This window comes from Balaenoptera physalus, assembly GCF_965194825.1.
Source record: "Balaenoptera physalus genome assembly, chromosome: 9".
NCBI lineage: Eukaryota > Metazoa > Chordata > Mammalia > Artiodactyla > Balaenopteridae > Balaenoptera > Balaenoptera physalus.
The window spans coordinates 108,237,556-108,309,644 of NC_138888.1; the positions used below are offsets into that span (position 1 = coordinate 108,237,556).

The window sequence follows — 72,089 nt, forward strand, 5'->3', positions numbered from 1 at the left end:
CTTGTCATCATATTGCTCCTTGACACTTGTCCTCACAATGCTCCATGGCGCTTTTGATCAATATGCTCAATGACAATTTTCATCAGAATCCTTGCTGACCCCTTTCATCACAATGCTCCATGGCCACAGTAATCACAGAGCTTCATTACCAATTTCATTACAATGCTCCATGTGTCTGTCATCACAATGCCCCATTACAGCTGTCAACACAATGCTCCATGGCCCTTGTGATCACAATTGTCCATGACCACTGTCATCACAACACTCCATGGCCCTTGTCATCACAATGACCCTTGAACACTTTCATAACAATGCTCCATGTCCCCTTACATCACAATCCTCCTTGCCCTTCTCATCAGAATGCTGCATGGCCACTGTAATCCAATATTACATGCCCTTGTCATCACAATGCTCCATGCCCGTGTCATCACAATGCTCCATGACCGCTTTCATCACATTGCTACATGACCCTGGTCATCACAATGTTCCATGGCACTTGTCATCACAATGCCCATGGTGCTTTTCGTCACAATGCTCCAGGGCACCATTCATCACAATGCTCCATGCCCCCTGTCATCACAATGCCCCATGACACTGTCATCACAGTGCTGCATGGCCTTTGTCATCACAATGCTCCAAGACCCCTGTCATCACAATGCTCCATGGCCCTTTCCATCACAATGCTCCATAACAAGTTTCATCACAAAGCTCCATGACCTCTTTCATCCCCATGCTCCATGGTCCTTTTCGTCACAATGCTCCATGACCTGTGTCATCACAATGCTCCATGGCCACTGTAATTACAGAGATCCATGACCCCTGTCATCACAATGATCCATGGCCTCTGTCATCACAATGCTCCATGGCCCCTGTTATCACAGTGCTCCATGATACCTTTCATCACAATGCTAGATGACCACTGTCATCACAATGCCCCTGACACTTGTCATCACAATTCGCCATGACCCCTGTCATCACAATGCTCCATGGCCCTTGTCATCACAAAGCTCCATGAGCCCTGTCATCACAATTATCCATGACCACTATCATCACAATTCTCCATGACCCCTATCATCGCATTGATCCATGATCCCTTTCATCATAATTCTCCATGACACCTGTCATCACAATGCTCCTTGGACTTTTTCATCACAATGCTCCATGGCCCCTGTAATCACAGGGCTCCATGACCCCATTCTAAAAATGCTCCTTGACCAATGTCATCACAATGTACCATTATCCCTGTCATTACATTGCTCAATGGCCCTTGTCAACACAATGCTCCATGAACCTGGTCATCAAAATATTCCATGAGCCTTGTAATCACAATGATGCATGACCCATTTCCTCACAATGCTCCAGTGCACCTTTCATCAAAATGCTCCATGCCACTTGTCATCACAATGCTCCATGCCCTTGTCATCACAATGGTCCATGACCCTTTTCCTCACAATACTCCAGTACCCCTTTCGTCACAATGTTCCATGCCAATTATCATCACAATGCTCCATGCCCTTGTCATCACAATGCTCCATGACACCTGTCAACACAATGCACCATGGCTTTTTTCATCACAATGCTCCTTGGACCCTGAAATCACAATGCTCCATGCCTTTGTCATGGCAATGTTCCCGAACTCTTTTCATCACAATGCTTCGTGCCTGTGTCATCAGAATGCTCCACGTGTGTTTCATTAGAATGCTCCAGTGCCATTGTCATCAGTATGTTCCATTGCACTTGTCATCACAATGTCCCATGATCCCTTTCACCCAATTGCTCCATGACCATTGTAATTACAATTCTCCATGGCCCTATCATCACAATGCTCCATGACCCCTGTCATCACAATGCTCCATGGCTTTTGTCAACACAAAGCTCCATAACATTTGTCATCACAATGTTCCATGACACTTTTCATCACAATGCTCCAAGGCCCTTTCCATCACAATGCTCAATGACCACTTTCATCAAAATCTTCGCTGACCCCTTTCATCACAATGCTCCGTGGCCCTTGTCATCACAATTCCCTATGACCCCTTTCATCACAATTCTCCATGACACCTGTCATCACAATGCTCCATGGCTTTTGTCATCACAATGCTCTATGGCCCCAGTAATCACAGTGCTCCATGAGACCTTTCATCACAATGCTCCATCTCCATGCCCCTGACATCACAATGCCCGCTGACACTTGTCATCACAATACTATATGGTACTTGTGATAACAATGCTCCATGACTTCTGTTATCACAATGCTCCGTGATTCTGGTCATCCCAACGCTCCATGATCGCTGTAATCACTATGATCCATGACAACTTTCCTCAAAATGCTCCAGTATGCCTTTCATCAAAATACTCCATGCCCCTTCTCATCCCAATGCTCCATGGCCCCTGTAACCACAAGGCTCCATGACCATGTCCTCACAATGTTCAATGAGCACTGTCATCACAATGCTCCTTGACCACTTTCATCAAAATATTCCATGCCCCCTGTCATCCCAAAGCCCCATGACCCATGTCATCGCAATGATCCATGACTCATTTCATCACATTGCTCCTTGACCCCTGTCATCAGAATGCTCCATGGCATTTGTCATCATCATGCTCCATGGCCCCTGTAATCAGAGTGCTCCATGACCCCTATCATCACAAGGCCCCATGATCCCTGTCGTCACAATTCTCCATGGCCCTTGCCATCAAAGGCTCCATGACACCTGTCATCACAGTGCTCCATGACTCTTGTCATCACAATGCTCTATGAACCCTGTAATCACAATGATCCATAACCCCTATCATCACAATGCTCCAGTCCCAGTTTGATCACAATGCTCGATGCCCTTGTCATCACAATGATCCAGAACTATTGTCATCACAATGATCCAGAACTTTTGTCATCACAATGCTCCATCCCCGTGACATCACAATGCTCCATGACCCTTGTCATCACAATGCTCCATTACCCTTGTCATCATAATGCTCCATGGCCCTTTTCATCACAATGCTCAATGACCACGTTCATCAGAATCATCGCTCACCCCTTTCATCAAAATGCTCCATGGCCCTTGTCATTACAATTCCCCATGACCCATTTCATCACAATGGTCAATGGCGCTTTTCATCACAATGCTCAATGACACCTTTCATCACAATGCCCCATGACACTTGTCATCACAATACTACATGGTCCTTGTGAAAACAATGCTGCATGACCCCTGTTATCACAAAGCTCCATGACCCTGGTCATCCCAATGCTCCATGATCGCTGTAATCACTATGATCCATGACACATTTCCTCAAAATGCTCCAGTATGCTTTTCATCAAAATACTCCATGCCTCTTGTCATCACAATGCTCCATGACACCTCTCATCACAAAGCTCCATGACTCTTGTCATCACAATGCTCCATGAACACTGTAATTACAATGATCCATGACCCCTCTCATCACAAGGCTCCATTAACAGTATCATCACAATATTCCATGTCCCTTGCCATCACAATGCTCCATGCCCTTGTCATCACAATGCTCCATGCCCTTGTCATCACAATGATCCAGAACTCTTGTCATCACAATACTCCATGCCCGTGTCATCACAATGCTCCATGACACTTTTCATCACAATGCTCCATGACCCTTGTCATCACAATATTACATGGCGATTTTCATCACAATGCTCAATGAGCACTTTCATCACAAACCTCGCTGACACCTTTCATCACAATTCTCCATGACCCTTGTCATCACAATGCTCCATGGCCCTTTTCATCACAATGCTCATTGACCACTTTCATCAGAATCCTCGCTCACCCCATTCATCACAATGATCCATGGCCCTTCTCATTACAATTCCCCATGACCCTTTTCATCACAATGCTTCATGACACCTGTCATCACAATGCTCCATGGCTTTTTTCATCACAGTGCTTCTTCGTCCCTGTAATCACATTGCTCCATGATCCCTGTAGTCAGAATCATCCATGACCCCATTCATCACAATGATCCATGCCCTTTGTCATCACAATTCTCCATACCATTTGTCATCACAATGCTCCATGCCTTTGTCATGGCAATGTTACTGAACTCTTGTCATCACGATGCCCCATGCCTGTGTCTTCAGAATGCTCCAGTGCCATTGTCATCAGTATGCTCCATGGCGATTTTCACAACAATGTCCCATGTTCCCTTTCACCCAATTGCTCCATGACCCCTGCATTCACAATGCTCCATGACCATTGTCATCACAATTCTCCGTGGCCCTTTTATCACAATGCTTCATGGCCCCTGTCATCACAATGATCCATGACACATGTCATCGCAATGATCCATGACCCATTTCATCACATTGCTCCTTGACACCTGTCATGAGAATGCTCCATGGCATTTGTCATCACCATGCTCTATGGCACCTGTAATCAGAGCGCTCCATGACCCTTTCATCACAATGCTCCATTACCCCTGTTGTCACAATTCTCTATGGCCCTTGTCATCAAAATGCTCCATGACCCTTGTCATCACAGTGCTCCAAGACACTTGTCATCACAATGCTCCATGCCCTTGTCATGGCAATGTTCCCGAACTCTTGTCATCACAATGCTCCATGCATGTGTTATCAGAATGCTCCAGGGCCCTTGTCATCAGTATGCTCCATGGCGCTTGTCATCACAATGTCACATGATCCCTTTCACCCCAATGCTCCATGACCCCTTTCATCACAATGTTCCATGACCATTGTCATCACAATTCTCCATGGCCCTATTATCACAATGCTCCATGGCCCCTGTAATCACAATGCTCCATGACACCTTTCTTCACAATGCTCCATGACCCCCTTTCATTACAATGCTCCATGACCATTTTCATCACAATTTTCCATGACCCTTTTCATCACAATGCTCCATCACATCTGTCATCACAATGCTCCATGACCATAGTCATCTCAGTGCTCCATGCCCTTATCATCACAATGCTCCATGACACCTGTCATCACAATGATACATGACCCCTATCATCACAATGCTCCATAACCACTTCAATCAAAATGCTCCGAGACCCCTTTCATCACAATGCTCCATGGCCCTTGTCATCACATTGCTCCATTCCTTATCATCACAATGCTCCATCACCCCTGTCATCACAATGATCCATGGCCCCTTTCATCACAGTGTTCCATGCCCATTGTCATCACAATGCTCCATGGCCTTAGGAATAACAATTCTCCATGACCCCTTTCATCAAAATGCTCCATTACCATTGTCATCACAATGCTCGAGTTCCCATTTCATCGCAATGCTCCATGCCCCATTTCATCACAATGCCCCATGAACCCTGTCCTCACAATGCTCCATGAATCCTGTCATCACAATGCTCCAATACGCTTGTCATCACAATGCTCCATGATCCCTGTAATCACAATGCTCCATGACCCATTTCATCACAATGCTCCATGATCATTGTCATCACAAGGCTTCATGTCCTTTTCATCACAGTGCTCTATGGCCCCTTTCATCACAATGATCCATGATCCTTGGCATCACAGTTCTCCATGACCCCTGTCACCACAATGCTCCATGCCCCATTTCATCACAATGTTCCATGCCACCTGTCACCACAATGCTCCATCTCCCTTGTCATCACAATATTCCATGACCCTTGGCATCACAATGCTCCATGGCCCCTGTCATTAAAATGCTCCACGAACCTTGTAATCTCAATGATCCATGGCCCTTGTCATCACACAGCTCCATGCCCTTGTCATCACACTGCTCAATGACAACTTTCATCACAATGCTCCATGATCCCCTTCATCACAATGCTCCATGGCCTCCTGTCATTACAATGCTCTATGAACATTTTCATCACAATTTTCCATGACCCTTTTCATCACAATGCTCCATCACATCTGTCATCACAATGCTGCATGCCCTTGCCATCACAAGTCTCCATTACCCTTGTCATCATTATGCCCCATGACCACTGACATCACAGTGCTCATGGCCCTTGTCATCACAATAATTCATGACCCAATTCATCACAATGTTCCATGACCCCTGCCATCACAATGATCCATGACCCCTTTCAACACAATTCTCCAGTGCCCTTCTCATCACAATGCTCCATGCACCCTGTCATCACAAGGCCCCATGACACCTATCATCACAATGCTCCATGACCCCATTCATCACAATGATCCATGGCCCTTCTCATTACAATTCCCCATGACCCTTTTCATCACAATGCTTCATGACACCTGTCATCACAATGCTCCATGGCTTTTTTCATCACAGTGCTCCTTCGTCCCTGTAATCACATTGCTCCATGATCCCTGTAGTCAGAATCATCCATGACCCCATTCATCACAATGATCCATGCCCTTTGTCATCACAATTCTCCATACCATTTGTCATCACAATGCTCCATGCCTTTGTCATGGCAATGTTCCCGAACTCTTGTCATCACGATGCTCCATGCCTGTGTCTTCAGAATGCTCCAGTGCCATTGTCATCAGTATGCTCCATGGCGATTTTCACAACAATGTCCCATGTTCCCTTTCACCCAATTGCTCCATGACCCCTGTCATCACAATGATCCATGACCATTGTCATCACAATTCTCCGTGGCCCTTTTATCACAATGCTTCATGGCCCCTGTCATCACAATGATCCATGACACATGTCATCGCAATGATCCATGACCCATTTCATCACATTGCTCCTTGACACCTGTCATGAGAATGCTCCATGGCATTTGTCATCACCATGCTCTATGGCACCTGTAATCAGAGCGCTCCATGACCCTTTCATCACAATGCTCCATTACCCCTGTCGTCACAATTCTCTATGGCCCTTGTCATCACAATGCTCAATGACCCTTGTCATCACAGTGCTCCAAGACACTTGTCATCTCAATGCTCCATGCCCTTGTCATGGCAATGTTCCCGAACTCTTGTCATCACAATGCTCCATGCATGTGTTATCAGAATGCTCCAGGGCCCTTGTCATCAGTATGCTCCATGGCGCTTGTCATCACAATGTCACATGATCCCTTTCACCCCAATGCTCCATGACCCCTTTCATCACAATGTTCCATGACCATTGTCATCACAATTCTCCATGGCCCTATTATCACAATGCTCCATGGACCCTGTAATCACAATGCTCCATGACACCTTTCTTCACAATGCTCCATGACCACTTTCATCACAATGCTCCATGTGCCCTGTTCATCACAATGCTCCATGACCCCTTTTCATCACAATGCTCCATGACCATTTTCATCACAAGGCTGCATGGCCTTATCATCACAGGGCTCCATGAACCCTTTTATCACAATGCTCCATGGCCCTTGTCATCACAATGGCCCATGACCCCTTCCAACACAATGCTCCAAGACACCTTTCATCAAAATGCGCCATGATCATTGTCATCACATTGCCCCATGACCCCTGTCATCGCAATGCTCCAAGACTCCTGTCATTGCAATGTTCCATAACCCTTTTCATCACAATGCTCCATGACCATTTTCATCACAATGAGCCATGAAAACTTTCATCAGAATGCTACATTACCCCGGTCTCATGTCCCCTTTCATCACAATGCATCACAATTACCCCTGTAATCACAGTGCTCCATAACCCCTTTCGTCACAGTGCTCCATGCCCCCTGTCATCACAATGATCCATGACCCCTTTCATCACAATGTTCCATTAATCCTTTCATCACACTGCTCTATGAGTTTTCTCATCACAATGCTCCATGCCCTTCTCATCACAATGCTCCATGGTGCTTGTCATCACAATGCTCCATGCCCATGTCATCACAATGCTCCATGACCCTTGCCATTACAATGCTTCATGACACTTATCTTTACAATACTCAAGGACCTTGTCATCAGAATGCTCCATGACACTTGTCATCATTATGTCTCATGACGTTTGTCATCACAATGATCCAGGACCCCTGTAATCACAGTGCTCCAGTACACTTTTTAACACAATGCTCCATGCCTCCTGGTACCACAATGCCCTGGAACCCCTGTCATCAGAATGATCCATGACCCCATTCATCACAATATTCCATAACACCTTTCATCCCAATGCTCCAGGCCCCCTGTCATCACAATGCTCCATGGCCCTTGTCATCAAAATGCCCCATGGCCCCTTTCATCACAATGCTCCCTGACCCCTTTAATCACAATGCTCCATGACCATTGACATCACAATGATCCATGACCCCTTTCATCACAATGTTCCATGGCCCCTGTCATCAAATGCTCCATGAGCCTTGTAATCTCAATGCTCCTTGGCACTTGTCATCAGAGAGCTCCACACCCTTGTCATCAAAATGCTCCATGACAACTTTCATCACAATGCTCCATGATCCCCTTCATCAAAATCCTCCATGGCCACCTGTCATCACAATGCTCCATGATCCGTTTCATCACAATGCTCCCTGAACACTTTCATCACAATGCCCCATGACCCCTTTCATCACAATGCTCCATGACCCCTGTCATCACAGTGCTCCATGGCACTCTGCATCACAATGCTCCATGACCACTTTCAGCACAGTGGTACATGACCCCTTTCATAACAATGTTCCATGTCTCTTGTCATCACAATGCTCCATTTCCCCTTTCATCACAATGCTCCCTGACGTCTTTAATCACAACGCTCCATAACCATTGTCATCAAAATGCTCCATGATCCCTGTAATCACAATGATCCATGACACCTTTGATTACACAGTTCCATTAACCCTTTCATCAAAATGATCCATGGCGCTTGTCATCACAATGCTCCATTATCCCTGTAATCACAGTGATTCATGACCCATTTTATCACAATTCCCCATAACCACTGTCTTCACAATGCTCCATGGCCCTTATAATCACAATGCGCCATGACACTTGTCATCACAATGATCCATGGCCTTTGTCATCCCAATGCTCCATGGCCCCTTTAATCACAGTGCTCCATGACCCCTTTCATCACAATGCTCCAAGACACCTGTCATCACAATGCTCCATAGCCCTTGTCATCACAATGCTCCATGACCCTTGTCATCAAAATGCTCCATGGCACTTTTCCTCACAATGCTCCATGATCGATGTAATTCCAATGATCCATGACTCCTTTCAGCACAATGCTACATTAATCCTTTCATCACAATGATCCATGGTGCTTGTCATCTCAATGCTCCATGATCCTTGTAGTCACAATGATCCATGACCCTTTCATCACCATGCTCTATTACCGCTTTCATCATAATGCTCTATGCCCCCTGTCATCACAATGCACAATGACCCTTGTCATCACAATGCTCCAGGCCCCTGTCAACATGTTCCATGACTCCTTTCATAACAATTTTCCCTGACACGTTTCATCACAATGCTCCATAACTCCTGACATCACAATGCTCCATGACCATAGTCATCTCAGTGCTCCATGCCCTTATCATCACAATGCTCCATGACACCTGTCATCGCAATGATACATGACCCCTATCATCACAATGCTCCATAACCACTTCAATCAAAATGCTCCGAGACCCCTTTCATCACAATGCTCCATGGCCCTTGTCATCACATTGCTCCATTCCTTATCATCACAATGCTCCATCACCCCTGTCATCACAATGATCCATGGCCCCTTTCATCACAGTGTTCCATGCCCCTTGTCATCACAATGCTCCATGGCCTTAGGAATAACAATTCTCCATGACCCCTTTCATCAAAATGCTCCATTACCATTGTCATCACAATGCTCGAGTTCCCATTTCATCACAATGCCCCATGAACCCTGTCCTCACAATGCTCCATGAATCCTGTCATCACAATGCTCCAATACGCTTGTCATCACAATGCTCCATGATCCCTGTAATCACAATGCTCCATGACCCATTTCATCACAATGCTCCATGATCATTGTCATCACAAGGCTTCATGTCCTTTTCATCACAGTTCTCTATGGCCCCTTTCATCACAATGATCCATGATCCTTGGCATCACAGTGCTCCATGACCCCTGTCACCACAATGCTCCATGCCCCATTTCATCACAATGTTCCATGCCACCTGTCACCACAATGCTCCATCTCCCTTGTCATCACAATATTCCATGACCCTTGGCATCACAATGCTCCATGGCCCCTGTCATTAAAATGCTCCACGACCCTTGTAATCTCAATGATCCATGGCCCTTGTCATCACACAGCTCCATGCCCTTGTCATCACACTGCTCAATGACAACTTTCATCACAATGCTCCATGATCCCCTTCATCACAATGCTCCATGGCCTCCTGTCATTACAATGCTCTATGACCATTTTCATCACAATTTTCCATGACCCTTTTCATCACAATGCTCCATCACATCTGTCATCACAATGCTGCATGCCCTTGCCATCACAAGTCTCCATTACCCTTGTCATCATTATGCCCCATGACCACTGACATCACAGTGCTCATGGCCCTTGTCATCACAATAATTCATGACCCAATTCATCACAATGATCCATGACCCCTTTCAACACAATTCTCCAGTGCCCTTCTCATCACAATGCTCCATGCACCCTGTCATCACAAGGCCCCATGACACCTATCATCACAATGCTCCATGTCCCTTGTCATCACAAAGCTCCATGAACTCTTTCATCACAACTTTACTGTATCCTTTTCATCACAATGCCCATGCCATCTGTCACAACAATGCTCCATGATCCCTGTCATCACAAAGCTCCATGATCCTTGTAATCTCAATGATCCATGGCCCTTGTCATCACAAAGCTCCACGAACTTTTCATCACAATGCACCCTGACAACATTCATCACAATGCTCCAGGACCCCTTTCATCACAATGCTGCATGACAACTTTCATCACAATGATCTATGACTCCTTTCATCGCAATGCTCCATAACCATTGCATTAAAAGCTCCATGCCCATATCATCACAATGCTCCATGACACCGGTCATCACAATGCTACATGGCCCTTGGCACCACAATGCTCCATGCCCCTTGTCATCACAATGCTCCATGACACTTGTAATCAAAACGGTCTTTGACCCCATTCATCACAATGTTACAGTACACCTTTCATCACAATGCTCCATTCCACCATTCACCACAATGCTCCATGACCCTGTAATCACAATGCTCCATGGTCCTTAGCATCACAATGCTCCATGGCCCTTGTCATCACAGTGCTCCATGACCCTTGTAATCTCAATGCTCCATGGCCCTCATCATCACAAATATCCACGCATTTGTCATCACAATGCTCCATGACCCCTGTCATCACAATGCTCCATAGCGCTTTTCATCACAATGCTCCATGACCACTTCCATCACAATGCCCCATGAACCCTGTAATCACAGTGCTCCATGGCCCTTGTCATCACAAATCTCCATGACCCCTGTCATCACAATTCTCCATAGCCCTTGTCATCACAATGCTCCACACCCCTGTCATCACAATTCTCCATGACCCTTGTCATCACAATGCTCCATGGCGCTTGTCATCACAATGACCCAGAGTCTTAGTGCCTGATTTGGGAGTAGTATCATTGCCTCACTTATGGACACCGTCAGTGCCTGAGTTGGGAGTAGTGTCAGGGCCATAGTTAGGGACAGTGTCAGGGCCTGAGGTAGGAGTAGTCTCAGAGCCTTAGTTAGGGAGAGTGTCAGTGCCTGAATTAGAAGTAGTGTCTGGGCCTGAGTTACAGACAGTGCCAGGGCATGAGTTAGGAGTAGTCTCAGGGCCTTAGTTAGGGACAGTGTCAGTGCCTGTGTTGTCAGTAGTGTCAGGGCATTACTAAAGGACAGTGTCAGTGCCTGAGCTGTGAAGAGTTTCAGGGCCTTAGATAGGGACAGTGTCAGTACCTGAATTGGGAGTAGTGTCAGGGTCTTTGTTAGGGACAGTGTCAGGGCCTGAGTTAAGAGTAATGTCAAGGCCTTAATTTGGGAGAGTGTCAATGCCTGAGCTGGGAGTAGTGTCAGAGCCTTAGTTAGGGACAGCGTCAGTGCCTGAGTTGAGAGTAGTATCAGGGTCTTAGTTCGGGATAGTGTCAGTGCCTGAGTTGGGAGTAGTGTCGGGGCCTTAGTTAGGGACAGTGCCAGTGGCTGAGATGGGATTAGTGTCAGGGTCTTTATTAGATACAATGTCAGGGCCTGAGTTAGGAGTAGTCTTAAACCGGTAGTTAGGAACAGTGTCGGGGCCTGAGTTGTGAGTAGTTTCAGGGCCTTAGTTAGTGAAAGTGTCAGTGCCGGAGTTGGGAGTAATGTCAGGGCCTTAGTTAGGGACAGTGTCAGTGCCTGAGTTGGGAGTAGTGTCAGGGCCTAGTTAGGGACAGTGTCAGTACCTGAGTTGACAGTAGTGTCAGGGCATTAGTAAGGGACAGTGCTAGTGCCTGAGTTGAGAATAGGGTCAGGGCCTTAGGTAGGAACAATGTCAGTGCCTGAGAGGGAAGTAGTGTCAGGGTGTTAGTTAGGGAGAGTGTCAGGGCCTGAGTTGGGAATAGTGTCAGGGTCTTTGTTAGGGACAGTGTCAGGGCATGAGTTAAGAATAGTGTCAAGGCCTTAGTAAGGGAGAGTGTCAGTGCCTGAGTTGGGAATAGTATCAGGGCCTTAGTTAGGGACACTGTCAGTGCCTGAGTTAGGAGTAGTCTCAGGGCTTTAGTTAGGGACAGTGTCAGTGCCTGAGTTGGGAGTAGTGTCAGGGCGTATTTAGGGACAGTCTCACTTCCTATGTTGGGAGTAGTGTCAGGACCTTTCTTAGGAACAATGTCAGTGCCTGAGTTGGGAGTAGGGTCAGGACATTAGTAAGGGACAGTGTCAGTGCCTGAGTTAGGAGTAGTGTCAGGGCCGTATTTAGCGACAGTGTCAGTGTCTGAGTTGGGAGTAGTGTCAGGGTCTTTTTTAGGGACAGTGTCAGGGCCTGAGTTAAGAATAGTGTCAAGGCCTTAGATAGGGACAGTGTCAGTTCCTGAGTTGGGAGTAGTGCCAGGGCCTTGCTAGGGACATTGTCAGTGCCTATGTTGGGAGTAGTGTCAGGACCTTAGTTAGGGACAGTGTCATTTCCTGATTTGGGATTAGTGTAAAGGCCTTAGTTAGGGAAAGCGTCACTGCCGGAGTTGGGAGTAGTGTCAGGGTCTTTGTTAGGGACAGTGTCATGTCCTTAGCTAAGAGTAGTGTTCAGGCCTTAGTTAGGGAGAGTATCAGTACCTGAGTTAGGAGTAGCATCAGGGTGTAAGTTATGGACAGTGTCAGTGCCTGAGTTAGGAGTAGTGTGAGAGCCTTTCTTAGTTATCGTGTTAAGGTCTGAGTTAGGAGTAGTGTCAGGGCCCTAGTTAGGGGCAGAGTCAGGGCCTGAGTAAGGTGTATTCTCAGGGCCTTAGTTAGGGACAGTGTTAGTGACTATGTTAGGAATAGTGTTAGGGCCTGATTTAGGAGTAGTGTGAGAGTGGTATTTAGGGGCAGTCAGGGCCTGTGTTGGGAGTATTTTCACTGCCTTAGATAGGGACAGTGTCAGTGCCTATGTTGGGAGTATTTTCGCTGCCTTAGTTAGGGACAGTGTCAGTGCCTGTGGTGGGAGTAGTGTCAGTGCATTAGTAAGGGACACTGTCAGTGCCTGAGTTGGGAGAAGTGTCAGGGCCTTAGTTAGGGACAATATCAGTGGCTAAGTTGGCAGTAGTGTCGGGGCCGTAGTTAAGGACAGTGTCAGTGCCTGAGTTGGGAGTAGTGTCAGGGCCATAGTTAGGGACAGTGTCAGAGCCTGAGTTGGCAGTAGTATCAAAGCCTTAGTTATGGACAGTGTCAGGGCCTGAGGTAGGAGTAGTCTCAGGGCCTTAGTTAGGGGGAGTGTCACTGTCTGATTTATGGGTAGTGTCAGGGCCTAAGTTATGGACAGTGTCAGTGCCTGAGTTAGGAGTAGTGTCAGGGCCTTAGTTAGGGACAGCTTCAGTGCCTGAGGTGGGAGTAATGTCAGGGCCGTGGTTAGGGACAATGTCAGTGCCTGAGTAGGGAGTAGTGTCAGAGCCTTAGTTAGGCACATTATCGGTGCTGGAGATGGGAGTAGTGTTAGGGCCTTAGTTTTGGACAGTGTCAGTGCCTGAGTTGGGAGAATTATCAGTGCCCTAGTTAAGGACAGTGTCAGTGCCTGAATTGGGAGAATTATCAGTGCCCTAGTTAAGGACAGTGTCAGGGCCTGAATTGGGAGTAATCTCTGGGCCTTAGTTAGGAACAGTGTCAGTGACTGTGTTGGGAGTAGTGTCCGGGTCTTAGTTAAGGACAGTATCAGGGCATGAGTTAAGTTCTGTGTCAAAACCTTAGTTACGGAGAGTAACAGTTCTTGAGTTAAGAGTAGTGTAATGGCCTTAGTTAGTGACAGTGACAGTGCCTGAGTTAGGAATGGAGTCAGGGCCTTATTTAGTCTAGTGTCAGTGCCTGAGTTAGGAGTAGTGTCAGGGACTTAGATTCGGACAGTGCCAGTGCCTGAGTTGGGATTAGTGTCAGGGCCATAGTTAGAGATGGTGTAAGTGGCGGAGATGGGAGGAGTGTCAGGGCCTTTGTTAAGGATAGTGTCAGTGCCTGAGTTGGGATTATTTTCAGGGTCTTTATTATGCACAGTGTCAGGGCCTGATTTAAGAGTAGTGTCAAGGCCTTAATTTGGGAGAGTGTGAGTGTCTGAGTTGGGAGTAGTGTCAGACCCTTAGTTAGGGACCGTGTCAGGGCCTGAGGTAGAAATAGTCTCAGGGCCTTAGTTAGGGAGTGTGTCAGTGCCTAAGTCAGGAGTAGTGTAAGGGCCTAAGCTAGGGATGGTGTCAGAACCTGATTTAGGAGAAGTGTGAGGGTCTTAGTTAGGGAAAGTGTCAGTGCCTGGGTTTGGAGTAGTGTCAGGGCCTTAGTTAGGGATAGTGTCAGTGCCTGAGTTGGTTCTATTGACTGAGCCTAAGTTAGGGACAGTGTCAGTGCCTGATTTAGGGGTAGTGTTATGGCCTTAGATAGGGACAGCGTCAGTGCCTGAGTTGGGAGTAGTGTCAGAGACTTAGTTAGGGATAGTGTCAGTGCCTGAGTTGGGAGTAGTGTCAGGGCCTTTGTTAGGGACTGTGTCAGGGCCTGAATTAACATTACTGTCAAGTCCTTAGTTAGGGACAGTGTTAGTGTCTGAGTTGAGAGTAGTGTCAGGGCCTTAGTTAGGGGCAGGGTCAGTGCCTGAGTTGGGAGTATTGTCAGAGCCTTAGTTAAGGACAGTGTCAGTGCCTGAGATGGGAGTAGCGTCAGGACATTAGTAAGGGACAGTGTCAGTGACTGAGTTCGGAGTAGTATCAGGGTCTTAGTTAGGGACAGTGTCAGTGCCTAAGTTGGGAGTAGTGTCATGGCCTTAGTTAGGGACAATGTCAGGGCGTGAGTTAGGAGTAATCTCAGGGCTTTAGTTAACGAAAGTGTCAGTGCCTGAGTTGGGAGTACTCTCAGGGCGTACTCAGGGTCATAATCAGTGTGTACGTTGGGAGTAGTGTCAGGACCTTTGTTAAGAACAATATCATTGTCTGTGTTCAGAGTAATGTCAGGACGTTAGTAAAGGACAGTGTCAGTGCCTGATTTAGGAGTAGTGTCAGGGACTTAGTTAGGGACAGTGTCAGTGCCTGAGTCGGGAGTAGTTTCAGGGTCTTTGTTAGGGACAGTGTCAGTGCCTGAGTTGGGAGTAATGTCAGGGCCATAGTTAGGGACAATGTCATTGGCTGAGTTGGCAGTAGTGTCAGGGCTGTAGTTAGGGACAATGTCAGTGGCTGAGTAGGGAGTAATGTCAGGGTCTTTGTTAGGGACAGTGTCAGGGCCTGAGTTAAGTGTAATGTTAAGGCCTTAGTTAGGGAGAGTGTTAGTGCCTTAGTTGGGAGTAGTGTCAGAGCCTTAGTAGGGAGAGCATCAGTGCTTGACTTGGGAGAAGTTTCAGGGCCTTAGTTAGGGCCAGTGTCGGTGACTGAGGTGGGAGTACTATCAGGGCCTAGTTAGGGACAGTGTTAGTGCCTATGTTGGGAGTGTTTCCACTGTCTTAGTTAGGGACAGTGTCAGTGCCTGAGTTGGGAGTAGTGTCAGTGCGTTAGTTAGGTACAGTGTCATTGCCTGATTTGGGAGTAGTGTCAGGGCCTGAATTGTGAGTAGTCTCTGGGCCTTAGTTAGGAATAGTTTCAGTTACTGAGTTAAGACTAGTGTCAAGGCCTTAGTTTGGGAGAGTGTCAGTGTCTGAGTTGGGAGTACTATCAGACCCTTAGTTAGGGACAGCGTCAATGCCTGGGTTGTGAGTAGTGCCTGGGCCTAACTTACGGACAGTGTCAGGGCCTGAGTCAGGAGTAGTCTCACGGCCTTAATTAGGGAGAGTGTCAGTGACTGTGTTAGGAATAGTGTCATGGCCTGAGTTAGGGGTAGTTTGAGACTGGTAGTTAGGAACAGTGTCAGGACCTGAGTTGTGAGTAGTTGCAGGGTCTTATTTAGCGACAGTGTCAGTGATGGGGTTGGGAGTAATGTCAGGACCTTATTTAGGGACAGTGTCCTGGAACATTGTGATGACACAGTTCATGGAGCATTTTGATGACAAGGGCCATGGCGAATTGTGATGACAGGTGTCATGGGGCATTGTGATGACAGTGGTCATCTAAAATTGTGATGAAAGGCGTCATGGAGCACTGTGATAACAGGGGCCATGGGGCATTGTTTTGACAAAGGCCATGGAACATTTTGATCACAAGAGTTCTGGAGCATTGTGATGACAAGAGCATGGAGCATTGTGATGACAAGGGTCATCGAGCATTGTGATGACAGGGGTTTTGGAACATTGTGATGACAATGGCCATGGAGCATTTTGATGACAGGGGTCATGGGACATTGTGATGACCACGGGCATGGAGCATTGTGATGACAGGGCCATGGAGCATTGTCATGACAGGGGGCATGGAACATTGTAATGAAAGCGGGCATGGAGCATGGTGATGACAGGGGGCATGGAGCATTGTGATGAAAAGGGCATGGAGCATTGTGAGACAGGTGTCATGGAGCATTGTGTTGAGAGTGGGCTTGGAGCATTGTGATGACAAGTGGCATGGAGCATTGTGATGACAAGGGCATGGAGCTTCGAGAGAAAAGTGTCAAGTAGAGTTGTGTTGAAAGGTGCATGGAGGACTGTGATCACAGTGGACATGGAACATCTTAATGACAAAGGCCATGGAGCATTGTGTTTACAGGGCTCATGGAGCATTGTGATGACAGGGGTCAGGGAGCATTGTGGGGAAAGTGGTCATGGGGCATGGTGATGACAGGTGTTATGGAGCATTGTGATGAAAGGGGTCATGGAACATTCTGATGAAAGGGGTCATGGATTATTGTGATTACAGGGATCATGGAGTATTTTGATGACAACTGCCATGGATCGCTGTGATGGAAAGAGTAATGGAGCACTGTGATGACACAGTACATGAAGCATTGTTATGACAATGGTCATGGAGCATTGTGATGAAAGCAGTCATGGGGCATCGTGATGACAAAGGCCATGAAGGATTGTGATGAAAGGGTTAATGGAGCATTGTGATGATAAGGGCGTGGAGCATTCGGATGACAGGGGTCATGGAGCATTGGGACGATAAGGGCATGGAGCATTTTGATTAAAATGGTCATGGAGGATTGTGATGAAAGAGGTCCTGGAGCATTGTGATGAAAGTATTCATGGGGCATTGGGATGAAAGGGGTCATGGAGCATTGTTCTGACAAGCGAGATGAATCATTGTGATGACAAAGGGCATGGAGTATTGTGATGAAAGGCGTACTGGACCATTTTGATGTAAGGTGTCATGGATCATTGTGATTAGAGCGATCATGGAGCATTGTGATGACCAGGGTCATCGAGCATTGTTATAACAGGGTTCATGGAGCACTGTGATCACAAGGACCATGTAGTATTGTGATGACAGGTGTCATGTGGCATTGTGATGAAAGGAGTCATGAAGCACTGTGATTACTGGGGCCATGGATCATTGTGATGACAAGTGTCATGGAGCATTGTGATGACAAGGGTCATGAAGCTTTGTGATGCAAAGGTTCATGGATGATTGTGATGACAGGGGTCATGGAGCATTGTGATGATACGGCCATGGAGAACTGTGATGCAAGGGTTCATGGATTATTGTGATGACAGGGGTCATGGAGCATTGTGATGATATGGCCATGGAGAACTGTGATGACAGTGGTCAAGGAGCATTGTGACGAAAGTGTTCCTGGAGCATTGCGGTGAACGGCATCATGGGACATTGTGATGACAAGCACCATGGGGCATACTGATGACAAGTGCCTTGGAGCCTTTTCATGACACAGGCATGGAGCATTGTGATGACAAGAGTTCGGGAACATTGCCACCAGAAGAGCATGGAGAACTGTGATTACAGGGGCCATAGAGCATTGTGATGACAAGGGCATGGAGCATTGTGATGAATTACGTCATGCATCAGTGTGACTACAGGGATTATGGAGCATTGTGATGACAAATGTCATGGAGCATTGTGATGAGAAGGGCCATGGAATATTGTGATGAAGGTGGTCATGGAGCATTGTGATGAAAAGGGTCATGTGGCATTCTGATGACAGGGGTATGGAGCAATGTGTTGAAAGTGTTCATGGAGCATTGTGATGAAAGTTGTCATGGAGCATTGTGATGAAAAGCACCAGGGAGCATTGTGATGACAAGGGCCATGGAGCATTGTGATGACAGGTTTCATGGAGCACTGTGATGACAGGGATCATGCAGCATTGTGATGACAAAGACCATGTAGCATTATGATGACACGGGTCATGGCGCATTGTGATGACAAGTGTCCAGGAGCATTGTGATGACAAGGGCATGGAGCATTGTGATGACAAGGGCATGGAGCATTGTGATGACATGTGGAATGGAGCATTATGATGAAAGGGGTACAGGAGCACTGTGAGAAAAGGGGTCATGGATTACTGTGATTACAGTGATCGTGGAGCATTGTTATGACAAGGGTTATGAAACATTGTGATGACAGTGTTCATAGAGCATTGTGATGGCGACTGCCATGGAGTATTGTGATGACAGGGGTCATGGGGCATAGCGATGACAGTGGTCATGGAGCAGTGTGATGAAAGGGGTCATGGAGCACTGTGATTACAGGGCAATGGAGCATTGTAATGACAAGGGCATGGAGAATTGTGATGACAAGTGGCATCGAGCATTGTGATGAAAGAGGTACTGGAGCATTGTGACGAAAGGAGTCATGGATTACAGGGATTGTGCAGCATTGTGATAACAAGGGTCATGGAACATTGTTATAACAGGGGTCATGGAGCATTGTGATGACAAGTGCCATGGAGTAGTGTGATTACAGGGATCATGGAGCACTGTGATGACAAGGGTATAGAACATTTTTATGACAATGGTCATGGTGTATTTTGCTGAAAGGTGTCATGGAGCATTGTGATAAAAAGGGTCATGTGACATTTTGACGACAAGGGCCAAGGAGCATTGTGATTAAAGAGGTCAAGGAGCATTGTGATGAAAGAGATCATGGAGCATTATGATGAGAGTTGTCATGGGGCATTTTGATGACAGGTGGCATGGAGCATTGTGATGAAATTGTTCCTGGAACATTGTGATGAAAAGCACGAGGGAGCATTGTGATTACACGGTCCATGGAGCAATGTGATGAAATTGCTCCTGCAGCATTGTGATGAAAAGAACCAGGGAGCATTGTGATGACAAGTCATGGAGCATTGTGATGAATGGGGTCATGGATCATTGTGACGACAGGGATCATGGAGCATTTTGATAACAAGGGTCATGGAACATTGTGATGAGCAGGGCCATGGAGCATTGTGATGACAGGGTTCATGGGGTCTGTGGTGACAGTGATCTTGGAGGATTGTGATGAAATGCGTACTGGAGGATTGTGCGGAAACCTGTCATGGATCACTGTGATGACAAGTGTCATGGAGCATTGTGGCGACACTGGCATGGATCATTGTGATGACAGTAGTTCTGGAGCACTGTGATGAAAAGAGCATGGAGCATTGTGATTACAGGGGCCATGGAGCATTGTGATAACAAGGGGCATGGAACATTGTGATGAAAGTGGTACTGGAGCATTGTGATGAAAGTAGTCATGAATCATTTTGATTACTGGGATCATGGAGCAGTGTGATGACAAGGGTCATGGACCTTTGTGATGACAGGGGTCATGGAGCTGTGTGATTACAAGTGCCATGGAGCATTTTGATGAGAGGGGCCATGGAGCATTGTGATGAAATGGGTCAGGGAGAATTGTGATGAAAGTAGTCATGGAGCATTGTGATGAAAAACGCCATGGAACATTGTAATGACAAGGGTCATGGAAGATTGTGATGACAATGGCATGGAACACTGTGATTACAGGGGCAATGGAGCATTGTGATGGCAAAGCCATGGAGCACTGTGATGAAAGGTGTCATGGATCTTTGCGATGACATGCGTCATGGAGTATTGTGATGATAAAGACATGGTGCATTGTGATGACAATGGTCATGGAGCATTTTGATGAAAGGGGACATGTGGCATTGTGATGACAAGGGCCATGGAGCATTGTGATGAAAAAGGTCATGGAGCATTGTGATGAAAGTTGTCGTTGAGCATTTTGATGAAAAGAACCAGGGAACACTGTGATGACAAGGGTTATCGAGAATTGTGATGACAAGTGTCATGGATCATTGTGATGACAGGGGTCATGGAAAATTGTGAGTAAACGGGTCATAGAGCATTGTGATTAGAGGGGGCATGGAGAATTTTGATGAAAAGTGCATGGAGCATTGTGATGAAAGTTGTCATGGATCACTGTGATTACAGGGATAATGGAGCATTGTTATGACGGGGTCATGGGGCATTATGATGACAAGTGACGTGGAGCATTGTGATAAAAGACATCCTGCAGCATTGTGGGAAAAGGTGTCATGCATCATTGTGATTACAGCCATCATGGAACATTGTGATGACAGGTTTAATAGTGCATAATGATGACAAGGGCCACGGAGAATTCTGATTACAGGGGTCATGGGGCAATGTGATGAGTGGGGTCATGGAGCATTGTGATGAAACGGGTCATGGAACACTGTGATTAGAGGGGCCATCGAGCATTGTGATGACAAAGGCCATGGAGCATTGTGATGATAGGTGTCATGGAACCTTGAGATGAAACGGGTCATGGATCATTGCGATGACAGGGGTAATGTAGAATTGTGATGACAGGGGCCATGGAGCATTGTGATGACAGGTGTCATGGAGCATTGTGATGACAAAGACCATGGAGCATTGTGATGAGAGGTGGCATTGAGCATTGTGATGAAAGGGGTCATGGAGCACTGTGATTACAGGGGCCATGGGACATTGTGATGACAAGTGACATGAATAATAGTGATGACAGGGGTCATAGAGCATTGTGATGACAGTGTTATTTAGCATTTTGATGACATAGGTCATCAGGCATTGCGATAACAGGGGTCACGGAGCATTGTGATGACAGCGGTCATGGAGCATTGTGATGACATGGGCCATGGAGCATTGTGAAGACAAGGTTCATCGAGCATTGTGATGACAAGTTTCATGGAGCACAGTGATGACAAGGTTCATGGAGCACTGTGATGACACGGGCATGCAGCAGGGCGATGACAACAGATGTGGAACTTTGTGATGGCAAGGTCATGGAGCATTGTTATTTCAGGGGCCATAGAGCATTGTGATGACAATTGGCATGGAGCATTGTGATGAAAGTGGTACTGGAGCATTGTGAGAAAGGGTTCTTAGATCACTGTGATGACAGGGGTCATGGAGCATTGTGATGAAAGTGGTCATGGGACATTGTGATGACAGGGTTCACGGAGCATTGTGATGACAAATCCGTGGAGCATTGTGATGACAAAGGCCATGGAGCATTGTGATGAATGGGGTCATGGAGCATTGTGATGACAGGGGGCATGGAACATTGTGATGAAAATGGTCATGGAGCATTTTGATGAAAAGCGCCATGGAGCATTGTGATGACAGGGGTCATGAGACATTGTGATGACAATGGGTACGGAGCATTGTAATGTCAAGTGTCAAGGAACATTGTGAGCACAGGTGTCATGGAGCCTTGTGATGACAGGTGCATGGAGCATTGTGATGATAAGAGTTCTGCAGCATTGTGATGACAAGCGCATGGAGCCTTGTGACTACAAAGGCCATGGAGCCTTTCGATGACAGGGGTCACAGAGCATTGTGAAAACAGCTATCATGGGACATTGTGATGACAGTGGCATAGAGCATTTTTATGTAAGTTGCATGGAAAATTGTGATGAAAAGTATCATGTGGAATTGTAATGACAAGGGCCATGGGGCATTCTGATGTAACAAATTTGGAGCATTATGGTGAAAGTTGTCATGCAGTATTGCGATGAAATGCACCAAGGAACATTGTGATGACAAGGGACATGGAGCATTGTGATGACAAGGGTCTTGGAGCATTGTGATGACAGGTGTCATGCAGCATTGTGATGACAAAGGCCATGGAGCATTGTGATGAGAGGTGGCATTGGGCATTGTGATGAAAGTGGTCATGGAGCACTGTGATTACAGGAGCCATGGAGCATTGTGATGACAAGTGACATGGGCATAGTGATGACAGGAGTCAGAGAGCATTGTGATGACAAGGGCCGTCTAGCATTTTGATGAGAGGGGTCATCAGGCATTGTGATGACAGGGGTCACAGAGCATTGTGATGACAAAGACCATAGAGCATTTTGATGAGAGGGGTCATGGAGCATTGTGATGACAAGGGTCATCGAGCATTGTTATGAAAAGGTCATGGAGCATTGTGATTTCAGGGGCATGGAGCCTTGTGATGACAAGGGCATGGTGCATTGTGATGACATGTGGCATGGAGCATTGTGATGAAAGTGGTACAGGAGCATTGTGAGGAAAGGGGTCATGGATCATCGTGATGATAGGGGTCATGGAGATTTGTGTTGACAAGGTCCATGGAGCATTGTGATGACAAGTGACATGGAGCATTGTAATGACAGGTTTCATAGAGCATTGTGATGACAAAGGCCTTTTAGCATTTTGATGACACGGGGCATGGGATATTATGATGACAGGGGTCACGGAGCATTGTGATGACAAAGGCCATGGATCCTTGCGATGACAGGGGTCATGGAGCATTGTGATGAAAGGGGTCAAGGAACATTGTGATGACAAGGGCCCTGGAGCATTGTGATGATACAGGCATGGAGCATTGTGATGACAAGTGTTCTGGAGCATTGTCATGATAACGGCAGGGAGCATTGTGATTACAGGGGGAATGGAGAATTTTGATGAAAAGTGCATGGAGCATTGTGATGAAAGTTGTCATGGATCACTGTGATTACAGGGATAATGGAGCATTGTTATGACAGGGGTCATGGGGCATTGTGATGACAAGTGACGTGGATCATTGTGATAAAAGGCGTCCTGCAGCATTGTGGGGAAAGGTGTCATGCGTCATTTTAATTACAGCGATCATGGAGCATTGTGATGACAGGGTTAATGATGCATAATGATGACAAGGGCCATGGAGCATTGTGATTACAGGGGTCCTGGGGCAATGTGATGAGTGGGGGCATGGAGCATTGTGATGAAATGGGTCATGGAGCACTGTGATTACAGGGGCTATGGAGCATTTTGATGACAGGTGTCATGGAACCTTGAGATGAAACGGGTCATGGATCATTGCGATGACAGGGGTAATGTAGAATTGTGATGACAGGGGCCATGGAGCATTGTGATGACAGGTGTCATGGAGCATTGTGATGACAAAGGCCATGGAGCAATGTGATGAGAGGTGGCATTGGGCATTGTGATGAAAGGGTTCATGGAGCACTGTGATTACAGGGGCCATGGAGCATTGTGATGACAAGTGACATGAATAATAGTGATGGCAGGGGTCATAGAGCATTGTGATGACAAGTGCTATTTAGCATTTTAATGACAGGGGTCATCGGGCATTGTGATGACAGGGGTCACGGAGCATTGTGATGACAGCGGTCATGGAGCATTGTGATGACATGGGCCATGGAGCATTGTGAAGAGAAGGTTCATCGAGCATTGTGACGACAAGTTTCATGGAGCACTGAGATGAGAAGTTTCATGGAGCACTGTGATGACACGGGCATGGAGCATGGAGATGACCACAGATGTGGAGCATTGTGATGGCAAGGTCATGGAGCATTGTGACTTCAGGGGTCATGGAGCATTGTGATGACAATTGGCATGGAGCATTGTGATGAAAGTGGTACTGGAGCATTGTGAGAAAGTGCTCTTGGATCACTGAGATGACAGGGGTCATGGAGCATTGTGATGAAAGGGGTCATGAGGCATTGTGATGACAGGGGTCATGGAGCATTGTGATGAAAGGGGTCATGGGACATTGTGATGAAAAGCGCTATGGAGCATTGTGATGACAAGGGCTATGGAGCATTGTGATTAAATGTGTTATGGAGCATTGGGATTAAAAACGCCATGGAGCATATTGATGACAAGAGTCATGAAGCATTGTGATGAAAAGTGCATGTAGCATTGTGATTACAGGGGCCATGGAGCGTTTGATGACAAGGTCATGGAGGATTGTGATGACAAGTGGCATGGAGCATTGTGATGAAAGTGGTATTGAAGACTTGTGAGGAAATGGGTCATGGATCATTGTGATTACAGGGTCCATGGGGCATTGTGATGACAAGGGCCCTGGAGCATTTTGATGAAAGGGGTCATGGAGCATTGTGATGAAACTGCTCATTGAGCATTGTGATGAAACGCTCTATGGAGAATTGTGATGACAAGGGCCATGGAGCATTGTGATCAAATGGGTTATGGAGCGTTGTGCTGAAAGTGGTCATGGAGCATTGTGATGAAAGGGGTCATGGAGCATTGAGATAAAACTGGTCATGGGACATTGTGATGATAAGGGCCATGGAGCTTTGTGATGAAAGGGGTCATGGAGCATTGTGATGAAAGTGGTCATGTAGCACTGTGATAAAAAACGATATGGAGACTTGTGATAACAAGGGACACGGAGCATGGTGATCAAATGGGTTATGGAGCATTGTGTAGAAACTTGTCGTGGTGCATTGTGATGAAATGGGACACGGATCATTGCGATGACAGGGGTCATGTAGCATTGTGATGACAAGGATCATGGGGCATTGTGCTGACTGGGGCACATGGAACATTGTGATGAAAGTGGTCATGGAGCATTGTGATGACAAGGGAATGGAGCATAGTGATGACATGAGCTCTGGAGCATTTTGGTGAAAAGGGCATGAAGAATTCTGATTACAGGGGCCATGGAACATTGTGAGGACAACTGAATTGAGCATTGTGATGACAAGGGGCGTGAAGCATTGTGATGAAAGGCGTCCAGGAGCATTGTGAGGAAAGGTGTCATGGATCATTGTGGTTACAGTGATCACGGAGCATTGTGATGACAGGGGTCATGGAGCATTGGGATGACGAGGGCCATGGAGCATTGTGGTTACAGGGGTCATGGGGCATTGTGATGAGTGGTGTTATGGAGCATTGTGATGAAACGGGTCCTGGAGCACTGTGATTAAAGGTGCCATGGAACATTGTGATGACAAAAGACATGGAACATTGTGATGACAGGTGTCATGGAGCATTGTGATGAAAGGGTCATGGATCATTGTGACGACAGGGGCCATAGTGCATTGTGATGACAAGTGTCATGGAGCATTGTGATGACAGGATTCATGGAGCATTGTGATGACAAAATCCATGGAGCCTTGTGATGACAAGGACCATGGAGCATTGTGATGAAAGTGTTCATGGAGCATTTTGATGAAAGTTGTCATGCAGCATTGCGATGAAAAGTACCAAGGAGCATTGTGATGAAAAGGGCCATGGAGCATTGTGATGAAGGGAGTCATGGAGCACTGTGATTACAGGGGCCATGGAGCATTGTGATGACAAAACCATGGTGCATTGTGATGAAAGGCGTCATGGATCTTTGTGATGACAGGCATCATGGAGTATTGTGATGATAGGGGCATGGTGCGTAGTGATGACAATGGTCATGGGGCATTTTGATGAAAGGGGACATGTGGCATTGTAATGACAAGGGCCATGGAGCATTGTGATGAAAAAGGTCCTGGAGCATTGTGATGACAGGAGTCACGGAGCATTGAGATGAAACGGGTCATGGATCATTGCGATGACAGGGTTCATGGAGAATTGTGATGACAGGGGCCATGGAGCATTCTGATGACAAGGGCGTGGTGCATTGTGATGAAAGGGGTACTGGAGCATTTTGAGGAAAGTTGCCATGGATCATGGTGATGACAGGGGTCATGGAGCATTGTGATGACAAGTGTCATGGAGCATTGTGATGACAGGAGTCATGGAGCATTGTGATGACAAAGGCCATGGAGCATTGTGATGAAAGTTGTCATGGAGCATTGTGATGAAATTGGTCATGGAGCATTGTGATGAAAAGCGCTATGGAGCATTGTGACGACAAGGGCCATGGAGCACTGTGATTACATGGGTTATTGAGCGTTGTGATGATAGTGGTCATGGAGCATGGTGATGACAACAGATCTGAAGCATTGTGATGACAAGGTCATGGAGCATTGTGATTTCAGAGGCCATGGAGCATTGTGATGACAAGGGCATGGTTCATTGTGATGACAAGTGGCATGGAGCATTGTGACGAAAGTGGGACTGGAGCATTGTGAGGAAAGGGGTCATGGAGATTTCTGTTGACAAGGGCTATGTAGCATTGTGATGACAGGGGTCATGGATCATTGCGATGACAGTGGTCGATGAGCACTGTGATGATACGGGCAAGGAACATCGTGATGACAATGGTCATGGAGTATTGTGATGAAGGGCGACATGGAGCATTGTGATGACAAGAGCCCTGGAGCATTGTGATGATACGGGTATGGAGCGTTGTCATGACAAGAATTCTGGAGCATTTCATGATAACGGCATGGAGCATTGTGATTACAGGGGGAATGAATCATTTTGATGAAAAGTGCATGGAGCATCATGATGAAAAGGGTCATGGAGCATTGTGATGACATTGGCCATGGAGCATTGCGATGACAAGGGTCAGTCGAGCATTGTGATGACAATGTTCATGGAGCATTGTGATGACACGGGCATGGAGCAGGGCGATGACAACAGATCTGGAGAATTGTGATGACATGGTCATGGAGCTTTGTGATTTCAAGGGCCTTGGAGCATTGTGATGACAAGGGCATGATGCATTGTGATGACCAGTGGCATGGAGCATTGTGATGAAAGTGGTACTGGAGCATTGTGAGGAAAGGGGTCTTGGAGCATTGTGATGACAGGGGTCATGGAGATTTGTGTTGACAAGGGCCATGGAGCATTGTTATCACAGGGGTCATGGGGCATTGTGATGACAGTGGGCATGGAGCATTGTGATTACAGGGGTCATAGAGCATTGTGATGACAAGTGCCATTTAGCATTTTGATGACAGGTGTCATGGGACATTGTGATGACAGGGGTCACGGAGCATTGGGATGAAAAAGGCCATGGAGCATTGTGATGACAAGGGTCATGGAGCACTGTGGTTAAAGGGGTCATAGATCATTGCAATGACATTGGTCAATGAGCAATTTGATGATAGGGGCATGGAGCATTGTGATGACAATGGTCATGGAGCATTGTGATGAAAGGCATCCTGGAGCATTGTGATGACAAGGGCCCTGGAGCATTGTGATAATATGGGCATGGAACATTGTGATGACAAGAGTTCTGGAGTACTGTCATGATAAAGGGATGGAGCATTGTGATTACAGGGGCAATGGAGCATTTTGATGAAAAGTGCATGCAGCATTGTGATGACAAGGGGCATGGAGTATTTGGATGAAAGCGATACTGGAGCATTGAGATGAAAGGGGTCATGTATCATGAGAATACAGGGATCCTGGAGCATTGTGATGACAAAGGTCATGGTGCATTGTGATGAGAAGGACCATGCCACATTGTGATGACAGGGGTCCTGGGGCATCGTGAGGACAGGGGTCATTGAGCATTCTGATGTAAGTGGCCATGGAGCATTGTGATGAAAGGGGTCATGGGGCATTGTGATGACAAGGGTCAGGGAGCATTGCGATTAAATGGGTTATGGAGACTTGTGATGAAAGTGGTCATGGAGCATTGTGATGAAAAGCGCCATGGAGCATTGTAATTACAAGAGTCCTGGATCACTGTGATGACATTTTCATGGAGCATTGTGATGATACGAAAATGGAGAATAGTGATGAGAAGAGTTCTGGAGCATTCTGATGACAAGGACATGGAGCATTGTGATGACAAGGGGCACAGAGCATTGTTATGAAAATGGTACTGGAGCACTGAGTTGAAAGGCGTCATGGATCATTGTGATTACAGGGATCATGGAACACTGTGATGACAGGGGTCATGGAGCATTGTGAAGACAAGTGCCATGAGGCATTGTGATGAAAGGTGTCATGGAGCATTGAGATAAAAGGGGTCATGGGACATTGTGATGACAAGGGCCATGGAGCATTGTGATGAACGTGGTCATGGATCATTGCGATGACAGGGGTGATGGGTCATTGTGATGACAGGGGGCATGGATCATTGTGGATAAAAGCGCCATGGAGAATTGTGATGACAATACTCATGGACCATTGTGATGAATGGGGTCATGGAGAATTGAGGTAAAACGGGTCAAGAGACATTGTGATGAGAAGAGACATGGAGCATTGTGATGAAAGTCGTCATGGAGCATTGTGATGAAAAGCGCCATGGAGCATTGTGAAGACAAGAGTCCTGGAGCATTGTGATGACCTTTTCATGGAGCATTGTGATGACACGGGCATGGAGAATTGTGATGAGAAGAGCTCTGGAGTATTGTGATGACAAATACATGGAGCGTTGTGATTAGAGGATTCATGGATCATTGCGATGACAGTGGTCGATGAGCATTGTGATGTTAGAGGCATGGAGCATTGTGATGACAATGGTCACGGAGCATTGTGATGACAGGTGTCACGGAGCCTTGTGATGAAAGGGGTTATGGATCATTGCGATGATAGGGGTCATAGAGCATTGTGATGATAGGGCCATGGAGAACTGTGATGACAATGGTCATGAAGCATTGTGATGAAAGTGGTCATGGAGCATTGTGAATAACAGTGCTATGGAGCATTGTGATGACAAGGGCATGGAGCATTGTGATGACACGTGGAATGGAGCATTGTGATGTAAGAGGTATTGGACCAATGTGAGGAAAGGGGTCATGGATCATTGTGATTACAGGGGTCATAGAGCATTGTGATGACACGGGCATGGAGCACTGGGATGACAAGTGCATGGATCATTGTGATTAAAGGGGCAATGGAGCATTTGATGACAAGGGTATGGACCATTGTGATGACAACTGTCATGGAGCATTGTGATGAAAGTAGTACTGGAGCACTGTGATGAAAGGGGTCATGGATCATTGTGATTACAGGGATTATGGAACATTGTGATGAGAATGGTCATGGAGCATTGTGATGACATGGGTCATGGAGCATTGTGATTAAAAATGTCATGGGGCATTGTGTTGACAGGGGGACATGGAGCATTGTGATTAATGTGGTCATGGAGCATTGTGAGGACAAGGGAATGGAGCACTGTGATTACATGAGTTCTGGAGTATTTTTGTGAAAAGGGCATGGAGAATTGTGATTACAGGGGCCATTGAGCATTGTGAGGACAACTGCATTGAGCATTGTGATGACAAGGGGCGTGGAGCATTGTGATGAAAGGCGTCCAGGAGCATTGTAAGGAAAGGTGTCATGGATCATTGTGTTTACAGCGATCATGGAGCATTGTGATGACAGGGGTCATGGGGCATTGTGATGAGAGGTGGCATGGAGCATTGTGATGAATGTGGTCATGGATCATTGTGAATAAAAGCGCCATGGAGCATTGTGATGACAAGGGCCATGGAGCATTATGATGATAGGGGCATAGAGCATTGCGATGAAAATGGTCATGGAGCATTGAGATAAAACGGGTCATGGGACATTGTGATGACAAGGGCCATGGAGCATTGCGATGAAAGGGGTCATGGAGCATTGTGATGAAAAGTGTCATGGGGCATTGTGTTGACAGGGGGACATGGAGAATTGTGATGAATGTGGTCATGGAGCATTGTGAGGACAAGGGAATGGAGCACTGTGATTACATGAGTTCTGGAGTATTTTTGTGAAAAGGGCATGGAGAATTGTGATTACAGGGGCCATGGAGCATTGTGAGGACAACTGCATTGAGCATTGTGATGACAAGGGGCGTGGAGCATTGTGATGAAAGGTGTCCAGGAGCATTGTGAGGAAAGGTGTCATGGATCATTGTGTTTACAGCGATCATGGAGCATTGTGATGACAAGAGCCACGGAGCATTGTGATTACAGGGTTCATGGGGCATTGTGATGAGTGGCGTTATGGAGCATTGTGATGAAACGGTCTTGGAGCACTGTGATTGCAGGGGCCATGGGAACATTGTGATGACAAAAGACATGGAACATTGTGATGACAGGTGTCATGGAGTATTGTGATGAAAGGCATCATGGATCATTGCGATGGCAGGGGTCATGGAGCTTTGTGATGATAGGGCCATGGAGAATTGTGAGGACAATGGTCATGAAGCATTGTGATGAAAGTGGTCATGGATCATTGTGACGGCCAGGGTCATGGAGCATTTTGATTACAGGGGTCATGGAGCATTGTGAAGACAAAAGCCATGGAACATTGTGATCACAGGTTTCATGGAGCATTGTGATGAAACGGGTCAGCGAGGTTTCTGATGAAAATGGTCATTGAGCATTGTGATAAAAAGTGCCGTGTAGCATTGTGATGACAAATGTCATGGAGCATTGTTATGACATGGTTCATGGAACAATGTCATGACAAGGGCATGGAGAATTATGATTACAAGGGCCATGGAGCATTGTGATGAAAAGGCATGGAGCATTATGATGAAAAAGGCCATGGAGCATTGTGATGACCGCGGTCATGGAGAATTGTGATGAAATGGGTCATAGAGCATTGTGATGGACGAGTTCATGGAGCACTGTGATTACAGGCGACATGGAGCAATGTGACGAAAAAGCCATGGAGCATTGTGATGAAAGTGGTCATGGAACATTGTGCTGAAAGAGATCATGGAGCATTGTGATGAAAAGCGCCGTGGACCATTGTGATGACATTATCATGGAGCATTGGGATGACACAGGAATGGAGAATAGTGGTGAGAAAAGTTCTGGAGCGTTGTGATGACAAGGGCATGGAGCATTGTGATGAAAAGGGCCATGGAACATTGTGATGACAAGGGCCGTGGGGCATTGTGATGACACTGGTCATGGAGCATTTTGATGACAAGTGAATGGAGCATTGTGATGACCTGTGTTCCAGAGCATTTTGATGACAATGCTATGGACAATTGTGGTTACAGGGGCCATGGAGGATTGTGATGACAACTGCATTGAACATTTTGATAAAAAGGGGTGTGGAGCATTGTAATAAAAGGTGTACTGGAGCATTGTGAGGAATGGTGTCATGGATCATTGTGATTACAGCTATCGTGGAGCATTGTGATGACAGGGGTCATGGAGTATTGTGATGACAATGGCCATGGGGCATTGTGATTGCAGGGTCATGGGGCATTGTGATGAGTGGGATCATGGAGCATTGTGATGAAATGGGTCATGTTGCATTGTGATGACAAGTGAATGGAGCATTGTTATGACATCAGTTCTGGAGCATTTTGATGACAAGGCAATGGAGAATTGTGATTACAGGGCCCATGGAGCATTGTGATGACAACTGCATTGAGCATTGTGATGACAAAAGGCGTGGAGCATTGTAATGAAAGGCGTACTGGAGTATTGTGATGGAAGGGGACATGTGTCATTGTGATGAAATGGGACAAGTGGCATTGTGAAGGCAAGGTAAATGGAGGATTGTGATGTAAGAGGTCATGGTGCATTGTGATGTAAGTTGCCATTGGGCATTGCGATGAAATTCAGCAGAGAGACTTGTGATGACCGGGGGCACTGCACATTGTGATGACAAGGGGCGTGGAGCACTGTGATGTAAGGCATATGGCAACATTGTAAAGAAAGGTGTCATGGGTCATTGTGATTACAGCGATCATGGAGCACTGTGATGAGAGGTGTCATGGAGCATTGTGATTACAGGGGCCACGGAGCATTGTGATGACAATGGTGTAGTGCATGGTGAGTACAGGGGACATGGAGCATAGTGATGACAAGGGCAGGGATCATTGTGATGACAGGTGTCATGGAACATTATGATGACAGGGGTCATGGAGCATTGTGCTGAAAGTGGTCATGGATCATTGTGATGACAAATGTCCTGGAACATTGTGATGACATGGTTCATGGAGCATTGTGATGACAAGGGCCATGGCGAATTGTGATGGAATGTGTCTTGGGGCATTGTGATGACAGTGGTCAGCTAAATTTGTGATGAAAGGTAACGTGGGGAACTGTGATGACAGGGGCCATGGAGCATTGTCATGACAAAGGTCATGGAATACTGTGATGAAAAGTGTCGTGGAACATTGTGATGAGACGGGCATGTAGCATAATGATGACAAGACTACTGGAGCATTGTGATGACAAGGGCATGGAGCATTGTGATTACAGGGGCCATGGAGCATTGTGATGACAACGGCATGGAGAAATGTGATGACAAGTGTCATCAAGCATTGTGATGACAGGGATCATGGAGCATTGTGATGACAAAGGCCATGGAGCATTGTGATGACAGGGGTCATGGGGCATTGTGATGACAGGGGTCATGGAATATTGTGATGACAAGGTTCATGAAGCATTGAGATGAGAAGGGCATGGAGCATTGTGATGACATGGGCCATCGAGCATTGTAACAACTGGGGTCCTGGAGCATTTTGTTTGCACGGGCATGGAGCCTTTTGATGAGAAGAGATCTGGAGCATTGTGTTGACAAGGGCATGGAGCATTGTGATTACAGGGGCCATGGAGCTTTGTGATGACAAGGGCTGGCATTATTGTGATGACAGGGGTCATGGAACATTGTGATGACAAGGGCAGGGAACATTGTGATGAAAGGGATGATGGAGCAATGTGATTACAGGGACCATGGAGCATTGTGAATCCATAGAACATGGAGTATTGTGATGACAGGGGATATGGAGCATTGTGATGAAAGTTGTCATGGATCATTGTGATGACAAGTGTCCTGGAACATTGTGATGACACAGTTCATGCAGCATTTTGATGATAAGTGCCATGGCGAATTGTGATGACCCGTGTCTTGGAGCATTGTGATGAAAGTGGTCATCTAGTATTGTGATGAAAGGTACCATGGAGCACTGTGATGACAGGGGCCATGGAGCATTGTGATGACAAATGCCATGGAGCCTTGTGATGCCAGGTGTCATGGAGCATTGAGCTTAAACGTGTCATGGATCATTGCGATGACAGGGGTCATGGAGAATTGTGATGACAGGGCCCATGAAGCATTGTGATGACAAGAGCATGGTGCATTGTGATCAAAGGGGTAGTGGAGTATTGTGAGGAAAGGTGTGATGGATCATTGTGATGACAGGTGTCATGGAGCTTGGTGATGACAAGGGCCATAGAGCATTGTGATTAAATGGGTTATGGAACGTTGTGATGAAAGTGGTCATGGAGCACTGTGATGAAGAGCGCCGTGGACCATTGTGATGACAAAAGTCCTGGAAAATTGTGATGGCATTGTCATGGAACATTGGGTTTACATGGGCATGGAGAATTGTGATTACAGGGACCATGGAGCATTGTGGTGACAAGGGCAATGACCACTGTGATGACAAGGGGCATGGAGCATTGTGTTGAAAGTGGTACTGGAGCATTGTGAAGAAAGGGTCATGGATAATTGTGATGGCAAGGGTCATGGAGCTTTGTGATGAATTGGGTCATGGATCACTGTGGCGACAGGGTTCATGGAGCATTGTGATGATAGGGCCATGGAGAATTGTGATGACAATGGTCATGAAGCATTGTGACGAAAGTGGTCATGGAGCATTGTGATTAAAGGAAACATGGGGCATTGTGATGACAAGGGCATGGAGCATTGTGATGAAAGTGGTACAGGAGCATTGTGAGTAAACGGGTCATTGAGCATTCTGATGACAAGGTCATGGAGCATTGTGATGAAAGGGGACATGTGGCATTTTGACAACAAGGGCTATGGAGCATTGTGATGAAAAGGGTCATGGAGCATTGTGATGAAAGTTGTCATGGAGCATTGCAATGAAAAGCACCAGGTAGCATTTGATGACAAGGGCCATGGAGCATTGTGATGACAGTGGTCATGGAGCATTGTGATGACAAGGGAATGGAGCATTGTGATGACATGATTTCTGGAGCATTTTGATGACAAGACCATAGAGAATTGTGATTACAGGGGCCATGGAGCATTGTGATGACAAGGCGTGTGGTGCATTGTGATAAAAGGCGTCCTGGAACATTGTGGGGAAAGTTGTCATGCAACATTGTGATTACAGCGATCATGGAGAATTGTGAAGACAGGGTTCAAGGTGCATTGTCATGACAAGGGCCATGGAGCATTGTGATTACTGGGGTCATGGGTAATTATGATGACTGGGGTCATGGAGCATTGTGATGAAACGGTTCATGGACCACTGTGATTACAGGGGCCATGGATCATTGTGATGACAAACGCCATGGAGCATTGTGATGACAGGTGTCATGGAGCATTGAGATGAAACGGGTCATAGATCATTGAGACAACAGGGGTCATGGAGAACTGTGATGACATGGGCCATGGAGCATTGTAATGACAAGGGCATGACACATTGTGATGAAAGGGGTACTGGAGCATTGTGAGGAAAAGTGTCGTGGATCATTGTGATGACAGGGGTAATGGAGCTTGGCGATGACAAGGGCCATGGGGCATTGTGATGACAGGGGTCATGTGGCATTGTGATGACAGTGGGCATGGAGCAGTGTGATGAACGGGTACATGGAGCACTGTGATGACAGGGGTCAGGTGGCATTGTGATGACAGTGGGCATGGAGCAGTGTGATGCAAGGGGTCATGGGGCATTGTGATGCCCAGGGCCATGGAACATTGTGATTAAATGGGTTATGGAGCATTGTTATTAAAGTGGTCATGGAGCATTGTGATGAAAAGCGCCGGGGACCATTGTGATGACGAGTCATGGAGCATTTTGATGACACTTTTATGGAGCATTGGGATGACTCGGGCATGGAGAATTGTGTTGAGAAGAGTTCTGGAGCATTGTGATGACAAGGGAATGGAGCATTGTGATTACAGGGAGCATGGGACATTGTGATGACAAGGGAAATGACAATTGTGATGACAAGGGGCATGGAGCATTGTGATGAAAGTGTTACTGGAGCATTGTGATGAAAGGGGTCATGGATTATTGTGATGGCAAGTGTCATGGAGCATTGAGATGACAGGGGTCATGGAGCATTGTGATAACAAGTGCAATGAGGCATTGTGATGATAGGTATCCTGGTGCATTGTGATGACAAGTGAATGGACCATTGTGATGACATGAGTTCTGGAGCATTTTGATGACAAGGCCATGGAGAATTGTGATTATAGTGGGCATGGAGCATTGTGATGACAACTACACTGAACATTTTGATGACAAGGGGTGTGGAGCATTGTGATAAATTGTGTACTGGAGCATTGTGAAGAAAAGTGTCATGGATCATTATGATTACAGCGATCATGGAGCATTGTGATGACAGGGGTCATGGAGCATTGTGATGAAAGGGGCCATTGAGCATTGTGATGACAAGGGCCATGGAGCATTGTGATGATATGTGGCATGGAGCATTGTGATAAAGGCGTCCTGGAGCATTGTGGGGAAAGGTGTCATGCATCTTTGAGATTACAGCAATCATGGACCATTATGATGACAGGGGTCATGGAGCATTGTGATGACAAGTGAATGGAACATTGTGATGACATGAGTTCTTGAGCATTTTGATGACAAGGCAATGGAGAATTGTGATAACAAGGGCCATGGAACATTGTGATGACAACTGCATTGAGCATTGTGATGATAAGGGGCATGCAGCATTGTGACGAAAGGCATACTGGAGCATTGTGATGAAAGGAGTCATGTAACATTGTGATGAAATGGGACAGTTGGCATTGTGACGGCAAGTTCCTTGGAGCATTGTGATGTAAGAGGTCATGGAGCACTCGGATGTAAGTTGTCTTGGAGCTTTGCGATGAAAATCAGCAGGGAACATTGTGATGACAAGGGGGCACTGGGCATTGTGATGACAAAGGCCATGGAGAATTGTGATGACAGGGTTCATAGAGCATTGTGCTGAAAGGCGTCATGGATCATTGCGATGACAGGGGTCATGTAGCATTGTGATGATATGGGCAAGGAGCATTGTGATGAAAATGGTCATGGGGCATGGTGATGAAAAGCGCCATGGAGCATTGTAAGGACAAGAGTCCTGGAGCATTGTGATGACATTTTCATGGAGCATTTTGATGACACGGGCATCAAGAATTGTGATGACAAGAGTTCTGGGGCATTGTGATGACAAGGGCATGGAGCATTGGGATTACAGGGGCCATGGAGTATTTGATGACAAAGGCATGGACCATTGTGACAACAAGGGGCATGGAGCATTGTGTTGAAAGTGGTACTGGAGAATTGTGATGAAATGGGTCATGGATCATTGTGATTACAGGGATCATGGAGCATTGTGATGACAAGAGTCAAGGAGCATTGTCAAGACAAGGGTCATGGAGCTTTGTGATGACAAGGGCCATGGAGCATTGTGATAACAGGTGTCATGGGGCATTGTGATGACAGTGGGCATGGAGCATTGTGATGAAAGGTGTCATGGAGTACTGTAATTTCAGGGGCCATCGAGCATTGTAAATACAAAGGCCATGGAGCATTGAGATGACAGGCATCATGGAGCATTGTGTTGTAAGTGGTAATGGATCATTGTGATGACAAGTGTCCTGGAACCTTGTGATGACACGGTTCATGGAGCATTGTGATGGCAAGGGCCATGGCGAATTGTGATGACAAGTGCCATGGAGTATTGTGATGACACGGGCATGGAGCATTATGATGACAAGAGTTCTGGAGCATTGTGATGACAAGGGCAGGAAACATTTTGATGATAGGAGTCATGGAGCATTGTGATGAAAACTGTCATGTAACATTCTGATGACAGGTATCATGTAGCATTGTGATGAAAGGGGCCATGGAGTATTGTGATGACAGGCGTCATGGGGTATTGTGATGCCAGAGGACATGGAGAATTGTGATAACAGGGATCATGCAGCATTGTGATGACAAGGATCATTTGAGCATTGTGATGACAAGTGTCATGGAACATTGTGATGACAAGATTCATGAAGCATTGTGATGACAAGGCCATGGAGAATGTGATGACATGGGCCATCGAGCATTGTGAAGACAGGTGTCATGGAACATTGTGTTGACACGGGCATGGAGCATTGTGATGAGAGGAGATCTGTAGCATTGTGATGAGATGGTATGGAGCATTTTGATTACAGTGGGCAAGGAGCATTGTGCTGACTAAGGCATAGTGCATTGTGATGACAAGGGGAATGGAGCATTGTAATGAAAGTGCTACTGGAGCATTGTGAGGAAAGGGGTCATGGATCACTGTGATGACAGGGGTCATGGAGCTTTGTGATGAAAAAGGCCATGGAGAAATGTGATGACAGGAGTCATGGGGCTTTGTGATGAGAGGGGGCATTGGGCATTGTGATGACAGGGGGCATGGGGCCTTGGAATGACTGGGGGCATTGGGCCTTGGAATGACAGGGTGCATGGAGCATTGTGGTAACAAGACCAATGGAGCATTGTGATGAGAAGTGTCATGGAGAATTGGGTTGACATGTGTCATGGAGTATTTTGGTGACACGGTCATGGAACATTGTGATGACAAGAATTCTGGAGCATTGTGATGACATGGGCAGGGAACATTGTGATCACAGTGGTCATGGAAAATTCTGATGACAAGTGTCATGGAACATTGTGCTGACAGGGATCATGGAGCATTGTGATGAGAGGGGCCTTCGAGCATTGTGATGACAGGCCTCATGGGGCATTGTGATGACAGTGGTCATGGAGCAGTGTGATGAAAGGTGTCATGAAGTGCTGTGATTACAGAGGCCATGGAGCATTGTGAATGCAAAGGCCATGGGGCATTGAGATGACAGGGGCAATGGAGCCTTGTGACGAAAGTGGCAATGGATCATTGTGATGACAAGTGTCCTGGAACCTTGTGATGATGCGATTCATGGAGCATTGTGATGAGATGGGTCATGGCGAATTGTGATGACATGTGTCATGGGGCATTGTGATGACTGTGGCCATCAAGCATTGTGATGAAAGGTATTAGGGAGCACTGTTATGACAGGGGCCATGGAGCATGGTGATGACATAAGCCATGGAGCTTTGTGATGACAAGTGTCATGGAGCATTGTGATAACACGGGCAAGGAGCATTATGATGACAAGAGGTCTGGAGCATTGTGTTGACAAGGGCATGGAGCATTGTGATTAAAGGGGCCATGGAGCATTGTGATGACAAGGGCTGGCATTATTGTGATGACAGGGGTCATGGAGCATTGTGATGACAAGGGCAGGGAACATTGTGATGAAAAGGATCATGGAGCAATGTGATTACAGGGGCCATGGAGCATTGTGAATCCATAGAACATGGAGTATTGTGATGACAGGGGTTATGGAGCATTGTGATGAAAGTTGTCATGGATCATTGTGATGACAAGTGTCCTGGAACATTGTGATGACACGGTTCATGCAGCATTTTGATGATAAGTGCCATGGCAAATTGTGAGGACACGTGTCTTGGAGCATTGTGATGAAAGTGGTCATCTAGTATTGTGATGAAAGGTACCATGGAGCACTGTCATGACAAAGGCCATGGAACATTGTGATGACAAGTGTCATGGAGCATTGTGATGACACAGGCATGGAGCATTATGATGACAAGTGTTCTGGAGCATTGTAATGACAAGGGCATGGAGCATTGTGATTACAGGGGCCATGGAGCATTGTGATGACAACGGCATGGAACATTTTGATGACAAGGGTCATCGAGCATTGTGAAGACAGGGGTCTTGGAGCATTGTGATGACAAAGGCCATGGAGCATCGTGATGAAAATGGTCCTGGAGCATTGTGATGACAGCGGTCACGTAGAATTGTGATGTCAAGGATAATGAAGCATTGTGGTGACAAGGGTCATGGAGCATGGTGATGACAGGTGTCATAGAACATTGTGATGACAAGGTTCATGAAGCATTGTGAGGACAAGGGCATAGAGGATTGTGATGAAATGGGTCATCGAGCATTGTGATGACAGGGCTCATGGAGCATTGTGTTGACATGGGCATGGAGCCTTGTGATGCGAAGAGAACTGGAGCATTGTGATGACAAGGGCATGGAGCAATTTGATTACAGGGTCCAAGAAGCATTGTGCTGACAATGGCATGGAGCCTTGTGAAGCGAAGAGAACTGGAGCATTGTGATGTCAAGTGGCATGGAGCATTGTGATGAAAGGGGTACTGGAGCATTCTGAGGAAAGGGATCATGGATTATTGTGATGACCGGGGTCATGGAGCTTTGTTATGAGAAGGGCCATGGAGCATTGTGATGACAGGGGTCGTGGAGCATTGTGATGACAAGTGTCATGAAACATTGTGCTGACAGGGATCATGGAGCATTGTGATGAGAGGGGCCTTGGAGCATTGTGGTGACACGGGCATGGAGCATTGCGATGACAGGGCTCCTGGAGCATTGTGTTTACACGGGCATGGACCATTGGAATGAGAAGAGATCTGGATCATTGTGATGACAAGTGCATGGAGCATTTTGATTACAGGGGCCAAGGAGCATTGTGCTGAAAGGGGCATGGTGCATTGTGATGACAAGTGGCATGGAGCATTGTGATGAAAGGGGTACTGGAGCATTGTGATTACAGGGGCCATGGAGCATTGTGATGACAAGGGCAGGGAATATTGTGGTGATAAGGTTCATGGAGCATTGTGATGACAGGCGTCATGGGGCATTGTGACGACAGTGGTCATGGATCATTGTGATGACAAGAGTTCTGGAGCATTGTGATGACAAGTGCATGGAGCATTGTGATTACAGGGGCCACGGAGCATTGTGATGACAATGGTGTAGTGCATGGTGAGTACAGGGGACATGGAGCATTGTGATGACAAGGGCAGGGAACAATGTGATGAAAGGGATCATGGAGCAATGTGATTATAGGGGCCATGGAGCATTGCGAATACATAGGTCATGGAGCATTCTTATAAAAGTCGTCATGGATCATTGTGATGACAAGTGTCCTGGAACCTTGTGATGACACGGTTCACGGAGCATTGAGATGACAAGGGCCATGGCAAATTGTGATGACAGGTGTCATGGGGCATTGTGATGACAGTGGTCATCTAGCATTGTGATGACAGGTATCATGGAGCACTGTGATGACAGGGGTCATGGAGCATTATGATGAAAAGAGTTCTGGAGCATTGTGATGACAAGGGCATGGAACATTCTGATTACAGGGGCCATGGAGCATTGTGATGACAAGGGCAGGGAACATTGTGATGACAGGTGTCATGGAACATTATGATGACAGGGGTCATGGAGCATTGTGATGAAAGGGATCATGGAGCAATGTGATTACAGGGGCCGTGGAGCATTGTGAATACAAAGGTCATGGAGCATTATGATGACAGTGGTCATGGAGCATTGTGCTGAAAGTGGTCATGGATCATTGTGATGACAAATGTCCTGGAACATTGTGATGACATGGTTCATGGAGCATTGTGATGACAAGGGCCATGGCGAATTGTGATGAAATGTGTCTTGGGGCATTGTGATGACAGTGGTCAGCTAAATTTGTGATGAAAAGTAACGTGGGGAACTGTGATGACAGGGGCCATGGAGCATTGTCATGACAAAGGTCATGGAATACTGTGATGAAAAGTGTCATGGAACATTGTGATGAGACGGGCATGTAGCATAATGATGACAGGACTACTGGAGCATTGTGATGACAAGGGCATGGAGCATTGTGATTACAGGGGCCATGGAGCATTGTGATGACAACGGCATGGAGCAATGTGATGACAAGTGTCATCAAGCATTGTGATGACAGGGATCATGGAGCATTGTGATGACAAAGGCCATGGAGCATTGTGATGACAGGGGTCATGGGGCATTGTGATGACAGGGGTCATGGAATATTGTGATGACAAGGTTCATGAAGCATTGAGATGAGAAGGGCATAGAGCATTGTGATGACATGGGCCATCGAGCATTGTAACAACTGGGGTCCTGGAGCATTGTGTTTGCACGGGCATGGAGCCTTTTGATGAGAAGAGAGCTGGAGCATTGTGTTGACAAGGGCATGGAGCATTGTGATTACAGGGGCCATGGAGCATTGTGATGACAAGGGCTGGCATTATTGTGATGACAGGGGTCATGGAACATTGTGATGACAAGGGCAGGGAACATTGTGATGAAAGGGATCATGGAGCAATGTGATTACATGGGCCATGGAGCATTGTGAATCCATAGAACATGGAGTATTGTGATGACAGGGGATATGGAGCATTGTGATGAAAGTTGTCATGGATCATTGTGATGACAAGTGTCCTGGAACATTGTGATGACACGGTTCATGCAGCATTTTGATGATAAGTGCCATGGCGAATTGTGATGACCCGTGTCTTGGAGCATTGTGATGAAAGTGGTCATCTAGTATTGTGATGAAAGGTACCATGGAGCACTGTGATGACAGGGGCCATGGAGCATTGTCATGACAAAGGCCATGGAACATTGTGATGACAAGTGTCATGGAGCATTGTGATGACACTGGCATGGAGCTTTATGATGACAAGAGTTCTGGAGCATTGTGATGACAAGGGCATGGAGCACTGTGATTACATGGGCCATGGAGCATTGTGATGGCAACGGCATGGAACATTGCGATGACAAGGGTCATCGAGCATTGTGAAGACAGGGGTCTTGGAGCATTTTGATGACCAAGGCCAAGGAACATTGTGATGAAAATGGTCCTGGAGCATTGTGATGACAGCGGTCACATAGAATTGTGATGACAAGGATAATGAAGCATTGTGGTGACAAGGGTCATGGAACATGGTGATGACAGGTGTCATGGAACATTGTGATGAAAAGGTTCATGAATCATTGAGATGACAGGTGTCATGGAACAGTGTGATGACAAGGTTCATGAATCATTGAGATGACAAGGGCATGGAGCATTGTGATTACATGGGCCATCGAGCATTGTGACAACTGGGGTCCTGGAGCATTGTGTTTGCATGGGCATAGAGCCTTTTGATGAGAAGAGATCTGGAGCTTTGTGATGACAAGGGCATGGAGCATTTTGATTACAGGGGCCAAGGAGCATTGTGCTGACAAGAGCACGGTGCATTGTGATGACAAGTGGCATGGTGCATTGTGATGAAAGGGGTATTTGAGCATTGTGAGGAAAGGGGTCGTGGATCATTGTGATGACAGGGGTCATGGAGCATTGTGATGACAGGGGTCATGTGGCATGGTGATGACAGGGGGCATGGAGCACTGTGATGAAATTTGTCCTGGAGCATTGTGATGAAAAGCACCATAGAGCATTGTGATGACAAGCGCCATGGAGCCTTGTGATGACAGGGGTCATGGAGCATTGTGATGACACTGGCATGGAGTATTGTGATGAAAAGTGTTGAGGAGCATTGTGTTGACAATGCATGGATCATTGTGATGACAGAGGCCATGGAACATTGTGAGGAAAACGGCATGGTGCTTTGTGATGACAAGGGCCATGGAGCATTTTGATGAAAGGGGTTAGGGAGCATTGTGATGAAAATGATCATGGAGCATTGTGATGAAAATCGCCATGGAGCACAGTGATGAATATAGCCATGGAGCATCATGATGTCAATGGTCATGGAGCGTTTTGATGACAGGGGTCATGGAGCATTGTGCTAAAAGTTGTCCTGGAGCATTGTGAGTAAAGGTGTCATGGATCACTGTGAGTACAGCGATCCTGGAGCATTGTGATGACAGGGGTCATGGAGAATTGTCATTACAAGGGACATGGAACATTGTGATTACAGGGGTCATGGGACATTGTGATCACAGGGGTCATGGAGCATTGTGATGACAGAAGTCATAGAGCATTGTGATGAAAGGGGCATGGAGCATTGTGATTAAATGGGTTATGGAGCATTGTGATGAAAGTGGTCATGGAGCATTGTGATGAAAAGCGCCATGGAGCCTTGTGAAGAAACGTGTCCTGGAGCATTGTGATGACACGGGCATGGAAAATTGTAATGAGAAGGGTTCTGGAACATTGTGATGACAAGTACATGGAGCGTTGTGATTACATGAGCCATGCAGCATTTGATAACAAGGTCATGGATCATTGTGATGACAAGGGGCATGGAGCATTGTGATGAAAGGTGTCATGGAGCACTGTGATTACAGGGGCCATGGAGAATTTTGATGACAATGGCCACGGAGCATTGTGATGACAGGCATCATGGAGCATTGTGATGAAAGGGGTCATGGATCATTGCGATGACAGGGATCAAGGAGCTTTGTGATGATAGGGGTATGGAGCAATTTGATGACAATTGTCATGGAGCATTGGGATGAAAAGTGCCATGGAGCGTTGTTACGAAAAGCACCATGGAGCATTGTGATGACAAGAGTCCTGGAGCATTGTGATGACACGAGCATGGAGAATGGTGATGAGAAGAGTTCTGGAGCATTATGATGACAAGGGCTTGGAGCATTGGGATGACAACGGGCATGGAGCATTGTGATTACAGGGACCATGGAGCATTGTGATGACAAGGGCCATGGAGCATTGTGATCAAATTGGTTATGGAGCGTTGTGATGAATGTGGTCATGGAGCATTGTGATGGAAAGTGCCATGGAGCATTGTGATGACAAGAGTCCTGGAGCATTGTGATGACATTTTCATGGAGCATTGTGATGACACGGGTATTGCGAATTGTGATGACAAGAGTTCTGGAGCATTGTGATGACAAGGGCATAGATCATTGGGATTACGGGGGCCATGGAGTAATTTATGACAAGGGCATGGACCATTGGGACAACAAGGGGCATGGAGCATTCTGATGAAAGTGGTCCTGGAGCATTGTGATGAAATGGGTCATGGATCATTGTGATGACAGGGATCATGAAGCATTGTGATGACAAGGGTCATGGAGCATTGTGATGACAGGAGTCATGGAGAATTGTGATGACAAGGGCCATGGAACATTGTGATGACAGGGGTCATGGAGCATTGTGATGACAAGGGAATGGAGCATTGTAATGACATGAGTTCTGGAGTATTTTGATGACAAGGGCATGGAGAATTGTGATTACAGTGGCCATGCAGCATTGTGATTACAACTGCATTGAGCACTGTGATGACAAGTGGCGTGGAGCATTGTGAAGAAAGGCGTGCTGGAGCATTGTTGGCAAAGTTGTCATGCATCACTGTGATTACAGTGATCATGGAGCATTGTGATGACAGAGTTCATGGAGCATTGTGATGAGAATGTCATGGAGCATTGTGATTACAGGGGTCAAGGGGCATTGTGATGAGTGGGGTCATGGAGCATTTTGATGAAACGGGTCATGGAGCACTGTGATTACAGGGGCCATGGAGCATTGTGTTGACAAAGCCATGGAGCATTTTGATGACAGGTGTCATGGAGCATTGACATGAAACGGGTAATGTATCATTGCGATGACAGGGGTCATGGAGAATTGTGATGACAGGGGCCATGGAGCATTGTGAAGACAAGGGCATGGTGCATTGTGATGAAAGGGGTACTGGAGCATTGTGAGGAAAGGTGTCATGGATCATTTTGATGTCACGGGTCATGGAGATTGGTGATGACAAGGGCCATGGGGCATTGTGATGACAGGGGTTATGGAGCATTGTGATGACAGTGGGCATGGAACATTGTGATGAAATTTGTCCTGGAGCATTGTGATGAAAAGCACTATTGAGCATGGTGATGACAAGAACTATGGAGCATTGTGATGACAAGTGTCATGGAACATTGTGCTCACAGGGATCATGGAGCATTTTCATGAGAGGGGCCTTAGTGCACTGCGATGACAGGCGTCATGGGGCATTGTGATGACAGTGTTAATGGAGCATTGTGATGAAAGGAGTCATGGAGCACCTTAATTACAGGGGCCATTGAGCATTGTGAATACAAAGGCCATGGAACATTGAGATGACAGGGATAATGGAGCATTGTGATGGCACGGGCATGGAGCATTATGCTGAGAAGAGTTCTGGAGCATTGTGATGACAAGGGCATGGAGCATTGTGATTACAGGGGCCATGGACCATCGTGATGACAAGGGCAGGGAACATTTTGATGACAGAGGTCATGGAGCATTGTGATGACAACTGTCATGGAACGTTGTGATGACAAGAGTCATGGAGAATTGCGATGAAAGCAGTCATGGAGCCTTGTGATGACAAGCGTCATGTGGCATTGTGATGACAGTGTTCATGGAGCATTTTGATGAAAGGGATCATGGAGTAATGTGATTACAGGGCCCATGGAGCACTGCGAATACATAGGCCATGGAGCATTGTGATGACAGTGGTCATGGAGCATTGTTCTCAAACTGGTCATTGATCATTGTGATGACAAGTGTCCTGGAACTTTCTGATGACATGGCTCATGGAGCATTGTGATGACAAGGGCCATGGCCAATTCTGAAGACAGGTGTCATGAGGCATTGTGATGACAGTGGTCATCTAGCATTATGATGAAAGGTATCATAGAGCACTGTGATGATAGGGGCCATGGAGCACTGTGATGACAAAGGCCATGGAGAATTGTGATGACAAGTGTCATGGAGCATTGTGATGACACGGGCATGGAGCATTGTGATTCCAGGGGCCATGGAGCATTGTGATGAATAAAGCCAGGGAGCATTGTGATGACAGGTGTCATGGAGCATTGTGATGATAGGGGGCATGGAAAATAGAGATAAAATGGGGCATGGAGCATTGTGCTGACTTGGGTCATGGAGCATTGTGATGACAGGGGGCATGGAGCATTGTGATGAAAAGGGCATGGAGTATTGTGATGATATGGTTCATGGGGCATTGTGATGAAAGTGGTCATGGAGCATTGTGATGACATGGATCATGGAGCATTGTTATGACAAGCGAGATGGATCATTGTGATGAGAAGGGCCATGGAACATTGCTGTGACAAGTGGCATGGAGCATCGTGATGAAAGGGTCATGGAGCATTGTGATGACAGGGCCATGGAGCACTGTGATGATATGAGGCATGGAACATTGTAATGAAAGGGGGCATGAAGTATTGTGATGACAGTGGGCATGGAGCATTGTGAGGAAAAGGGCATGGAGCATTGTGAGACAAGTGTCATGGAGTACTGTGTTGAGAGTGGGCTTGGAGCATTGTGATGACAGGGTGCATGGAGCATTGTTATGACAAGGGTATGGAGCATTGTGAGACAAGTGTCAAGGAGAGTTGTGATGAAAGGATCATGGAGGACTGTGATTACAGGGGACATGGAGCATCTCAATGACAAAGGCCATGGAGCATTGTGATGACAGGACTCATGGAGCATTGTGTTGACAGGGGTCATGGAACATTCTGATGAAAGGGGTCATGGATCATTGTGATGAAAGAAGTCATGGAACTTTGTGATGATAAGGGCATGGAGACTTGTGATGACAATGGTCATAGTCTATTGTGATGAAAGGTGTTAAGTAGCTTTGTGATGAAATTGGTATTGGGGCATTGTGATGAAATTGGTCATGGATCATTGTGATTACAGAGTTCATGGAGCATTGTGATGACAAGGGTCATAGAGCATGGTGAGGATAAGGGCTTGGAGCATTGTGATGACAAGAATAATGGAGAATTGTGAAGACAGGGGTCATGGAACTTTGTGATGAGTTGGGTCATGGATCATTGTGAAGTCAGGCGTCATGGAGCATTGTGATGACAAGGGCCATGTAGCATTGTGATGTCAGTGGTCATGGAGCATTGTGATGATAACGGCATGGAGCCTTGTGATGACAATGCTCATGGAGCATTTTGATGAAAGTGGTCATGGGTCATTGTGATTACAGGGATAATGGAAGATTGTGAAGAAAAGTGCCATGGAGCACTGTGGGGACAAATGCCTTGGAGCATTGTGATGAAAGGGGTCATGGCGCATTGTTAAGACAAGTGCCATGGATCATTGGGATGACAAGGGCCATGGAGCATTGCTGTGACAAGTGCCAAGGAGCATCGTGATGACAAGGTCATGGAACATTGTGATGACATGTATTCTGGAGCATTGTGATGAAAAGGGCCCCTGTAATCACAATGCTCCATGACCACTCTCATAACAATGCCAGATAAACCCTGTCATCACAAAGCTCCATGGCCCTTGTCATCACAATGCTCTATGACTTCTGTCATCACAATGCTCCATGACCCATGTCATCACAAGACCCCATGATCCCTTTAATCACAATGTTCCATGACCCCTTTCCTCACAAGGCTCCAATCCCACTTTCATCACAATGCTCCTTTCACTTTTCATCAAAATGCTCCATGGCCTCTGTAATCACAATGCTCCAAGCCCTTTTCCTGACAATGCTCCAGAACTCTTGTCATCACAATGGACCATGCCCGCATCATCACAATATTCCAGGGCCCTTATCACAATGCTCCATGAAGCCTTTCATCAAATTGCTCCATGACGACTGACATCACAATGCTCCATGACCACTTTCATCACAAAGCTCCATGACCCCTGTCATCACAATGCCCCATGACCCATGTCAAAACAATGCTACATGGCCCTTCTCATCACAATGCTCCAGGACACTTGTCATCACAATGCTCCAGGATCCCTGTATTCACAGTGATCCATGACCCCTTTCATCACAATGCTCCAGTACTGCTTTTATCACAATGCTCCATGCCACTTGTCATCACAATGCTCCATGCACTTTTCATCAAAATGCTCCATTGCCACTGTAATCACAATGCTCCATGCCCTTGTCATCACAATGCTCCAGAACTCTTGTCATCATAATGCTCCATGCCCATGTCATCACAATGCTCCATGACCCTTTTCATCACAGTGCTCCATGGCCTTTGTTATCACAATGCTCCATGGCCCCTGTAATCACAGTGCTCCATGATCGCTTTCATCACAATGTTAGCTGACAACTGTCATCACAATGCCCCTTATCCCCTGTCATCAGAATGCTCCATGGCCCCTGTCATCACAATGCTCCATGAACCATGTCATCAGAAAGTTCCAGGACACTTGTCATCACAATGATCAATGACCAGTTTGAGAACAATGCTCCATGACCACTGTCATCACAATGCTCCATGGTCTATGTATTCGCAGTGCTCCATGGGCCCTGTAATCACATTACTCCATGATCCCTTTCATCACAATGCTCCATGACCCCAGTCATCATAATTACCCATGACCCCAGGAATCACAATGTTCCATGGCCCTTGTCATGACAATGCACCTTGAACCCTGTCATCACAATTCTCCATGATTGCTGTAATCACAATGTTGCATGACAACTTTGCCCACAATGTTCCAAGACGCCTTTTATCACAATGCACCACACGCCTTGTCATCACAATGCTCCATGGCCCCTGTAATCACAATTCTCCATGGTCTTGTCATCAAAATGCTCCAGAACTCATGTCATCACAATGCTCCATTCCCTTGTCATCATAATGCTCCATGACCACTGTCATCACAATGCTCCATGGCACTTGTCATCACAATGCTCCATGGTGCTTTTCATCACAATGCTCCATGGCCCTTGTCATCAAATGCTACCTGGTGCTTTTCATTGCAATGCTCCATGACAACTTTCATCACAATGCTCCATGACCCTTTTCATCACAATGCTCCATAGCCCTTGTTGTCAAAAGGCCACATGTCCCCTTTCATCACAATGCTCCATGACCTTGTCATCAGAATGCTCAATGACCCGTTTACTCACAATGCTCCTGTACCACTTTCATCACAATGCTCCATGCCCTTGTCATCACAATGCCCCATGTTCCCTTTAATCACAATGCTCCATGACCACTTTCGTCACAATGCTTCATGACCATTGTCCTCACAATTCTCCATGGCCCTATCATCAGAATGCTCCATGAACCCTGTTGCCACAGTGATTCATGACCCCATTCATCACAAAGCTCCATGAACCTTGCCATCACAATTATCCATGACCCTTTCTTCACAATGCTCCAGTACCACTTTCAACACAATGCTCCATGCCCCTTGTCATCACAGTGGTCATTGCCCTTGTCACCACAATGCTCCATGGTCCCTGTAATCACAATTCTCCATGCCCATGTAAACGCAATGCTCCATGACAATGCCATCACAATGCTCCAGGACTCTTGTCATCACAATGGTCCACGGCACACTTCATCACAGTGCTCCATGACCACTTTCATCACAACGTTCCATAACCCATTTAATCACAATGCTCTATGGCCCTTGTCATCACCAAGCTCCATGACACCTGTCATCACAATGATCCATCACACCTTTCCTCACAATGTTCCAGTACCCCTTTGATCACAATGCACCATGCCCTTGTCATCACAATGCTTCATGGGCCCTGTCATCACAATTCTCCATGACCCCTGTCATCGCAATGATCCATGACACGTTTAATCTCAATGCTCCATGACACCTGGCATCACAAGGCTCCATGGCATTTGTCATCACAATGCTCCATGGCCCCTGTAATCACAGTGCTCCATGACCCTTTTCATCACAATGCTCCATGACGCCACTCATCACAATGCCCCATGACCCCTGTAATCACAATGCTCCATGGCCCTTGTCATGACAATGCACCATGAACCCTGTCACCGCAATGCTCCATGATGGCTGTAATCACACTGGTGCATGACACCTTTCCCCACAATGCTATAGGACGCCGTTTATCACAATGCTCCACTCAACTTGTCATCACAACGTTAAATGCAGTTGTAATCACAATGTTCCATGGCCCCTGTAATCACAATTCTCTATGCCCTTGTCATCAAAATGCTCCACAACTCATGTCATCACAAGGCTCCATTTCCTTGTAATCACAATGCTCCATGACCACTGTCATCACAATGCTCCAGTACCCGTTTCATTCACAATGCTCCATGGCACTTGTCATCACAGTGCACCATGCCCTTGTCATCACAATGCTCTATGGCACCTGTAATCACAATTCTCCATGCCCTTGTCATCACAATGCTCCAGATCCCTTGTCATCACAGTACTCCATGCACGTGTCATCAAAATGCTCCATGGCCCTTGTTTTCACAATGCCACATGTCCCCTTTCATCACAATGCTCCATGCCCTTGTCACCACAATGCCCCATGTTCCCTTTAATCACAATGCTCCATGACCACATTCATCACAATGCTTCATGATCCTTGTCATCACAATGTTCCATGATCCCTGTAATCAAAATGATCCATGACCCCTTTCTTCACAATGCTACACTACCAAAATCATCACAATGCTCCATGCCCCTTGTTGTCACAATGGTCCATGCCTTTGTCATCAAAAACTCCATGGCCCCTGTAATCCCAATGCTCCATGCCCTTGTCATCACAATGCTCCAGAACCCTTGTCATCACTATTCTCCAGGCCCATGTCATCATAATGCTCCATGAAAATGTCATCACAATGCTCCAGGACTCTTGTCATCACAATGCTCCATGATCCCAGTCATCACAATGGTCTATGGCCTTTGTCATCACAATGCTCTGTGTCCCCGTCATCACTATGCTCCATGCCACTTGTCATCACAATGCTCAATGAACTTGTCATCACAATGCTCCATGGCCCCTGTCATCACAATGCTCCATGGCCCTTGTCATCACAATGCTCCATGACACCTCTCATCACAGTGCTCCATGATCGCTGTAATCACAATGACCCATGACACCTTTCGTTACAATGTTGCCATACGCCTTACATCACAGTGCTCCACGCCCCTTGTTATCACAATGTGCAGTGCCCCCGGTCATCACAAGTCTCTCTGCTGAATTTCATCGCAATGCCCAATGACAACTTACATCACAATGCACCATGACCTCTTATATCACAATGCTCCATTTACCTTGCCTTCACAATGCCACCTGTCCCATTTCATCACAATGACACATGTCCCCTTTCATCACAATACTCCAGTACGCCTTTCATTACAATGCTCCACGCCTTTTGTCATCACAATGCTCAATGCAGTTGTCATCACAATGCTCCATGGGCACTGTAATCACAATTCTCCATGGTCTTGTCATCAAAATGCTCCAGAACTCATGTCATCACAATGCTCCAATCCCTTGTCATCACAATGCTCCATGACCACTTTCATCACAATGCCCAATGACACTTGTCATCACAATTCTCCATGGCCTTTTTCATCACAATGCTCCATGACACCTCTCATCACAATGCTCCATGACCCTTGTTATCACAATGCTCCCTGGTGCTTTTCATTGCAATGCTCCATGAAATCTTTCATCAAAATGCTCCATGATTTCTTTCATCACAATGATCCATGGCCCTTGTCATTACAATTCCACATGATCACGTTCATCACAATTCTCCATGATCACTTACATAAAAATGCTCCATGCCCCTGTCCTCACAATGCCCCATGATACCTGTTTTCAAAATGCTCCATGACCCCTGTCATCACAAGGCTCCATGGCCCTTGTAGTCACAGGGCCCCATGCCCTTGTCATCACGGTGCTGCAGAACTAATGTCATCACAATGCTCCATGACAACTGTCATCACAATGCCCCATGACCCCATTCATCACAATGTTCCATCGCCCCTGTCATCAAAATGCTCCATGACCACTGTCATAAAAATATTCCATGACACCTGTAATCCCAATGTTCCATGCCCTTGTCATCTCAATGCTCCAGAATCCTTGTCATCACATTGCCCCATGAACCCTGTAATCACAATGCTTAATGGCCCTGTCAAAACAATGCTCCATGACCCCAGTCATCACAACGTTCCTTACCCCCGTCATCGCAATGACCCATGAGCCCTATTATGACAATGCTCCATGACACCAGTCATCACAATGCTCCATGGCTTTTTTCATCACAATACTCCATGACCTGTGTAATCAAAGTGCTCCATGACCCCTTTCATCATAATGCTCCATGCCCATGACATCACAATGCCCCATGACACCTCTCTTCACAATACTACATGGTTCTTCTGATCACAATGCTCCATGAGTCCTGTTATCACAATGTTCCATAACCCTGGTCATCACAATGCTCCATGATCGCTGTAATCACAATGACTCATGACACCTTTCATTACAATGCTCCAGTATGCCTTGCATCACAATACTCCATGCCCCTTGTCATCAAAATACTCCATGGTGCTTTTCATAACAATGCTCCAAGACAGCTTTCATCACAATGCTCCAAGCCCCTGTCATCACAATGCCCAGTGCCCCCTGTCATCACAATGCTCCCTGCTGATTTTCATTGCAATGCTGCATGACAACTTTCATCACAATGCTCCATGGACCTTGCCATCACAATGCCACATGTCCCATTTCATCACAATGCTACATGACCCGTTTCATCACAATGCTCCAGTACGCTTTTCATCACAATGCTCCATGGCCCCTGTAATCACAATTCTCCATTGCCTTGTCATCAAAATACTCCAGAACTCATGTCATCACAATGCTCCATTCACTTGTCATGTCAATGCTACATGACCTCTTTCATCACAATGCTCCATGACGCCACTCATCACAATGCCCCATAACCCCTGTAATCACAATGCTCCATGGCCCTTGTCATCACACTACTCCATGAACGCTGTCATCCCAATGCTCCATGACGGTGTAATCACAATGATCCATGACACCTTTCCTCACAATGCTCCAGTTCGCCTTTAATCACAATGCTCCACACCCCTTGTCATCAAAATGTTCAATGCATTTGTCATCACAATGCTCCATTGTCCCTGTAATCACAATGCTCCATGCCTGTGTCATCCCAATTCTCCATGGCAATGTCATCAAAATGCTCTAGGACTCTTGTCACCATAACGGTTCAAGGCGCTTATCATCACAATGCTCCAAGACCACTTTCATCACAACGCTCCATAACCCATTTAATCACAATGCTCCATGACCCTTGTCATCACAATGCCCCATGAACCCTTTCATCACAATTCTCCATGACCACTTTCATCACAATTCTCCATATTGCCTGTAATCACAGTGCTCCATGAACCCGTTTATCACAATGTTCCATGCCCACTGTCATCACAATGTCACATGACCCCTGTCATCACAATGCCCCATGGCCCTTGTCATCACCAATCTCCATGACCCCTGACATCAAAATGATCCATGACACCTTTCCTCACAATGCTCCAGTACCCCTTTCATCACAATGCACCATTCCCTTGTCATCACAATGCTCCATGGCCCCTGTCATCACAATTCTCCATGACCCCTGTCATCGCAATGATACATTACCCGTTTCATCTCAATGCTCCATGACACCTGTCATCAAAATGCTCCATGGCTTTGTCAACAAAATGCTCCATGGCCCCTGTAATCACAGTGCTCCATGACCCGTTTCATCAAAATGCTTCATGACCAAACTCATCACAAAGCCCCTTGACCCCTGTAATCACAATGCTCCATGGCATTCTCATCACAATGCTCCATGAACTCTGTCATCACAATGCTCCATGATCACTGTAATCACAGTGATTCATGACAACTTTCCCAACAATGCTGCAGCACGCCTTTCTTCACAATGCTCCACGCCACTTGTCATCACAGTGCTCAATGCAGTTGTAATAACAATGCTGCATGGCCACTGTAATCACAATTCTCCATGCCCTTGTCATCAAAATACTCCAGAACTCATGTCATTTCAATGATCCATTCCCTTGTCATCACAATGCTCCATGACCCCTGTCATCACAATGTTCCATGGCCCTTGTCATCACTATTCTCCATGACTCCTGTGATCACAATGCTCCATGACCCTTGTCATCACAATGCTTCATGATCCCTGTCATCACAATGATCCATGACCCATTTCATCACAATGCTCCAGTACCACTTTCATCAGAATGCTCCATGCCCCTTGATGTCACAATGGTCCATGCCCTTGTCATAAATTACTCCATGGCCCCCATAAGCCCAATGATCTATGCCCTTGTCATCACAATGCTCCAGAACTCTTGTCATCACAATTCGCAATACCCGTGTCATCACAATGCTCCATGAAAATGTCATCACAATGCTCCAGGACTCTTGTCATCACAATGCTCCATGGCACTTTTCATCACACTGCTCCATGACCACATTCATCACAACGCTCCATAACCAATTTGATCACAATGCTCCATGGCCCTTGTCATCACAATGCTCCATGGTCCCTGTAATCACAATGCTCCATGCCCGTTGTCATCCCAATGCTCCAAGCCCTTGTCATCATAGTGCTCCAGAACTCTTCTCATCACCATCCTCCATGCTCGTGTCATCACAATGCTCCAGGACTCTTGTCATCACAATGCTCCATGGTGCTTTTCATAAAAACGCTCCATGGCGCTTTTCATCCCAATGCTCCATGACAATTGTCATTAAATTGCTCCATACCCCTATCATCACAAAGCTCCTTGATCCCTGTCATCGCAACGATCCATGACCCCTTTCATCACAATGCTCCATGACACCTGTCATCACAATGCTCCATGCCTTTTTCATCACAATGCTCTATGACGGCTGTCATCTCAATGCTCCATGACGCTTGTCATCAAAATGATCCATGATTCCTGTAGTCACAATGATCCATGGCACCTGTAATCACAGTGCTCCATGACCACTTTCATCACATTGCCCAATGCCCCATGTCATCACAGTGCTCCATGGCCTTCATCATCACAATGCTCCATGAGCCCTGTCATCACGATGCTCCATGACCCCTCTCATCACGATGCTCCATGGCCCCTGTAATCACATTGATCCATGACACTTGTCACCTCAATGCTCCATGGCCCTTGTCAGCAAATGCTCCCTGGTGCTTTTCATCACAATGCTCCATGACAACTTTCATCACAAAGCTCCATGACCTTTTTCAATACAATGCTCCATGGCACTTGTCACAAGGCCACATGTCCCCTTTCATCACAATGCTCCATGCCCTTTTAATCACAATGCTTAATGGCCTGTTTACTCAAAATGCTCGAGTAACACTTACATCACAATGCCTCGTGTTCCCTTTAATCACAATGCTCCATAACCAGTTTCATCACAATGCATCATGACCATTGTCATCACAATTCTCCATGGCCCTATCATCACAATGCTCCATGAACCCTGTCATCGCAATGATCCATGACCCCATTCATCACAATGCTCCATGACACCTGTCATCACAATGCCCCATGACCCCGGTCATCACAATGCTCCATGGCCCTTCTCATCACAATGCTCCATGACCCCTGTAATCACAGTGATCCATGATCCTTTTCATCACAATACTCCGGACCCCTGTCATCACATTGCTCGATGACCAAAGTCATCAAAATCCTAAATGGCACTTGTCATCACAATGCTCTTAGACCCCTGTCATTACTATGCTCCAGGTCCCTTGTCATCACAATGCTCCATGGCCCCTGTAATCACAGTGCTCCATGACCACTTTCATCACAATGCCCAATGACACTTGTCATCACAATGCTCCATGGCCTTTTTCATCACAATGCTCCATGACACCTGTCATCACAATGCTCCATGACCCTTGTTATCACAATGCTCCCTGGTGCTTTTCATTGCAATGCTCCATGAAATCTTTCATCAAAATGCTCCATGATTTCTTTCATCACAATGATCCATGGCCCTTGTCATTACAATTCCACATGATCACGTTCATCACAATTCTCCATGATCACTTACATAAAAATGCTCCATGCCCCTGTCCTCACAATGCCCCATGATACCTGTTTTCAAAATGCTCCATGAACCCTGTCATCACAAGGCTCCACGGCCCTTGTAGTCACAGGGCTCCATGCCCTTGCCATCACGGTCCTGCAGAACTCATGTCATCACAATGCTCCATGACAACTGTCATCACAATGCCCCATGACCCCTTTCATCACAATGTTCCATCGCCCCTGTCATCAAAATGCTCCATGACCCCTGTCATAACAATATTCCATGACACCTGTAATCCCAATGTTCCATGCCCTTGTCATCTCAATGCTCCAGAATCCTTGTCATCACATTGCCCCATGACCCCTGTAATCACAATGCTTAATGGCCCTGTCAAAACAATGCTCCATGACCCCAGTCAGCACAACATTCCTTATCCCCGTCATCGCAATGACCCATGAGCCCTATTGTCACAATGCTCCATGACACCAGTCATCACAATGCTCCATGGCGTTTTTCATCACAATACTCCATGACCTGTGTAATCAGAGTGCTCCATGACCCCTTTCATCACAATTCTCCATGCCCATGACATCACAATGCCCCATGACACCTGTCATCACAATACTACATGGTCCTTGTGATCACAATGCTCCATGAGTCCTGTTATCACAATGTTCCATAACCCTGGTCATCACAATGCTCCATGATCGCTGTAATCACAATGACTCATGACACCTTTCATTACAATGCTCCAATACGCCTTGCATCACAATACTCCATGCCCCTTGTCATCAAAATACTCCATGGTGCTTTTCATAACAATGCTCCAAGACAGCTTTCATCACAATGCTCCAAGCCGCTGTCATCACAATGCCCAGTGCCCCCTGTCATCACAATGCTCCCTGCTGATTTTCATTGCAATGCTGCATGACAACTTTCATCACAATGCTCCATGGACCTTGCCATCACAATGCCACATGTCCCATTTCATCACAATGCTACATGACACCTTTCATCACAATGCTCCAGTACGCCTTTCATCACAATGCTCCATGGCCCCTGTAATCACAATTCTCCATTGCCTTGTCATCAAAATACTCCAGAACTCACGTCATCACAATGCTCCATTCACTTGTCATCACAATGCTACATGACCTGTTTCATCAAAATGCTCCATGACGCCACTCATCACAATGCCCCATAACCCCTGTAATCACAATGCTCCATGGCCCTTGTCATCACACTACTCCATGAACGCTGTCATCCCAATGATCCATGACGGTGTAATCACAAAGATCCATCACACCTTTCCTCACAATGCTCCAGTTCGCCTTTTATCACAATGCTCCACACCCCTTGTCATCAAAATGTTCAATGCATTTGTCATCACAATGCTCCATGGTCCCTGTAATCACAATGCTCCATGCCCGTGTCATCCCAATGATCCATGGCAATGTCATTAAAATGCTCTAGGACTCTTGTCACCACAACGGTTCATGGCGCTTATCATCACAATGCTCCATGACCACTTTCATCACAATGCTCCATATACCATTTAATCACAATGCTCCATGGCCCTTGTCATCACAATGCCCCATGACCCCTTTCATCACAATTATCCATGACCACTTTCATCACAATTCTCCATATTGCCTCTAATCACAGTGCTCCATGAACCCGTACATCACAATGTTCCATGCCCACTGTCATCACAATGTCACATGACCCCTCTCATCACAATGCCCTATGGCCCTTGTCATCACCAATCTCCATGACCCCTGACATCAAAATGATCCATGACACCTTTCCTCACCATGCTCCAGTACCCCTTTCATCACATTGCACCATGCCCTTGTCATCACAATGCTCCATGGCCCCTGTCATCACAATTCTCCATGACCCCTGTCATCGTAATGATACATTACCCGTTTCATCTCAATGCTCCATGACACCTGTCATCAAAATGCTCCATGGCTTTGTCAACACAATGCTCCATGGCCCCTGTAATCACAGTGCTCCATGACCCGTTTCATCAAAAGGCTCCATGACCCCACTCATCACAATGCCCCTTGACCCCTGTAATCACAATGCTCCATGGCATTCTCATCACAATGCTCCATGAACTCTGTCATCACAATGCTCCATGATCACTGTAATCACAGTGATGCATGACAACTTTCCCAACAATGCTCCAGCACGCCTTTCTTCACAATGCTCCACGCCACTTGTCATCACAGTGCTCAATGCAGTTGTAATCACAATGCTGCATGGCCACTGTAATCACAATTCTCCATGCCCTTGTAATCAAAATACTCCAGAACTCATGTCATTACAATGCTCCATTCCCTTGTCATCACAATGCTCCATGACCCCTGTCATCACAATGTTCCATGGCCCTTGTCATCACAATTCTCCATGACTCCTGTCATCACAATGTTCCATTACCCTTGTCATCACAATGCTTCATGATCCCTGTCATCACAATGATCCAAGGCCCATTTCATCACAGTGCTCCAGTACCACTTTCATCAGAATGCTCCATGCCCCTTGTTGTCACAATGGTCCATGCCCTTGTCATAAATTACTCCATGGCCCCCATAATCCCAATGATCTATTCCTTTGTCATCACAATGCTCCAGAACTCTTGTCATCACAATTCCAATACCCGTGTCATCACAATGCTCCATGAAAATATCATCACAATGCTCCAGGACTCTTGTCATCACAATGCTCCATGGCAATTTTCATCACAATGCTCCATGACCACATTCATCACAATGCTCCATAACCAATTTGATCACAATGCTCCATGGCCCTTGTCATCACAATGCTCCATGGTCCCTGTAATCACAATGCTCCATGCCCGTTGTCATCCCAATGCTCCAAGCCCTTGTCATCATAATGCTCCAGAACTCTTCTCATCACCATTCTCCATGCTCATGTCATCACAATGCTCCAGGACTCTTGTCATCACAATGCTCCATGGTGCTTTTCGTAACAACGCTCCATGGCGCTTTTCATCCCAATGCTCCATGACAATTGTCATCAAATTGCTCCATACCCCTACCATCACAAAGCTCCTTGATCCCTGTCATCGCAATGATCCATGACCCCTTTCATCACAATGCTCCATGACACCTGTCATCACAATGCTCCATGCCTTTTTCATCACAATGCTCTATGACGGCTGTCATCTCAATGCTCCATGACGCTTGTCATCAAAATGATCCATGATCCCTGTAGTCACAATGATCCAGGGCACCTGTAATCACAGTGCTCCATGACCACTTTCATCACATTGCCCAATGCCCCCTGTTATCACAATGCTCCATGGCCTTCATCATCACAATGCTCCATGACCCCTGTCATCACGATGCTCCATGACCCCTCTCATCACGATGCTCCATGGCCCCTGTAATCACATTGATCCATGACACTTGTCACCTCAATGCTCCATGGCCCTTGTCAGCAAATGCTCCATGGTGCTTTTCATCACAATGCTCCATGACAACTTTCATCACAAAGCTCCATGACCTTTTTCAATACAATGCTCTATGGCACTTGTCACAATGCCACATGTCCCCTTTCATCACAATGCTCCATGCCCTTTTAATCACAATGCTTAATGGCCTGTTTACTCAAAATGCTCCAGTAACACTTTCATCACAATGCCTCGTGTTCCCTTTAATCACAATGCTCCATGACCACTTTCATCACAATGCATCATGACCATTGTCAGCACAATTCTCCATGGCCCTATCATCACAATGCTCCATGAACCCTGTCATCGCAATGATCCATGACCCCATTCATCACAATGCTCCATGCCACCTGTCATCACAATGCTCCATGGCCTTTGTCATCACAATGCCCCATGACCCCGGTCATCACAATGCTCCATGGCCTTTCTCATCACAATGCTCCATGACCCCTGTAATCACAGTGCTCCATGATCCTTTTCATCACAATACTCCGTGACCCCTGTCATCACATTGCTCGATGACCAATGTCGTCAAAATGCTAAATGGCACTTGTCATCACAATGCTCTTAGACCCCTGTCATTATTATGCTCCAGGTCCCTTGTCATCACAATGTTCCATGGCCCCTGTAATCACAGTGCTCCATGACCACTTTCATCACAATGCCCAATGTCACTTGTCATCACAATGCTCCATGGCCTTTTTCATCACAATGCTCCATGACACCTGTCATCACAATGCTCCATGATCCTTGTTATCACAATGCTCCCTGGTGCTTTTCATTGCAATGCTCCATGAAATCTTTCATCAAAATGCTCCATGATTTCTTTCATCACAATGATCCATGGCCCTTGTCATTACAATTCCACATGATCACGTTCATCACAATTCTCCATGATCACTTACATGAAAATGCTCTATGCCCCTGTCCTCACAATGCCCCATGATACCTGTTTTCAAAGTGCTCCATGAACCCTGTCATCACAAGGCTCCATGGCCCTTGTAGTCACAGGGCTCCATGCCCTTGCCATCACGGTCCTGCAGAACTCATGTCATCAGAATGCTCCATGACAACTGTCATCACAATGCCGCATGACCCCTTTCATCACAATGTTCCATCGCCACTGTCATCTCAATGCTCCAGAATCCTTGTCATCACATTGCCCCATGACCCCTGTAATCACAATGCTTAATGGCCCTGTCAAAACAATGCTCTCTGACCCCAGTCATCACAACGTTCCTTACCCCCGTCATCGCAATGACCCATGAGCCCTATTATCACAATGCTCTATGACACCAGTCATCACAATGCTCCATGGCTTTTTTCATCACAATACTCCATGACCTGTGTAATCAAAGTGCTCCATGACCCCTTTCATCACAATGCTCCATGCCCATGACATCACAATGCCCAATGACACCTCTCATCACAATACTACCTGGTTCTTGTGATCACAATGCTCCATGAGTCCTGTTATCACAATGTTCCATAACCCTGGTCATCACAATGCTCCATGATCGCTGCAATCACAATGACTCATGACACCTTTCATTACAATGCTCCAGTATGCATTGCATCACAATACTCCATGCCCCTTGTCATCAAAATACTCCATGGTGCTTTTCATAACAATGCTCCAAGACAGCTTTCATCACAATGCTCCAAGCCCCTGTCATCACAATGCCCAGTGCCCCCTGTCCTCACAATGCTCCCTGCTGATTTTCATTGCAATGCTGCATGACAACTTTCATCACAAGGCTCCATGGACCTTGTCATCACAATGCCACATGTCCCATTTCATCACAATGCTACATGACCCCTTTCATCACAATGCTCCAGTACGCCTTTCATCACAATGCTCGATGGCCCCTGTAATCACAATTCTCCATTGCCTTTTCATCAAAATACACCAGAACTCATGTCATCACAATGCTCCATTCACTTGTCATGTCAATGCTACATGACCTCTTTCATCACAATGCTCCATGACGCCACTCATCACAATGCCCCTTAACCCCTGTAATCACAATGCTCCATGGCCCTTGTCATCACACTACTCCATTAACGCTTTCATCCCAATGCTCCATGAAGGTGTAATCACAATGATCCATGACACCTTTCCTCACAATGCTCCAGTTCGCCTTTAATCACAATGCTCCACACCCCTTGTCATCAAAATGTTCAATGCATTTGTCATCACAATGCTCCATGTGCCCTGTAATCACAATGCTCCATGCCTGTGTCATCCCAATTCTCCATGGCAATGTTATCAAAATGCTCTAGGACTCTTGTCACCACAACGGTTCACGGCGCTTATCATCACAATGCTCCATGACCACTTTCATCACAATGTTCCATGGCCCTTGTCATCACAATTCTCCATGACTCCTGTCATCACAATGCTCCATGACCCTCGTCATCACAATGCTTCATGATCCCTGTCATCACAATGATCCATGACCCATTCCATCACAATGCTCCAGTACCACTTTCATCAGAATGCTCCATGCCCCTTGTTGTCACAATGGTCCATGCCCTTGTCATAAATTACTCCATGGCCCCCGTAATCCCAATGATCTATGCCCTTGTCATCACAATGCTCCAGAACTCTTGTCATCACAATTCGCAATACCCGTGTCATCACAATGCTCCATGAAAATGTCATCACAATGCTCCAGGACTCTTGTCTTCACAATGCTCCATGGCGCTTTTCATCACAATGCTCCATGACGACTTTCATCACAATGCTCCATGTCTCTTCTCATCACAATGTCTCTTGACCCGTTTTACCTCAATTCTCCATGACCCCATTCATCACAATGGTCCATGAGTATTATCATCACAATTCTCCATGGCGCTTTTATCCACAATGATCCATGCCCCCTGTCATCACAATGACCCATCTCCCCTGTCATCGCAATGATCCATGACCACGTTCATCACAATGCTCCATGGCCCTTGTCATCACAATGTCCCATGACCCCTTTTATCTCAATGCTCCATGACACCTTTCATCACAATGCCTCATGGCACTTGTCTTCACAATGCTCCATGACCCCTGTCATCACAGTGTTCCATGATCCCTGTAATCACAATGATCCATGACGCCTTTCAACTCAGTGCTCCAGTACCATTTTCATAACAATGCTCTGTGCCCCTTGTCATCACAATGCTCCATGTCCTTGTCATCAGAATGCTCCAGAACTCTTCTCACCTCTATTCTCCATTTTCGTGTCATCACAATGCTCCATGAAAATGTCATCACAGTGATCCAGGACTCTTGTAATTACAATGCTCCATGGCGCTTTTCATCACAATGCTCCATGACCACTTTCATCACCAGTCTCCATAACCCATTTTATCGCAATGCTCCCTGACCCTTGTCATCACAATGCCCCATGACCCCTTTCATCACAATGCTCCATGGCTACTTACATCAGAATGCTCAATGACCCCTGTCCTCACGATGCCCCAGGACCCCTGTCATCACAATGTGGCATGGTCCTTCTCATCACAATGCACCATGACCTTTGTCATCACAATGCTCCAGGATCCCTGTATTCTCATGATACATGACCCCTTTCATCTCAATGCTCCAGTACCGCTTTCATCCAAATACTCCATGCCCCTTGTCATCACAATGCTGCATGCACTTTTCATCAAAATGCTCCATTGCCCCTGTAATCACAATGCTCCATCCCTTTATCATGACAGTACTCCAGAACTCTTGTCATCACAATGTTCCATGCCCATATTATCACAATGCTCCAGGGCCCTTGTCATCACAATGCTCCAGGATGCCTTTCATCACAATGCTCCATGACCATTGTCATCACAATGCTCCATGCCCCTATCATCAAATTGCTCATTGACCAATGTCATTGCAATGATCTATGACCCCTTTAACCACAGTGCTCCGTGACCCTTGTCATCACAATGCTCCATGGCCTTTTTCATCCCAATGCTCCGTGACCCCTGTCATCACAATGTCCCATGACACCTGTCATCAAAAGGCTAAATGGCACTTGTCAAAACAATGCTCTATAATCCCTGTAATCACAATGCTCCATGCCCACTGTCATCACAATGCCCCATGACCCCTGTGATAACAATGCTCCATGGCCCTTGTCAACACAAATCTCCATGACCCCTGTCATCACAATGATCCACGACCCCTTTCCTCACAATGCTCCAGTACCACTTTCATCACAATGCTCCATGCCACTGGTCATCACAATGCATCATGCCCTTGTCATCACAATGCTCCAAGGCCCTTGAAATCACAATGCTCCATGACCATGTCATCACAATTCTCCATATCTGTTGTCATCGCCCTGCTCCATGCCCGTGTCATCACAATGCTCCATGAACATTGTCATCACAATGCTCGACTGACCCTTGTCATCGCAATGCTCCATGGCCAATGTCATCACAATGCTCCATGACCCTTTTCATCATGATGCTCCATGCACTTTTCATCAAAATGATTCATTCCCCCTGTAATCACAATGCTCCATGCCGTTATCATGAAATGCTCCAGAACTCTTGTCATGACAACGCTCCATACCCGTATCATCACAATGCTCCAGGGCTCTTGTCATCACAATGCTCCATGTCGCCTTTCATCACAATACTCCATGACCATTGTCATCACGATGTTCCTTGCCCCTATCATCACAGTGCTCATCGACCACTGTCATCGTAATGATCCATGACCCCTGTCATCACAATGCTACATAGCCCTTGTCAACAGAAATCTCCATGACCCCTTTCCTCACAATGCTCCAGTCCCACTTTCGTCACAATGCTCCATGCCACTTGTCATCACAATGAACCATGCCCGTGTCATCACAATGCTCCATGGCCTCTGAAATCACAATGCTCCATGACCTTGTCATCACAATGCTTCAGATCTGTTGTCATCACCATGCTCCATGACCACTATCATCACAACGCTCAATAACCCATGTAATCACAGTGCTCCATGGCCCTTGTCGTCACAATGCTCCATAGCGCTTTTCATCACAATGCTCCATGACCAATTTCATCACAATGCTCCATGACAACTTTCATCACAATGCTCCATGGCCTTTGTCATCACAATGCTCCATGACTCCTGTCATCACAATTCTCCATGACACTTGTCATCACAATGCTCCATGACCCCTGTCATCACCATGATCCATGGCAACTTTCCTCAAAATGCTCCAGTACCCCTTTCATCACAATGCACCACGCCCTTGTCATCAGAATGCTCCATGGCCCCTGTCATCACAATTCTCCATGAACCCTGTCATCGCAATGATCCATGACCCGTTTCATCTCAATGCTCCGTGACTCCTGTCATCACAATGCTCCATGACACTTGTCATCACAACGCTCCATGGCCCTTGTCATCACAGTGATCCCTGGTGCTTTTCATCACAATGCTCCATGACAACTTTCATCACCATGCTCCAGGACCTTTTTCATCACAATGCTCCATGGCCCTTGTCATTACAATTGCACATGTCCCCTTTCATCAAAATGCCCCATGACCATTGTCATCACTACGCACCATGCCCCTATCATCACAATACTCCATGATGCCTGTCATCGCAAAGATCCATGACGCCTTTCATCACAATGCACCATGGTTTTGTCATCACAATGCTCCATGGCCCCTGTAATCACAGTGCTCCATGACTCCCTTCATCACAATGCTCCATGGCTCTTTTCATCACAATGCTCCTTGGTACTTTTCATCGCAATGCTGCATGACAACTTTCATCAAAATGCTCCATGAAAACTTTCATCACAATGCTCCATGATCCTTGTCATCACAAGGCTCCATGGATTTTGTCATCACAATGCTCCATGAATCCTGTCATCACAATGCTCCATGACACTTGTCATCACAATGCACTATGGCCCCTGTCGTCACAATGATCCATGACCCTTTCATCACAATGCTCCATGACACCTGTCATCACAATGTTCCATGTCTTTTGTCATCACAATGTTCCATGGCACCTTTAATCACAGTGCTCCAGGACCCGTTTCATCACAATGCTCCATAACACCACTCATCACAATGCCCCATGACCCCTGTAACCACAATGCTCCATGGCCCTCGTCATCCCAATGCTCCATGACCCCTGTCATCACAATGCTCCGTGATCACTGTAACCACAATGATCCATGACACCTTTCCTCACAATGCTCCTGGACGCCTTTCATCACAATGCTTCACGCCCCTTGTCATCACAATGCTCAATTCAGTTGTCCTCACAATGTTCCATGGCCCCTGTAATCAGAATTCTTTATGCCCTTTTCACCAAAATGCTCCAGAGCTCATGTCATCACTATGCTCCATTCCCTTGTCATCACAATGCTCCATGACCACTTTCATCACAATGTTCCATGTGCCCCAGTCAGCACAATGCCCCATGATCCTTGTCATCACAATGCTACATGACCCCTGTCATCGCAATGATCCGTGTCCCATTTCATCACAATGCACCACGACAAGTTTCTACACAATGCTCCATAACCCATTTGATCACCATGCTCCGTGTCCCTTGTTATCACAAGTCACCATATCGTTTTTTATCACAGTGCTACATGACCACTTTCATCACAATGCTCCATGACCCCTTTCATCACAAAGCTCCATGGCCTTTATCATCACAATGTCCCATGACCAGTTTTATCTCAATGCTCCATGACCCCTTTCATCACAATGCTCCATGACCCCTGTCATCGCAAGGATCCATGGCCTTTGTCATCACAATGCTCCGTGACCCCTGTCATCATAATGTCCCATGCCCCGTGTCATCAAAATGCTAAAAGGCCTTTGTCATCACAATGCTCTATGAACCCTGTCATTACAATGCTCCATGTCACTTGTCATCACAATGCTCCATGGACCTTGTCAACACAAATCTCCATGACCCCTATCATCACGATGATCCATGACCCCTTTCCTCACAATGCTCCTGTACCACTTTCATCACAATGCTCCATGCCACATGTCATCACAATGCACCATGCCCTTGTCATCACAAGGCTCCATGCCCCTGAAATCACAATGCTCCATGACCTTTTCATAACAATGCTCGATGACCCTTGTCATCACAATGCTCCATGACCCCTCTCATCAAAATGCTCTATGGTCTTTGTCATCACAATGCTCTGTGACCCTTGTCATCACAATGCCTGATGACCCCTCTCATCAAAATGCTAAACGGCCCTTGTCATCACAATGCTCTCTGACTCCTGTCATCACTATGCCCATGTCACTTGTCATCACAATGCTCCATGGCTCCTGTAATCACAGTGCTCCATGACCACTTTCATCACAATGCCCAATGCCACCTCTCATCACAATGCTCCATGGCCTTTGTCATCACAATGCTGCATGACACCTGTCATCACAATGCTCCAAGACCCTTGTCATCACAATGCTCCATGTCCCTTGTCATCACAATGTTCCTTGGTGCATTTCATCACAATACTGCATGACAACTTTCACCATAATGCTCCAAGATTTGTTACATCAGAATGCCCCATGGCCCTTGTCATTACAATTCCACATGATACTTTTCATCACAATTTTCCATGCAACTTACATAAAAATGCTCTATGCCACTGTCATCACAATGTCCCATGATAGCTGTTTTCACAATGCTCTGTGACCCCTGTCATCGAAAGGCTCCATGGCCTTTGTAGTCACAAGGCTCCATGCGCTTGTCATCACAATGCTGCAGAACTCTTATCATCACAATGCTCCATGCACCTGTCATCACAAGGCTCCATGACACCTGTGCTCACAATGTTCCTTGACACTTGACATTACAATGCTCCGTACCCATTGTCATCACAATGTCTCATGACCCCTGTCATCACAATGCTCCATGGCGCTTTTCATCAAAATGCTCCATGACCATTTTCATCACAATGTTCCATGCCTCCTGTCATCACAATGCTCCATGACCCCTTTCATCACAATGCTCCATGGCCTTTGTCATCACAATGCTCCACGGATTTGTCATCACAATGCTCCGTGAACCCTGTCATCACAATGTCCCATGACCACTTTCATCACAATGCTCCATGACCCCTGTCATCACAGTGATCTAAGAACCCTTTCTCACAATGCTCCAGTACCACTTTCATCACAATGCTCCATGCCAATTTTCATCACAATGCTCCATGGCCCCTGAAATAACAATGCTCCATGACCTTTCCATCACAATGTTCCACATCTGTTGTCATCGCCCTGCTCCATGCCCATGTCATCACAGTGCTCCATGAACCTTGTCATCACAGTGCTCCATGAAACTTGTCATCACAATGCTCGATGAACCTTGTCTTCACAATGCTCCATGGCCCATGTCATCACAATGCTCCATGACCGCTGTCATCACAATGCTCCGTGACCCCTGTTATCGCAATGCCTGATGACCTATGTCATCAAAATGCTAAATAACACTATCACAATGCTCTATGACCCCTGTCATCACTATTATTCATGTCACTTGTCATCACAATGTTCCATGGCCCCTGTAATCACAGTGCTCCATGACCCCTTTCATCACAATGCTCAATGCCACCTCTCATCACAATGCTCCATGGTCTTTGTCATCACAATGCTCCATGACACCTGTCATCACAATGCTCCATGGCCCCTGTCATCACAATTCTACATTACCCCTGTCATCGCAATGATCCATGACCCGTTTCATCTCAAGGTTCCATGACACCTATCATCACAATGCTCCATGGCCTTTGTCATCACAATGCTCCATGGCCCTTGTAATCACAGTGTTCCATGACCCGTTTCATCACAATGCTCCATGACCCCACTCATCACATTGCCCCATGACCCCTGTAATCAGAATTCTCCGTGGCCCTTGTCATCATTAGGCACTATTAAATCTGTCATCACAATGTTCCATGATGGCTGTAATCACAATGATGCATGACACCTTTTCCCACAATGCTGCAGGATGCCTTTTATCACAATGCTCCACATCACTTGTCATCATAATGCCCCATGACCCCGTCATAACAATGCTCCATTATCCCTGTAATCACAGTGATCCATGACAACTTTCATCACAATGCTCCATGCACTTTTCATCAAAATTCTCCATGCCCCCTCTAATCACAATGCTCTCTGCCGTTATCATGACAATGCTCCAGAACTCTTGTCATCACAATGCTCCATGCCTGTACCATCACAATGCTCCAGGGCCCTTGACATCACAATGTTCCTTGACCCCTTTCATCACAGTGCTCCATGACCCCTGTCATCACAATGATCCATGGCCTTTGTCATCACAATGCTCCGTGACCCCTGTCATCATAATGTCCCATGACCCGTGTCATCAAAATGCTAAAAGGCCTTTGTCATCACAATGCTCTATGAACCCTGTCATTACAATGCTCCATGTCACTTGTCATCACAATGCTCCATGGACCTTGTCAACACAAATCTCCATGATCCCTGTCATCACGATGATCCATGACTCCTTTCCTCACAATGCTCCTGTACCACTTTCATCACAATGCTATATGCCACATGTCATTACAATGTACCATGCCCTTGTCATCACAAGGCTCCATGTCCTTGAAATCACAATGCTCCATGAACTTTTCATAAGAATACTCAATGACCCTTGTCATCACAATGCTCCATGACCCCTCTCATCAAAATGCTCTATGGCCTTTGTCATCACAATGCTCCGTGACCCCTTTCATCACAATGCCCGATGACCGCTGTCATCAAAATGCTAAACGACCCTTGTCATCACAATGCTCTCTGACCCCTGTCATCACTATGCCCATGTCACTTGTCATCACAATGCTCCATGGCCCCTGTAATCACAGTGCTCCATGACCACTTTCATCACAATTCCCAATGCCACCTATCATCACAATGCTCCATGGCCTTTGTCATCACAATGCTCCATGACACCTGTCATCACAATGCTCCATGGGCTTTGTTATCATAATGCTCCAAGTCCCCTGTCATCACAATGTTCCATGACCCCTGTCATCACAATGATCCATGGCCATTGTCATCACAATGCTCCATAACCCCTGTCATCACAATGTTCCATGGCCCATCTCATCAAAATGCTCCATGACCCTTGTCATCACAGTGTTCCATGACACCTGTGATCACAATGCTCCATGCCCTTGTCATCACAATGCTCCATGACCACTCTCATCACAATGCTCCATGACCCGTTTACTCACAATTTTCCATGACCCCTGTCATCACAATGATCCATGACACTTGTCATCACAATTCTCGATAACCCTTGTCATCACAGTGTTCCCTGGTTCTTTTCATCAAAATGCTCAACGACAACTTTCATCACAATGCTCCATGACTTTTTTCATCACAATGCTCCATGGCCCTTGTCATCACAATTCCACATGTCCCCTTTCATCAAAATGCTCCATGACCATTGTCATCGCAATGCACCATGTCCTTATCATCACAATACTCCATGACGCATGTCATCGCAAAGATCCATGACACCTTTCATCACAGTGCTCCATGGCTTTGCCATCACAATGCTCCATTGCCCCTGTAATCACAGTGTTCCATGCCATTGTCATCACAATCTTCCATGACCCTTGTCATTACAATGTTCCATGGCGTTTTTCATCACAATGCTCCATGACCACTTTCATCACAATTCTCCCTGACCCATTTCATCACAATGCTCCATGACCCCTCTCATCAAAATGCTCCATGGAACTGGTAATCACACAGCTCCATGACCCCTGTCATCACAAAGGTCCATGACCCTTGTCATCACACTGCTCCATGATCCCTGTAATCAAAATGATTCATGACTACTTTCATCACAATGCTCCAGTACCACTTTCATCACAATGTTCCATGCCCCTTGTTATCACAATGCTCCATGGCCCCTGTAATCACAATGCTCCATGCTCTTTTCATCACAGTGCTCCAGAACTACTGTCATCACAATGATCCATGCCAGTGTCGCCACAATGCTCCATGACACTTGTCATCACAGTGATCCATGACAGGTTTCCGCACAATCCTCCAGTACGCATTTCATCACAATCCTCCAAGATCACTGTCACCACAAGACTCCATGAACCCTGTCATCACAATGCTCCATGGCCCTGCTCATCACAATGTTCCATGACCCTTGTTATCAAAATGCTCCATGATCCCTGTCGTCACAATGCTCCCTGGTTCTTTTCATCCCAATGCTGCAGGAGCAATTTCATCACATTGCTCCATGGACCGTGTAATCACAATGCTCCCTCGTGCTTTTCATCACAATGTTCCAGGAACAATTTCATCACAATGCTCCATGCCACCTGTCATCAAAATGCCCCATGACAACTCTCATCATAATGCTCCATGATCTCTTTCATCACAATGCTCCTTGACCTCTTTAATCACAATGCTCCTTGGCCCTTGTCGTCAAAATGTCACATGACCCTTTTTATCACAATGCTCCATGACACCTTTCAGCAAAATACACCATGACCATTGTCATAAAAATGCTCTATACCCTTGTCATCACAGTGCTCCATGATCCCTGTAATCACACTACTCCATGGCACTTGTCATCACAATGCTCCATGACCCCTGTTATAACAATGTTCCATGACCCTTGTTATCACAATGCTGCACAATCCCTGTAATCCATGACTCCTTTCGTCACAATGCTCCAGTACCTCTTTCATCACAATGCTCGATGCCACTTGTCACCACAATTCTCCATGCCCTTTTCATTACAATGCTCCATTGCCCTGTAATCACAGTGCTCCATGACCCCTTTCATCACACTGCTCCATGACCACTGTCATCACTATGCCCCATGACCCCTGTCATCACAATACTCCATGGCAGTCGCCATCACAATGCTCTATGAACACTGTCATCACAATGTTTCATAACCCTTGTCATAACAATGCTCCACGATCACTGTAATCACAGTAATCCATGACCCCTTTTCTCACAGTGCTCCTGTACCCCTTTCATCATAATGCTCCATTCCACATGTCATCACAATGCTCCATGCCCTTGTCATCACAATGCTCCATGCCCTTGTCATCACAATGCTCCTGGACACTTGTCATCACAATGCACCATGACCCGTGTCATCATAATGCTACATGGTCTTTGTCATCACAATGCTGCATGATCCCTGTCATCACAGTGCTCCATGAAACCTGTCATCACAATGCTCCATGGCCCTTGTCATCACAATGCTCCCTGGTGCTTTTCATCACAATGCTCCATGACAACTTTCATCACAATGCTCCATGAACACTTTCAACACATTGCTCCATACCCCTGTCATCAGAATGCCACATGACCC

At 46.4% G+C, this 72,089-nt stretch overlaps 1 long non-coding RNA gene across 1 annotated transcript; it reads left to right on the plus strand.

The window, feature by feature from the left end:
* Positions 1-18,681: 18,681 nt before the first annotated feature.
* Positions 18,682-38,148, plus strand: LOC309667436. Its single transcript, XR_014267775.1, has 2 exons — positions 18,682-18,748; positions 38,028-38,148. It is a non-coding gene; the product is annotated as an uncharacterized lncRNA (long non-coding RNA).
* The last annotated feature ends 33,941 nt before the right edge of the window (positions 38,149-72,089 follow it).